Source organism: Nicotiana tomentosiformis, chromosome 9 (assembly GCF_000390325.3).
Source record: "Nicotiana tomentosiformis chromosome 9, ASM39032v3, whole genome shotgun sequence".
In the NCBI taxonomy this organism is placed as follows: domain Eukaryota; kingdom Viridiplantae; phylum Streptophyta; class Magnoliopsida; order Solanales; family Solanaceae; genus Nicotiana; species Nicotiana tomentosiformis.
This window is the reverse complement of record NC_090820.1, coordinates 101875627-101934072: the sequence shown is the minus strand read 5'-3', so window position 1 is coordinate 101934072 and position 58446 is coordinate 101875627. Positions and strand designations below refer to the sequence as shown.

Below are 58446 nucleotides of genomic sequence, written 5' to 3'. Positions count from 1 at the left end.
TTAGTGAAAATGAGGGGTTAGGGCTTGGAATTGTAGGAGAGTAATTTAAGGATTTGAAGGACCAAACGATATCGGATTTTGATGTATTTGGTATTGTTAGACTCGTGAGTGAATGAGATTTCTAGTTTCATAATTTTTTTTGGATTTCGAGACGTGGGCCCGGGGGCCAGGTTTGAGCAAATTTCGGGTTTTGGTCTAATTTTGTAGCTTTTCTTATGGAATTCATTCCACTAGCATATAATGATGGAATTGTACTGATTGTGGGTAGATTTGGAGCATTTGGAGGCTGAGTCCAGAGGCGAGCGAATTACAGGGTATAGATTTGACCGGTTTGAGGTAAGTAACGATTGTAAATCTAGTCTTGAGGGTACGAAACCCTGGATTTTGTATCATTCTACTATTTTAATGATGCACATGCTAGGTGACGGGCGTGTGGGTGTGCATTGTTGGGAATTTGTGACTTGGTTCGTCCCGTAGCAACTGTAAAGTTGCATATTTTGTTGAAACTATATGATACTTATATGTTTTAGAAAGAGTTTCTGTAAATTGGACTGAATGCCATGTTTGGGCCTTGCGCCAGTGCTGTTTGGACCCTTAGGGGATTTTTCTTACCATCCTCTCATTGTTTTTGATTGAAAATCCATACTCAGTCATGTTTATACTTGTTTACCGTGTAACTCAGTTTTATGACTCTATTTTGATGCATATAAATGTTTTGGACCGAATGCCCTATTTTACTGAAATGCCCGAGTGGCTTGAGAGGTTTATGACTGAGTGAGGACGAGGGCATGATTTGTGAGGATGAGTGTGGATCGGGACTGCCCGCCTGCAACATACTTTATTATTATAGCACGTGAGTTGTCCATACAACACGTGAGTTGTTCGTGCAGATTATATCGCTTGGGCTGAAGGAGCCCCTCCGGAGTCTGTACACACCCCAGTGAGCACAGGTACCTACTGAGTGCGAGTGCCGAGTGCCGAGTGACTGGGAGGCATGAGTGATTGTGAGGTATGCCCGAGTGGCAAGAGTGATTGTGAGGTTTGCCCGAGGGGATATATATGAGTGATGTTTTGCCCGAGGGGCTGTTTATGATTTCATCATTTTTGCTCACCTTTGCATTTCTCTCTGTTTGAAAACTGTTGAAAAACATATTTAAATGATATTTACTGGAACTAGGTTTAAACGAGATGTTTGATTCAAATCCTGATTTTTAAAAGCATGTGGTATTTTACTGAGATTTCCTGATATGAACGTTATATGCTTTATTGGTCGTCACTACTGCTCAGTCATTATTTATTGTTATTACTTACTGAGTTGGTGTACTCACATTACTCCCTGCACCTTGTGTGCAGATTCAGGTGTAGCTGGACACGGTAGCAGTTATTGATTGTTTTGATTGCAGATTTTCTTGGAGATAGCAAGGTAGCTGTTTGGCGATCGCAGCCCCTGCTCTTCTCTCTCTTATCTTTCTCTAGTTGTATTTAGCTATTTTTCAGGCTGAGTTAGCTTGATATTGTTAGATGGATTATAGTAGATTCTCATGACTAGTGACACCCCGATGTCAGGCTTTTTCTTCCGCACTTTTATTTTGATTGGAACTCCTTTACGAAGGTTTTTATGATAAATAAGATTTGAATTGTCTTTGAAATAAAAATATCAGTTTGTTTTGGAAATGAGTCGGCTTGCCTAGTTCCACGATAGGCGCCATCACGATAGGGGTTAGTTTGGGTCTTGACAGATTGGTATCAGAGCCTAGGTTACATAGCTCTCACGAGTCATGAGTGGGTTTAGTAGAGTCTTGCGGATCGGTACGGAGACGTCTGTACTTATCTTCAGGAGGCTGTAGAGCCTTTAGGAAACTCCACATTCTTGAATTCTTATCGTGCGAATCTGTTGATTCTAGTAACTAAACATTTGTTATTTCATTCTCTTACAAATGGTGAGGACTCGTACTATCGTTCAGGAGGGCCAGCCACCATTACCACCAGCTAGGGCCGTGAGAGGCCGAGGCCGTGGTAGAGGTCATGGTAGGGGCAGAGGTGCAGCCCATACAGCAGCTGGGGTAGTACCTGCAGATCCACCGGTTGTCCCCGATCAGGACTAGGTTCCAGTTGTTGATGCACCAGCTCAGGCACCACCTGTGCCTATTGTGATTCCAGGCCTTCAGGAGGCCCTAGCTCAGATTCTGACAGTGTGTACTGGCCTTGCTCAGGAGGTCTCTATTTCGACGGTCGCAGCCACTTCTCAGGCCAGGGGAGGCACTCAGACTCCCGTCACTCGCACGCTCGAGCAGGTTATTCTGGGACTTCAGACACTGGAGGCACCACCAGCTTAGCCGGTTGTAGTTGCTCAGGATTATGTGGTTCCTGCTATGCCTGAGGATGATCAGTGTAGGTTGGGGAGGTTTGGGAAACTCCAGCCACCACCTTTTAGTGGCACAAAGAGAGAGGATGCTCATGACTTTTTGGACAGGTGTCAGAGGATACTCCGTACTGCTAGTATTTTGGAGACTTGTGGGGTTTCATTCACTACCTTTCAGTTTTCTGGGGCTGCACTCAGATATTGGGAGACTTAAGAGAGGTGTAGGCCTGTTGGCGTAACACCCCTTACTTGGTAGCAGTTCTCCGTGGTCTTTTTGGAGAAGTTCGTGCCTCGATCCCGCAGAGAGGAGCTGCGCAAACAGTTTGAGCGGCTTCGCCAGGGTGATATGTTTGTGACATAGTATGAGATGCGATTCTCTGAGTTGTCTCATCATGCTATCTGGTTGGTTCCCACGGACAGAGAGAGGATCATGAGGTTTATTGGTGGCCTTACTTATCAGCTACAGTTGCTCATGACCAGGGAGCGGGTTTCGGGTGCTACATTTGTTGAGGTTGTCGACATTGTATGGAAGATTGAGATGGTTCGCAGTTAGGATAGGGTTGAGAGAGAGGCCAAGAGGCCTCGTGGTCAGGGTGGATTTAGTGGCGCTCCTTTTGGGGGTCAGTTCCAGCACGGTAGAGGTTGTCATTTCAGACAGGATCAGTCAGCTCGACCATTTCACCGTGGTCCATTATCTAGCCATGGTTCTCACAGTTCTCATCAGGGACGCTCATCACTTAGTGCCCTTCCAGCTCAGAGCTCATCCCGTTCTACACCTGTTCAGGGCTCTTCCATGCCAGGTTCTTCTACCAATTATCCTGGTGCTAGGGGTTCCCTTTAGTTTTTGCCGCCAGCACCAGGTACCTCACCACCCGCCTACAACAGTAGGCAGTGTCCTCATTGTCATGGAGGTCTATCTCAGCATAGGAGTCAGCCTCCGACTACAGCACCAGGTACCTCACCACCCGCCTAGTCAGCTCGGGGTGGAGGTCAGTCAGCTAGGGGTCGCCCTAGAGGGGGAGGCAGATCAGGGGGTGGCCTGGCCCGTTTCTATGCCCTCCCTACCAGACCAGATACTATTGCTTCAAATGCTGTGAGTACAGGTATTATCTCAATTTGTCACAGAGATGCCTCAGTATTATTTGACCCTGGTTCCACGTATTCATATATTTCCTCGTATTTTGCCCATTTTTTGGATATGCCCTATGAGTCTCTAGTTTCTTCTGTTCATGTATCTACTCCTGTGGGCGATACTATTATTGTGGACCACGTATATCGGTCATGTGCGGTGACTATTGGGGGTCTAGAGACCCAAGTTGACCTTTTGCTGCTCAGTATGGTCGACTTTGATATGATATTGGGTATGAATTAGTTATCTCTATATCATGTTGTTCTAGATTGTCACGCTAAGACGGTGACGTTGACTATGCTGGGAATTTCGAGGGTTGAGTGGAGCGGTTCTGTAGATTATGTACCAAGTAAGGTGATTTCATATTTGAAGGCTCAGCGCATGGTTAAGAAGGGTTGCCTATCTTATTTGGCTTTTGTGAGGGATGTTAGTGCAGAGACTCCTGTCATTGATTCTGTTCTGGTGGTACGTGATTTTTCGGATGTGTTTCCTGTAGACCTGCCGGGCATGCCGCCTGACAGGGATATTGACTTTGGTATTGATTTCGTGCCAGACACTCAGCCCATTTCTATTTCACCGTATCGTATGGCATCGGTGGAGTTGAAGGAATTGAAGGAACAAATTCAGGAACTCTTTGATAAGGGGTTTATTCGGCCTAGTGTGTCACTTGGGGCGCACCGGTTCTATTTGTGAAAAAGAAGGATGGTTCCATGAGAATGTTTATTGATTACAGGCAGTTGAACAAGATCACAGTCAAGAACAAGTATCCTTTGCCTCATATTAATGATTTATTCGACCAGCTTCAGGGAGCGAGGGTGTTCTCCAAGATTGATTTGAGGTCCGATTATCACCAGCTGAAGATTCGGGATTCAGATATTCTTAAGACATCTTTCAGGACCCGATATGGCCATTATGAGTTCCTGGTGATATCTTTTGGGCTGACCAATGCCCCAACAACGTTCATGCATTTGATGAATAGTGTATTCAGCCCTATTTGGACTCATTTGTCGTTGTATTCATTGATGACATCCTTGTGTACTCTCATAGCCAGGAGGAGCACGCTCAGCATTTGAGGATTGTATTACAGAGATTGAGGGAGGAGAAGCTTTATGCAAAGTTCTCCTAGTGTGAGTTTTGGCTCAGTTCAGTAGCATTCTTGGGACACGTGGTGTTTAGCGACGGTATTCAGGTGGATCCGAAGAAGATAAAGGCGGTGCAGAATTGGCCTAAACCGTCCTCAGCCACGAAGATTAGGAGCTTTCTTGGTTTGGCGGGTTATTACCGTCACTTTGTGGAGGGATTTTCATCTATTGCATCGCCCTTGACCAAATTGAACCAAAAGGGTGCTCCATTCAGGTGGTCGGATGAGTGTGAGGAGAGCTTTCAGAAGGTCAAGACTGCTTTGACCACAACTCCAGTGTTAGTTCTGCCATCAACTTCAGGTTCTTACACCGTGTATTATGATGCCTCAAGGATAGGCATTGGTTATGTTTTGATGCAGGAGGGTAGGGTGATTGCCTATGCCTCGCGCTAGTTCAAGACCCATGAGAAGAACTATCCTGTCCATGAGCTTGAGTTAGCAGCCATTCTTCACGCCTTGAAGATTTGGCATCATTATTTGTATGGGGTTCATTGTAAGATCTATACTGATCACCGGAGTTTGCAGTATATGTTAAAGCAGAAGGATCTTAATTTGCGTCAGCAGAGATTGTTGGAGCTTCTTAAGGACTATGATATCACTATTTTGTACCATCCGGGGAAGGCCAATGTAGTGGCCAATGCTTTGAGTTGTCGGCCAGAGAGTTTGGGAAGTTTAACATATCTTCTAGCAGCAGAGAGACCTTTGGCATTGGATGTTCAGGCCTTAGCAGGCGAGCTTGTCAGATTGGATATTTTGGAGCCTAGTCGGGTATTGGCTTGTGTGGTCTCCAGGTCTTCTCTTTATGACCATATCAGGGAGCGTCAGTATGATGACCCCCACTTGCTCGTTCTTCAGGATAGGGTTCGTAGAGGTGATGCTAGGGATGTGACTATTGGTGATGACGACATGTTGAGAATGCAGGGCCGGATATGTGTGCCTAATGTAGATAGGCTTCGAGAGTTGATTCTTGAGGAGGCCCACAGCTCGCGGTATTCCATCCATCCGGGTGCCGTGAAGATGTACCAGGATTTGAGGTAGCACTATTGGTGGAGACGGATGAAGAAAGATATAGTTGGGTTTGTGGCTCGGTGTCTCAACTGTAAGCAGGTTAAGTATGAGCATCAGAGATTAGAGATCCAAGAGTGGAAGTGGGAGCGGATCACCATGGACTTTGTAATTGGGCTCCCACGGACTTTGAGGAAGTTCGACGCTATTTGGCTTATTATGGATCGGCTGACCAAGTCCGCACACTTCATTCCAGTTGGTACTACTTACTCTTCAGAGCGGTTGGCTGTGATTTACATCCGAGAGATCGTTCGCCTGCATGGTGTCCCAGTTTCCATCATTTGAGATAGGGGTACTCAGCTCACATCGCAGTTTTGGAGGGTCGTGCAGCGAGAGTTAGGTACTCAGGTTGCGTTGAGCACAACTTTTCACCCTCAGATGGATGGGCAGTCCGAGCGCACTATTCAGATATTGGAGGACATGTTGCGTGCTTGTGTCATTGACTTTGGGGGTTCATGGGACCAGTTCCTGCCACTCACAGAGTTTTCATATAACAACAATTATCAGTCGAGCATTCAGATGGCTCCATACGAGGATTTATATGGGAGGAGGTGTAGATCTCCGGTTGGATGGTTTGAGTCGGGTGAGGCTAGGCTCTTAGGTACAGATTTGGTCCAGGACACATTAGATAAGGTGAAATTGATTTAGGAGCGGCTTCGCACGGCGCAGTCTAGGCAGAAGAGCTACGCGGATAGGAAGGTCCGTGATATGTCTTTTATGGTTCGGGAGAAGGTTTTGCTAAAGGTATCACCCATGAAGGGTGTTATGAGGTTTGGGAAGAGGGGCAAGTTGAGCCCCCGGTTCATTGGGCCTTTTGAGGTACTTCATAGGATAGGGGAGGTGGCTTATAAGCTTGCCTTGCCACCCAGCTTGTCGAGTGTGCATCCAGTGTTTCATGTTTCCATGCTCCGAAAGTATATTGGAGATCCGTCCCATGTTTTGGATTTCAGCACGGTTCAGTTGGAGGGTGATATGACTTATGATGTGGAGCCGGTGGCTATTTTGGATCGGCATGTTCGAAGGTTGAGGTCAAAGGATATAGCTTCAGTGAAGGTGCAATAGAGAGGTCAGCCAGTGGAGGAGGCCACCTGGGAGACTGAGCGGGAGATGCAGTGCAGATATCCATGCCTATTCGAGACTCCAGGTATGTTTCTAGACCCGTTCGAGGACGAACGAATGTTTAAGAGGGGGAAGATGTAATGACCCGGCCGGTCGTTTTGAGAGTTATAGCCCCGTTTTTCCCATTTCTAATTCTTTTTGTGTTATTGAGCTCTATTATGTTATATCAGGTTTAGTTGGTTCGGGACCGGAGTGGTTTCAGAGTCAATTGAGACACTTAGTCTCTTAAGTAGAAACTTAAGTTGGAAAGGTCAACCGGATGTTGACCTATGTGTAAATGATGTTGGATTTGAATTATGATGGTTCCGTTAGCTCCGTTAGGTGATTTTTTACTTGGGAGTGCGTCCGGAATGTGATTTAGAGGTCCGTGGTAGAATTAGGCTTGAATTGGCAAAATTGGAAATTTGGCGATATCGGTCGGCAGTGGAAAATTTGATATCGGGGTCGGAATCGAATTCCGGAAGTTGGAGTAGCTTCGTAGTGTCATTTGTGACGTGTGTGCAAAATTTGAGGTCATTCGGACGTGGTTTGGTTGGTTTCGGCATCTGTTGCCGAATTTGGAAATTTAGAAGTTCTTAGGCTTGAATCCGAGGATAATTTGGTGTTTGGATGTTGTTTTGAGTGATTCGAAGGTTCGACTAAGTTTGTATGTTGATATATGACTTGTTGGTATTTTTGGTTGAGGTCCGAGAGCCTCGGGGTGATTCCGGGTGGTTAACGGATTTGTCAAAGGTTGAATTTGCAGTTGGAGATGCTGAATCTGCTATTTCCGCACCTGTGGAAGGAAGAGTCGCAGGTGCGAGGCCGCTGGTGCGCGTGGGGAGTGAGCAGGTGCGGGCAACGCTGGGCTAGGCAAGATGCGCTGGTGCAAGATTAGAGGTCGCATCTGCGAGCCCGCAGGTGCGAAACCTAGGGCGCAGATGCGTAAAAGGGCAATGCTGGGCAGGCTTCGTAGAAGCAGAGGAAACGCGCAGGTGCGACGATTTTTTCGTAGATGCGGAGTCTGGGTGCGTAAGTGAGTTGCGCAGGTGCAGATCCTTGGACCGCAGGTGCGGTCGCGCGGGTACGAGAAAATGGCCGCAGGTGCGAGGAGCCTGGACAGAGTGTACATATTGCACACTTCACGAATTTTGGTGCATTCTTCACCATTTCTATTCGGTTTTTGGAGCTTTTGGGAGAGATTTGAAGAGATAATCAAGGGGGTTTCATTGAGGTAAGTTACTTGAGCCCTAATACTTGTATATATGGTGGTTTTCCATTGTTTAATCATTGTAATTAGTGAAAATAGGGGGTTAGGGATTGGAATTTTTGGAGAGTAATTTAAGGATTTGAAGGTCCAAACAATGTCGGATTTTGATGAATTTGGTATGGATAGACTCTTGAGTGAATGAGCTTTCTAGTTTCATATATTTTGTTGGATTTCGAGACGTGCTCCCGGGGGCTGGGTTTGAGCAAATTTCGGATTTTGGTCTAATTTTGTAGCTTTTCTTGTGGAATTCATTCCATTAGCATATATTGATGGAATTGTACTGATTGTGGATAGATTTGGAGCATTTAGAGGCTGAGTCCAGAGGCAATAGCATTACGGGGTATAGATTTGACCGGTTTGAGGTAAGTAACGATTGTAAATCTAGTCCCGAGGGTACGAAACCCCGAATTTTGTATCATTCTACTATTTTAATGACGCACATGCTAGGTGACAGGCGTGTGGGCATGCACTGTTGGGGATTTGTGACTTGGTCCGTCCTGTAGCAACTGTAAAGTTGCATATTTTGTTGAAACTATATGATACTTATATGTTTTAGAAAGAGTTCCTGTAAATTGGGCTGAATGCCATGTTTGGGCCTTGCGCCAATGCTGTTTGGACCCTTAGGGGCGTTTTCTTACCATCCTCTCATTGTTTTCGATTGAAAATCCATACTAAGTCATGTTTATACTTGTTTACTGTGTAACTCAGTTTTATGACTCTATTTTAATGCATATAAATGTTTTGGGCCGAATGCCATGTTTTACTGAAATGCCCGAGTGGTTTGAGAGGTTTATGACTGAGTGAGGCCGAGGGCCTGATTTGTGAGGATGAGTGTGGATCGGGGTTGCCCGCATGCAACATACTTTATTATTATAGCACGTGAGTTGTCCGTGCATATTATAGCGCTTGGGCTGAAGGAGCCCTCCGGAGTTTGTACACACCCTCAGTGAGCGCAAGTACCTACTGAGTGCGAGTGCCGAGTGCCGAGTGCCGAGTTCCGAGTGCCGAGTGTGAGTGACTGGGAGGCATGAGTTATTGTGAGGTATGCCCGAGTGGCAAGAGTGATTGTGAAGTATGCCCGTATGGCAAGAGTAATTGTGAGGTTTGCCTGAGGGGCTATATATGAGTGATGTTTTGCCCGAGGGGATGTTTATGATTTTATCATTTTTGCTCACCTTTGCATTTCTCTCTGTTTGAAAACTGTTGAAAAACATCTTTAAGTGATTTTTACTGGAACTGGGTTTAAACGAGATGTTTGATTCAAATTCTGATTTTTAAAAGCATGTGGTATTTTACTGAGATTTCCTAATATGAACGTTATATGCTTTATTGCTCGTCACTACTGCTCAGTCATTATTTATTATTGTTACTTACTGAGTTGGCGTACTCACGTTACTCCCTGCACCTTGTGTGCAGATTCAGGTGTAGTTGGACAGGGTAGCGGTTATTGATTGTTCTGGTTGCAGATTTTCTTGGAGATAGCAAGGTAGCTGTTTGGCAATCGTAGCCCCTGCTCTTCTCCCTCTTATCTTCCTCTAGTTGTATTTAGCTATTTTTCAGGCTGAGTTAGCCTTGATATTGTTAGACGGATTGTAGTAGATACTCATGACTAGTGAGACCCCGATAGCCTTGATAACTATTGTTATTGGAACTCCTTTACGAAGGTTTTTATGTTAAATAAGATTGGAATTGTCTTTGAAATGAAAATATCGGTTTGTTTTGGAAATGAGTCGGCTTGCCTAGTTCCACGATAGGCGCCATCTCGACAGGGGTTAGTTTGGGTCGTGACAGCTAAAGATAAGTTTTCATGGAAAGTATTTCTTTTGGAAATTGACGAATAAAATAGTACTTATGGTATCTTTTAAAGATTGATGTTAAATTGCAAAGGTTGTAGCATGTAAAAGGTTATTTATTTAAATTTTATTCAAATGATTTGGATTTACAATAAATGCTATGATTTGATAAAAATAGATCCTTTGAGGCTATTATGCTATGAATCTATTTTTGAAGTGTCAAATGTTTTGGGAGTTACTTGTGTTCACCGAGATTGACTTCGGATATATCGTGTTCGTTTTTCATGAAACTACACATGTCGGTGTAGGCGTAGATGGCCACTTTGTGGTATAGATTACGATAGAGTGCTCTCCCTCGAGAGAGTACTATTTTGTGCTATTATTAGCATGGCTGAGTCGATTCGTACGACACTACGATGAGACGACCTGAGCAAGTAGGGTATATGATACTTGCCGCCAGGTACATAACCTAGTTGATATTCTTATGACGGTGATGGTACAGTACTCACAGTGAAAGGTAAGGATGCTTTTTTTTATGTTTAGGCCTAAGGAGCCGAAAGTGATTTCGATGAATTAAAGCAAATGGAATAATTTTGTATGATTTTATACAAAATCTTGGATTGATGTAAATGTTTTAAAAGTTTATATTGTGGGTTATATTTCACTTGGTTGATATTTAAAATAACAAGGGTCGTGAATTGATAAAATTTCTTATCATTTTATATCAAATATTGGTGCATTATTTTTATAAAATTTGTCCCAAGAAAGTTAGAGAGAGTCTATGACACTTATTGAGTACCGTTGTGGTGTACTCAGCCCTTAGGGGCCTCCCTCTAGGGCCCTGCTTATTTTTCATGTTTCAGGATGATGTAGATACGTGGCATGCGGTCGGGCTAGGATGACTCTCTTTCCGAGGATGATATTTCCGGATGATGTATGATACGTGGCATGCGGTCGGGCTAGGATGACTCTCTTTACGAGGTATTATGAGGCACCACTTTTATCTCGTGGTAGCTATCATATTCTTCCTTATTTTATTTTTTTGGAATTACTCCAACCGTTGGTTATATTCTTTGGTATAGAGGCTCCATAGATAGTTGTGAAAAGTTGTAGTAACGGGGTTATACACGACATACATGAAAATATATTTATTTTACTTAGTCTCATTGTTATTATCATGAAAGGCGTCATGTGTGATTTTGAATTGGAAAATATTTTATCATTTAACTGAAAAATGTATATGATTTTCAAGGACCTTCCTCAATTAAATTGATTTTCATGCATATGATTTGGGTGCATTACATGGTTTGGTTCACTCGGGTCGGGTAGTGTGCCGGGTCCCGGTCACGTGATTTTGGATCGTGACAGATGAAGTTGTATTAGGGAGTATCTTGGATGTGACTACTGAAGGGCTCTCGTCTGTTGAAGGGACCTATTTCTCCAAGTTTAGAAAATCATTCTAAAGCCTGAGGCTATTCAGAGAGGGGAACGAGTGCATAAGAAGGCCTTGCTTCCAGTATACTAGCTCATGGTTGAGATGGTGAAAAATGTCCTGCTCCCTCGTGCAGAAAGACGTTCTATTACTTCAATAGCGGACATGTTCCTCCTGGAGGCATTGGATGGATACATTACTATCAACCTGCATGGAATCATGATTGAACATATGAAAAAGGTGGCAGACTTCAAGGATGGGAACCATGGTTTGCCTTATGGGTTCCAGCTCACTAGAGTGTTTGAATATTTCAAAGTTCCTTTAGAAAGAGCAGTGGTGGGTACTCTAAAGCAAACATTCTCAATGACTACCTTGGAGGAGTGTGAGTGTATCGACAAGAAGGGGGAGTTGGCAACAATTCTACGATTTCTCAGTTGATTGATGAACATATTGGTGCTAACGAGGAAATAAGGAGACTGAAGGTTAGGAATGCTATTCTTGAGGGACAACTCAGTCAAGCCAAAGAGGAACCTAGTTCTAGCAGTGCACAGCGTGAAGAGGTTGCTTGCTTGATGGTTGCAAATGCAGACCTGAGAAAACGGATTGAGAACCTGAAAGGGCAACTGATAAATAAGCAGCGGTCTGCAAATGATCGGGTGGATGTTCTTCTCAAATCCCTTGACCCTTCCTCCTTCCCTCTCTCTTCCAGTTCCTCTTAAACAGTCCCCCTGTCAGTGTCCAATTTATTTGTGCTTGTCTTAGTCCTAGTGTCTGGTTTTGGCTTGTTGTTTATACGACAGTGGTACTTTAAGTTTGTTTATTGTGTGGAGGTTTTGTAACAATGGTACTACTGCCTATGTTTTGCTTCTCAAATTAATCAATGAGATCTTAGTCTTTTTGTTATGCATGTTATACTCTTGTGCTCTATTTTTAGCTATGTTGTGTGCCCACAAGTGACATGAGTTAACTTTGCTGAACTTTTTTTTGCGTTTACTTGCATATATTCTTTATATGATGCCAAAAGGGGGAAGAAAAATTGAAGGGGAGAAAGAGAAATAGGTCCTCAGGGCACTACAAAAAACCAGAGTAATTACGGCAGACATATTACGGCAGTTTCCAAGAACAGCCACAAAATGGAACATAAAATGGCATTTTTAATTCGCCATTATTTAGTATTATTATAACAACGGTTTAACCTATATTACAGCGGTTTGAACTACCGCTAATTCTTCAAAGTATTTATTTTTGTCCCTCAATATATTTTAGTATTTCCCACTCATTATATTTAGGTCTCCCTCCAGATTTTGTTTAACTCCCTCATTGGGGTCTCTCGGATGCTCCAAAATCCCAAATCCCTTTTTCTCCAATCGATCATAACTTCTTCTTCTTCTTCTCTCTCTCTCTCTCTCTCTCTCTCTCTCATAATTCTCTATTTCTATTTCTACAGCTAATTGAAAAAAAGAAAAGAAATTCAAATCAGAACAAGTAAGTTTCCAACTCTCTCTATAGTCAGAATTTGTTTAGCACGAGCAGCTTCAGTAATCTCTTGGTAATGATGCAGATTTGGTACTAAAAGCTTTTTTTAAGCGTTCTGTCTGTTTCTCCAATGTTTATCTTCTCTTTCATATTAGGGTTCATGCATGTTTGAAAGTTTAGCGATTTTTCCCAATTCTTATTCTAATTTTTTTTCTCAATCCGATAATCGATGATTCATTCTGTCAATTGAAAGCGATTAAAGATATAATGAAAACGAAGAGTAAAAATATTGCTGTCTACATTACTATCATTGAAAGCGATTAGAAGATGATTCATTCTGTCAATCGATTGTGTTAATATTTGTTACTTTTCTGTTCAATTAGGTTTATATTTGTTTTAATTTTTCTGCTCTCTTAGGTATTTAGATTGCATGCACTTAATTTTGACATGTTTAGTTATTGTTCTGCTAATATTTGATGTTTGGCATATTTCGATATGTGTTGATGTTACTTTACCCATATTTTAATCGCTTCTTGATGTTATTTGATCTTTAAAATGCCCAACATAGTTTAATTATTGGTTTTATGACTAATTGAGTTGTGTGTGGTGAATTAGGGTGTTTGGAGTGCAAAAATATAAAGAAAAAGTGCTCTAGGTAGAGGAAGAGAGATTGGATGCGTCGCATCCAATCTAGAAAAATATCAGATTTCGTGCACCCTTAGCAGTGAAGTCGGCCCATAGCATCCGCCATAGTATCCGCACCTGGGCAAAGCTGAGATAGAGGAACAAAGGTTGGATGCGTCGCATCCACCCTCGCATGCAAAGCTGAGAAGTAGAGGACGAGGTGGATGCGTCGCATCCACCCTCGCATGTGAAGCTGAGAAATGGAGGACGAGGTGGATGCGTCGCATCCACCTTAGCATTAATCCCTGAAGCCGATTTGAACTAGGAATAGGAGAACTTTGGCCCACGACTTTTGTACGCAATATATAAGCCAAAAACGCCTCCTTTAGGTCATCTAACATATTGGAGAGGAGGGAAAAGCCACAACAAAGTTCTTAAACCACGGAATTCGTCTTGAGTTCCTATTCTCTCTTTCTTTTATTGATTCTTATGCACTCTTGTGAGTATTTGATGATTGCCTGAATATGAGTGGCTAAGAACCCTATTGTTCTAGGGTTGTGGTTCTTTCATGACTATTGTTGTTCGGGTATTGATTTTGCCTTCTTGATTTATCATATTGGTTTATTTATTCAATCTTGCGCTTAATTATTTAATTGCTTGATCACCAATTGAATACTATCTACGAATCTAGAATTGAACTCGAAAGTGGGAATTCTAGATTGCATATAGGATTGAGTAGAGCAAGTTCTTGAACTCGAGCATCGGGGAACGTATTCGTGGTTAGGATATGCTTGGTTGATTTACAGGAATTATAAATGCATTTTTGTTGATTCTAACTCCATAGACATATAGGCGTTAGGTTAGCTTGAATAGGCGAGTAAGAACTCGACAGATTCTTATGAGCAATATTAACCCTGTCAACCAATAAGCTAGATAAATTAGTCGGTCAATTCAATTGAAGAATACAATAGGATTGTTAGATAGCCCATAACCCTAGATCGTTTTCATTACATTGATATCATAAAAATCTGCTCTTTCTCTGTTCAAAGTTCATTATTTATATTTTCTTATTTAATTAGTTTAGAATAAAATATTTTTAGGTTTAATTCTTGTTTAGATAATTAGGATAGTCTAATTTAGTTAATAGTTAATCATAAGTCCTCGTGGGTTCGACATCCGACTTTTAGTCACTTTATTACTTGACGACCGCGTATACTTGCGTGAGTGTGTTTGGTCGCAACAAGTTTTTGGCGCCGTTGCCGGGGACTTAGAAATTAGCTACGTGACTAAGTTAAGCTTTTATTAGATATTTGTTTTCAAGTTTTAATTTTCAGTTTGCCTGGTTTGTGTCAACGCAGGGTCTTCTCTCGAATGCAGAGGAGTAGAAGTGCAAACAACCTCATTCCTCTTGATCCAGAAATCGAACGAACACTACATAGAGTGAGAAGGGAACACGAAGCTAGAACGAGAATAGAAAGAGAGTTGGACATCGCAGTCCAACCACAGCCAATAGATATGGCAGGCAATGAAGAGCGTCCGGTAATTGAAGCCGCAAGGCCCAATCTTGCGAATATGACTCAGGCTATTGTGAAGCCTGATATCACTGGGCATTTTGAACTCAAACAGTACATGGTACAGCTGATTCAGTCCACAGGACAATATGTGGGTCTATCTCATGAGGACCCGCAGAGGCATATTCAGAACTTCTTGGAAATCACGGACACTTACAATTATCCGAACGTCTCCAAGGACTATGTCAGGCTGACACTATTCCCTTTTTCACTGTTGGGGGAAGCTAAAGAATGGTTGCAAAAGGAGCCCGCGAACTCTATCCACACTTGGGATGATCTAGCAAGGAAATTCCTGATCAAGTTTTTCCCAACTAAGAAGACAAAGTCGCTGAGGAGCCAAATTCTTGGGTTCCAACAACGGGATGGCGAGACACTTCGTCAAGCTTGGGAAAGATACAAGAAGCTACTCAGAGACTGCCCGCATCATTGTCAGACTGATGAGGTATTGGGTCACACTTTTGTTGATGGGCTAGACGAGGCATCAAAGATGAATCTGGATTCAGCTTGTGGGGGTAGTTGCATGGCGAGGTCGTACAGTGAAATTCAACTCTTGCTAAACAACTTCACAGCTAATGATCATAATTGTCAAGGAGATGGGGATGCAAGAACAGCAATTAAACAGAAGTCAACCGGGTTGGTTGGACTTTGATGACCTCTCAGCCATGAGAGCAGATATTGCAAAGCTGGCAAATCAGATGAACCGAATGACAACACAACAAATACAACATGTACAACAGATGTCTATTTGTTGCGAAATATGTGGTGACAGTCATATGAGTGACATGTGCCCCACGAATCCTTAATCTATATACTATGTGGGGCAACAAAATAGAGGTCCAATGAATCAACATGCACAATATGGGAACACTTACAATCCAAATTGGAGGAATCATCCTAACTTCTCATGGGGCTGAAATCAATAGAATCAGAATCAGTATAGGCCTCAAAGAAATTTTAATCAGCCTCAGAAGCCACCCCAACAAATAGAAGAGAGTACGAATGACTTGCTAAAAAAGTTGTTGCTAGACAATCAACAGCTCAGGACCGATTTCAGAAATCTTGAGAGGCAAATGGGGCAGTTAGCAGCAAATCAAAATACTAGACCTACAGGATCTCTTCTCAGTGATACAGAGAAGAACCCTCAAGTTAATGCAGTTACACTTAGAAATGGGAGGGAACTAGAGGAAATGCCAAAGAAGAGAAAGGACAAACCTATACCTGAGGAGGAGCTGACCCCTAAGGTAATACACGAGTCAAAGAATAATGATGCAAGTTCAGAGTGAATAGAGGCTGCAAGGCCACCACCACCTTTTCCCCAGAGATTGCAGAAAAAGAATGACAATCGCATGTTAAACAAATTTCTCTCTATGTTGAGTCAGGTTCAATTAAATATTCCATTAGTGGATGTACTTCGTGAAATTCCAAAGTATGCTAAGTACATAAAAGATATAGTGGCTCACAAGAGGAAATTGACTGAGTTCGAGACAAATGCACTTAGTGAGGAGTGCACTTCAAGGGTCCAAAACAAGCTTCCTGAAAAGCTTAAGGATCCTGGCAGCTTCACCATTCCAGTGCGAATCAGTAATATTGATGTGGGTCGTGCTCTTTGTGATTTGGGTGTGAGCATAAATCTGATGCCATTGTCCTTGTTTAAGCAATTGGGTCTGGGAGCTCCGAGACCAACCACTGTGATGTTGCAATTAGCTGATAGGTCTATAGCCTACCCTGAAGGAGTGATTGAAGATGTGCTGCTGCAAATTGGGAAATTTATCTTCCCAGCTGACTTCATTATTCTGGATTTTGAGGCTGATGAACAAGTTCCAATCATATTGGGACGACCTCTCTTGGCTACTGGTGATGCAATAATTAAAGTGAGAGAAGGGAAAATGATTATGAGGGTGGGCAACGAGGAAGCAGTCTTCAATGTCTACAAAGCAATCCAACTTCCCCGCCACTATGAGGAGCTCTCTATGATATCTGTTGTGGAGGTGGATGCGCAACTTCTCGACACGAGTGTATATCTAGACGACTCTCTAGAAAAAGCAATTATGTTGTTTGATAGCTTGATGATTGATGATGAGGTTAAGGAGATGATGCATATCCTAGCTGCATCATGTCCTTACATGCAAGGAATACACCCGTTTGAGCCCCTGAATAGGCCTAGTGGCCCCCGTCCAAGGCCGTCAATTGACGAAGCTCCAAAATTGGAGCTTAAAACCCTACCCCCTCACCTTCAATATGCTTATTTGGGTAGTTCTGACACTTTACCTGTTATTGTTTCTTCTCACTTGTCTAAATTGCAGGAAGAAAAGCTATTGAGGGTGCTACGTGAGCACAAGCGAGCAATTGGGTGGACAATGTCTGACATTAAAGGCATTAGTCCAGCTTTCTGCATGCACAAAATTCTCATGGAGGACGGACACAAGCCAAGTGTAGAGCATCAACGCCGACTAAATCCAATCATGAAAGAAGTGGTAAGAAAAGAAGTGATTAAGTGGCTTGATGCAGGTATTGTATTTCCAATCACTGATAGTAAATAGGTAAGCCCCGTTCAATGTGTGCCGAAGAAAGGGGGGATGACTGTAGTAGTTAATGAAAATAATGACTTAATTCCTACAAGAATTGTCACTGGATAGAGAATTTGCATAGATTATAGAAAATTGAACAATGCCACCCCGAATGACCACTTTCCCCTTCCCTTTATTGACCAAATGCTTGATAGGTTAGCTGGCCAGGAATACTACTGTTTCCTGGACGGTTATTTGGGGTATAATCAGATTGCTATAGCCCCAGAGGACCAAGATAAAACTACATTTATGTGTCCTTATGGCACGTATGCGTTCAAGAGAATGCCCTTTGGTCTTTGTAATGCACCTGCGATTTTTCAAAGGTGTATGATGGCTATTTTTACTCACATGGTTGAAAGATTTGTAGAAGTGTTCATGGATGATTTTTCTGTGTTTGGATTTTATTTTGATAGTTGTTTGATGAACCTTGATAAAGTGCTTGCTAGGTGTAAAGAGACGAACTTGGTGCTAAATTGGGAAAAGTGCCATTTCATGGTACGTGAAGGTATTGTTTTGGGGCACAAGGTGTCAAAAGATGGTCTACAGGTGGATAAAGCAAAGGTGGAGGTGATTGAAAAATTTCCCCCACCGACATCCGTCAAAGGCATTCGCAGTTTCTTGGGCCATGCAGGTTTTTATCGTCGATTTATTAAAGATTTCTCGAAAATTTCTTCTCCGATATGCAGGCTCCTAGAGAAAGATGTCACCTTCAAGTTTGATGATGCATGTCTGAAAGCATTTGAGGAGCTGAAGGGAAGATTGGTGAATGCACCAATTATCATTGGCCCAGATTGGGCACAACCATTTGAGTTGATGTGCGATGCAAGTTACATAGCAATCAGAGCGGTTTTGGGGCAAAGGAGGGATAAAATCTTTCACTCCATTTATTATGCGAGCAAAACTATGAATCCAGCTCAGATGAATTATACAGTTACTGAAAAGCAGTTTCTTGCAGTGGTGTGGGCGTTTGACAAGTTCAGATCCTATCTAGTGGGAACCAAAGTCATCGTCTACACAGATCATTCAGCTATTAGATACTTGTTTGAAAAGAAAGATGCCAAGCCGAGGCTGATTCGTTGGGTCCTCCTCTTGCAAGAATTTGACTTAGAGATCCGAGATCGAAAAGGGACAGAAAATCAAGTGGCTGATCACTTGTCCAGATTAGAAAGTCGGAACCATGTAGCTGAAGGAGGGCCAATCAAAGAAACATTTCCTGATGAGCAATTATTAGCAGTCACCTTAGGTGAAGCCCCATGGTATGCAGATTATGTGAATTTTATTGCAAGTGGGGTCACGCCACTAGAATTGACACCTAACAATAGAAGAAGATTCTTACATGATGTAAGCCTCTACATGTGGGATGAGGAATTCTTATATAGGCAGTGCGGAGATCAGTTGGTGCGAAGGTGTGTTCCTGAGGAAGAGATGAATGCTATAATGCATGACTGCCATGCTTCGCCATATGGAGGTCATCACGGCGGGGATAGAACCGCCCAAAAAGTGCTACAATCAGGTTTCTATTGGCCAAAATTATTTAAGGATGCACATGCCTTTGTTAAAAATTGTGATAGATGCCAAAGAACCGAAACTATCACGAGGAAGCACGAGATGCCCTTGCAAAATATTCTGGCAGTAGAGCTTTTTGATGTTTGGGGGATTGATTTCATGGGACCGTTCCCATATTCTAATGGGCACAGGTACATCTTTGTGGCGGTTGACTATGTTTCTAAGTGGGTGGAGGCCATTGCTCTTCCTACTAATGATGCAAAGGTAGTGGTTAGCTTTGTAAAGAAGCACATCTTCACACGTTTTGGGACTCCAAGAGTGTTGATAAGCGACGGGGGAACTCACTTTTGTAACAAATTGCTGAATAATATTCTTGTAAAATATGGAGTTAAGCACAAAGTTTCCACTGCCTATCATCCCCAAACGAGTGGTCAAGTAGAAGTTTCCAACAGAAAGGTAAAGCAGATTTTGGAAAAAATAGTAAGTGGGAATAGAAAGGACTGGGCCGGGAAGCTGGATGACGCATTATGGGCGTATCGCACTGCATACAAGACCCCCATAGGTACTTCTCCATACAGGTTGGTTTATGGAAAGGCGTGCCATTTGCCCATCGAGCTTGAGCACAAAGCATATTGGGCGATTAAAAAGCTAAATATGGAGATGGACTTGGCCGGTGAGAAGAGATTGCTACAACTCAACGAGGTTGATGAGTTTCGATGCATGCGTATGAAAATGCCAAATTGTATAAAGAAAAGACCAAAACATGGCATGATAAGCACATCCAGCATCGTGAGTTTGAGCCAGGTCAAGAAGTTCTCTTGTTTAATTCAAGGCTAAAGGTTTTTCCATGAAAGCTTAAATCTCGATGGTCGGGTCCGTTTGAATTGGTTAGTGTGAAACCTCATGGTGTGGTGGAATTGCGTGATACGGGTTCCAATGCAACATTCTTGTTAAATGGCCAGAGAGTAAAACACTATTGGGGTGGTGACATTGTACGTCACAAGACCTCGATGGATTTAGTGGAGGCATGAAGTACATGTTGCGTCATGCCGCGATGTTAAATCAGGCGCTTCTTGGGAGGTCACCCAAGTTAGTTAGTTCATTGTTTTGTAGGAATTAGATCATTTATGTATATAAAAAAAAATTAAAAAAAAAACAAAAAAAAACAAAAGGGTCTAGATATGGGAAAACGAGGCGGATGCGTCGCATCCCCCTCAGCCTGAAAACATTGATGGACCAATTGCTCAAGGCAGTGAAGTCTGCCTATCGCGTCCGCGTCGCGTCCAACCAATTTTTAGATAAAGCAGTGGGGATGCGTCACGTCCAAGCTCGCACGCACAGGTAAGTGTTATATTTTAACACATCTTAGGCCAAAAACACAATTCTAATATAAAAACTCCCCTCTCGTCTCACTTGCGACCAAACGCACCTTCTCTCTTCTCTCGCGTACAGGTATGTATTTCTCTTCTCTTTGTTCTTTTTCTTTACTCTCCTCACTCCCCTCTCTTTTCTCTCTCGCTGGTAGCAACAGAACCCCCGCCCCAAATTCCCCTAGGTTAAGTTTACCAATTTAAAGGTCACACATGTCGTTCATGTTGGTTGTCTTTCCTGTTGGGTGTCGTTCCTGTTGGTTCCTGTTGATTGTAATGGTTGCGAGATGATAAACTATAATTCCCTTCATCTCATTAATTTTGGGAGGGTAGTCGAATTACCCCACTGATAGAAGAAACTAGGCACAATTGTTGCATATCACCTGTTCGACGAATTGCCCGAGAGGTAAATTCATGAGTGCGTTAGCACGTGTGGCTCTAAATTCATGAATTCCTTGGTTATAGAATGGTACTCCATACCCCCATGCTTCCAATTTGCATCCTTCCTGGTAGGGCATATAACAGACTTAATGTGTGCATAATCTGGTATTTTGCATATGGAGTCAAACCTATCTGTTAGTGTGTGTGGCACCCCGAAGAAATTATTCAGAGCTTCAGCTGACACATTAATATCTACTCCTCGTACTCTCACAATGTCCCCCCTGGAGTGACGCTAATTGGCGTAAAGCTCTCTAATGATAGTGAGGTTGGTTTTGCCGTGACCCTTGAAGATGGGTCCCCATTGTTGCACCTCTCGAATTGATTTTAGAAACTCTGGGTACTTTTTCTTAAGTGTTCCGATGTTGATCGGCTTTTCTGGAATGTACTTCTTTGAACCCAGTATCTTATTATAGGCTCGGAATTCCTTCTCATTAACAAAGTTCTTCTCCCAAGCAACTCGGTCTATGGGTTCACCCTCATCTTCATCACTCATGTCGACATGTAGAAGGTCATTATCCGAATCGGATTCGGACTTAGATTATGCAGTAATCTTCTCCTTTCCTTTATTAGTCGGATCACTCTTTTTGGAGGCTTTTCTCTGGTATGTCACAGGCTCTCTTATCTCTATCCCTTTGCTTGGTGGATTTAATGATGTTGTTGTAATACCCTTCTTCATTGTCCTCCTGACTAATGGTTCCTCTTCTTCTTGCTCTGAATCATCAATTAACTGCATAGGCTGCAGTTCCTTTTCTTTGTCAGTCCGCTTCCTTTTTTTCTGTGGATTTGGAGCACTTGTTGCCTTTCCGGTGGGCTTTTTGGGTGGTTGTTTGTTATTATCTTTGTCTTGTTGCTTGGATGGTTTACTCGTTGCTGCCATTTATGAACCTGAGTACCTGCAATGCAAAGAAATCAACAATTAGCGTATAAAACAGTGAAGTTTAGCTATAAAGCAGTTGCAACAGCTTGCACTTCCAATCATGCGCAGATTCATGCCATTCAATACTTCATGAAACTATAGCTCATGGCTTTCAGCAGGGATGTGATACTCTATTCAAATTTTACAAATAAGCATTGCGCTATATAGATATCATTATGCCCAACATGAGGTTTATCCGAGCGACGCTCCCTAACCATGTTCAATTGCACATAACACCTCACTCGACCCCACACTTATTCTCACGACATATCATTACGCATAGCGCTCACACAATTTAAATCGAGTAACACTTTATAATTCACGATGTCTAGCATGTGCCGGATGTTCAATTTATTTAGACAATATATCATAGGCTCAAAACATTGCTGTACACAATCAACACAAACAACTTCACACTTATTCACTAGCATAGACTAATGTTGCTCGGTTACTCAGACTTCACCGACGCCTAAATTTACCTCTCGGGCAATTCGTCGAACAGGTGATATGCAACAATTGTGCCTAGTTTCTTCTATCAGTGGGGTAATTCGACTACCCTCCCAAAATTAACGAGATGAAGGGAATTATAGTTTATCATCTCGCAACCATTACAACCAACAGGAGCCAACAGGAACGACAACCAACAGGAACGACATGTGTGACCTTTAATTGGTAAACTTAGCCTAGGGGAATTTGGGGCGGAGGTTCTGTTGCTACCAGCGAGAGAGAAAAGAGAGGGGAGTGAGGAGAGTAAAGAAAAAGAACAAAGAGAAGAGAAATACATACCTGTACGCGAGAGAAGAGAGAAGGTGCGTTTGGTCGCAAGTAATAGAGTAGTGAATAGAGTATCGTTCCCACGAGGACTTATGATTAACTTTTGACTAATTTAAACTCAAATAGCTTATCGATTCAAGCGATTTCTTATAAAATAGATAATTGTCTAATTTACTACCTAAAGACTATCAAGTAATGAAATACTAGAAATCAACACAACACTTAAATAGTTTTAAATAACAATTAATGGGAGATAATATTCCAGGGTCACGGGTTATTTAACAATCATGTTGCATTCTTAGCTTAAAATAACTAATTGATTTATCTGGATTGTTGGTTCACAGGGTTGATATTACTCATAAGAATCTGTCGAGCCCTTACTCACCTATTCAAGCTAACTTAATACATATATGTCTATGGAATTAAATTTAACAAGAACGCATTTACAATTCCTGTATTGCAACCGAGCAAGGCAATTAGGTATATGTCTATCCCAATTGTGAATCCTTTCCCCGATGCCCGGGTTTAAGAACTTGCTCTATTTAATTCTATATGCAATCTAGAGTTTCCACTTTCGAGTTCAACTCTAGATTCGTAGATAGTATTTCACTGTTAGCTACTCATCAAAATAATTAAAAATAGAATTAAATAAATAACCCAATATGATAAAATCAACTTCGTCAAATTAAACTTCAAACATCAACATTCATGTATACCCATGACCCTAGAACAATAGGGTTCTTAGCCACTCATATTCAGGCAATCATCAAAAACTCACAAGAGTGCATAAGAATCAATAAAAGAAAAAGAGAATAGGAACTCAAGACGAATTCCGTGGTTTAAGAACTTTGTTGTGGCTTTTCCCCCCTCTCCAATATGTTAGATGACCTAAAGGAGGCATTTTTGGCTTATATATTGCGTACAAAAATCGTGGGCCAAAGTTCTCCTATTCCTAGTCCAAATCGGCTTCAGGGATTGATGCTAAGGTGGATGCGACGCATCCAACTCGTTCTCCATTTCTCAGCTTCACATGCGAGGGTGGATGCGACGCATCCACCTCGTCCTCTACTTCTCAGCTTTGCATGCGAGGGTGGATGCGAAGCATCCAACCCTTGTTCCTCCATCTCAGCTTTTCCTAGGTGCGGATGCTATGGCGGATGCTATGGGCTGACTTCACTGCTAAGGGTGCACGAAATCTGATTTTTTTCTAGATTGGATGCGACGCATCCAATCTCTTTTCCTCTACCTAGAGCACCTTTTCTTCATATTTTTGCACTCCAAACACCCTAATTCACCACATACAACTCAATTAGTCATAAAACCAATAATTAAACCATGTTGGGCATTTTAAAGATCAAATAACATCAAGAAGCGGTTAAAACATAGGTAAAGTAACATCAACACATATCGAAATATGCCAAACATCAATATTAACCTAAATAGTATATATGGCCTTGATAGGTACCCGAGGGATCTAAAACAGCTGGTGAAGTTATTGGGATCGAGGTCGACAAAACAATATTTGATAGGTATAATTCTTGTCAGTTAACTTTATGCTTTTTTTTGTGCAGTATTCTTTTTTTAAAGGTAGATTTATTCTTTCTTAGTATTTAGTTACCTCCTAATAATGTGAATTTGTCATTAGATGTTGGATTCTTGTATGTTTTAACTTATAACTTACGAAAACTAAGTTGAAGATATAGATAGTTCTCGCAACAAGGTAAAGATTAGTACTCAGTCTTTTTTATAAGTTCTCTTAAGGTAGACAACATAATTACATGATAAAAATGTGTACTCAGGATTATGGGTCATATACAGAGTTATCAAACAGAGTGCATTGTTGATCTAACTTTTGTTGCAGATGTTTGCCCATGGGCTATAGTGTTGATCTAACTTTTTTTACGGCAGATTAATCCTTTTTTTTTATATCTGTTTAACTATTTATATAGAGATAGTAAGCACTGATTTAACTAGAATTCAAGAAGTTCTTGTACGTATGTTCTTGTGCATGTTGTTACCTTACTATTAGTGAAACAGGCGTTTACTCCTATGATTTTGTTTTGTCGAGTCTGCAGTCTTTGCTAATTGATATTTGGCATATTTCGATATGTGTCGATGTTACTTTATCCATGTTTTAACTCTTCTTGATGTTATTTGATCTTTAAAATGCCCAACATGGTTTAATTATTGGTTTTATGACTAATTGAGTTGTGTGTGGTAAATTAGGGTGTTTAGAGTGCAAAAATATGAAGAAAAGGTGCTCTAGGTAAAGGAAGAGAGATTGGACGCATCGCATCCAATCTAGAAAAAGATCAGATTCCGTGCACCCTTAGCAGTGAAGTCGGCCCAGAGCATCCGCCATAGCATCCACACCTGGGCAAAGCTGAGATGGAGGAATTAGGGTTGGATGTGTCGCATCCACCCTCGCAGGCAAAGCTGAAATGGAGGACGAGGTGGATGCGACGCATCCACCTTAGCATCAATCCCTGAAGCCGATTTGGACTAGGAATAGGAGAACTTTGGCCCACGATTTTTGTACGCAATATATAAGCCAAAAATGCCTCCTTTAGGTCATCTAACATATTGGAGAGGGGGGAAAAGCCACAACAAAGTTCTTAAACCACGGAATTCGTCTTGAGTTCCTATTCTCTCTTTCTTTTATTGATTCTTATGCACTCTTGTGAGTTTTTGATGATTGCCTGAATATGAGTGGCTAAGAACCCTATTGTTCTAGGGTCATGGGTATACATGAATGTTGATGTTTGAAGTGTAAATTAACGAAGTTGATTTTATCATATTGGGTTGTTTATTTAATTCTGTTTTTAATTATTTTGCTGAGTAGCTAACAGTGAAATACTATCTACGAATCTAGAGTTGAACTCGAAAGTGGGAACTCTAGATTGCATATAGAATTAAATAGAGAAAGTTCTTAAACCCGGGCATCGGGGAAAGGATCCGCAATTGGGATAGACATATACCTAATTGCCTTGCTCGGTTGCAATACAGGAATTGTAAATGCTTTCTTGTTAAGTTTAATTCCATAGACATATAGGTATTAAGTTAGCTTGAATAGGCGAGTAAGGACTCGACAGATTCTTATGAGTAATATCAACCCTGTGAACCAACAATCCCGATAAATCAATTAGTTATTTTAAGCTAAGAATGCAACATGATTGTTAAATAACCCGTGACCCTGGAATATTATCTCCCATTGATTGTTATTTAAAACTATTTAAGTGTGGTATTGATTTCTGGTATTCTATTACTTGATAGTCTTTAGGTAGTAAATTAGACAATTATCTATTTTATAAGAAATCGCTTGAATCGATAAGCTATTTGAGTTTGAATTAGTCAAAAGTTAATCATAAGTCCTCGTAGGAACGATACTCTATTCACTACTCTATTACTTGACGACCACGTATACTTGCGTGAGTGTGTTTTGTCCCAACAAGTTTTTGGCGCAGTTGCCGGGGATCTAGAAATTAGCTACTTGACTGAGTTAAGCTGTTATTACCTATTTGTTCAAGTTTTAATTTTCAGTTTGCCTTGTTTGTGTTAACACAGGCTCTTCTCTTGAATGCGGAGGAGTAGAAGTGCAAACAACCTACTTCCTTTTGATCCAGAAATTGAACGAACACTTCATAGAGTGAGAAAGGAAGTCGAAGCTAGAACAAGAATAAAAAGGGAGTTGGACATCGTAGTTCAACCACAGCCAATAGAGATGGCAGGTAATGAAGAGCGTCCGGTGATAGAAGCCGCAAGGCCTAATCTTGCTAATATGACTCAAGCTATAGTGAAGCCTGACATCACGGGGCATTTTGAACTCAAACAGTACATTGTACAACTGATTCAATCCACAGGACAATATATGGGTCTATCTCATGAAGACCCGCAGAGGCACATTCAGAACTTCTTGGAAATTACGGACACTTACAACTATCCGAACGTTTCCAAGGACTATGTTAGGCTGACATTATTTCTCTTTTCACTGTTGGGGGAAGCTAAGGAATGGTTGCAAAAGGAGCCCGCAAACTCAATCCACACTTGGGATGATTTAGCAAGGAAATTTCTAATCAAGTTTTTCCCTACTAAGAAGACAAAATCGCTGAGAAGCCAAATTCTTGGGTTCCAACAACGGGATGGTGAGACACTTCGTCAAGCTTGGGAAAGATACAAGAAGCTACTCAGAGACTGCCCGCATCATTGTCAGACTGATGAGGTATTGGGTCACACTTTTGTTGATGGGTTAGATGAAGCATCAAAGATGAATCTTGACTCAGCTTGTGGGGGTAGTTGCATGGCGAGGCCGTATAGTGAAATACAACTCTTTCTAAATAACTTCACTGCCAATGACCATAATTGGCAAGGAGAGGGGGATGCAAGAAGAGCAATTAAACAGAAGTCAGCCGGGTTGATTGATCTTGATGACCTCTCAGCCATGAGAGTAGATATTGCAAAGCTGGCAAATCAGATGAACCGAATGACAACAAAACAAATGCAACATGTACAACAGATGTCTATTTGTTGTGAAATATGTGGTGACAGTCATATGAGTGACATGTGCCCCATGAATTCTGAATCTATATATTATGTGGGGCAACAAAACAGAGGCCCTATAAATCAACATGCACAATATGGGAACACTTACAATCCAAATTGGAGGAATCATCCTAACTTCTCATGGGGAGGAAATCAACAGAATCAGAATAAGTATAGGCCTCAAGGAAATTTTAATCAGCCTCAGAAGCCACCCCAACAAATAGAAGAGAGTATGAATGACTTGCTAAAAAAGTTGTTGCTAGACAATCAATAGCTCAGGACCGATTTCAGAAATCTTGAGAGGCAAATGGGGCAGTTAGCAGCAAATCAAAATTCTAGACCTACAGGATCTCTTCTCAGTGATACAGAGAAGAACCCTCAAGTTAATGCAGTTACACTTAGAAATGGGAGGGAACTAGAGGAAGTGCCAAAGAAGAGAAAGGAAAAACCTATACCTGCTGACACCTAAGGCAATACACGAGTCAAAGGAAAATGATGCAAGTTCAGAGCGAATGGAGGCTACAAGGCCACCACCACCTTTCCCCCAGAGATTGCAGAAAAAGAATGACGATCGCATGTTCAACAAATTTCTCTCTATGTTGAGTCAGGTTCAATTAAATATTCCATTAGTGGATGTACTTCGTGAAATTCCAAAGTATGCTAAGTACATAAAAGATATAGTGGCTCACAAGAGGAAATTGACTGAGTTCGAGACGGTTGCACTTACTGAGGAGTGCACATCAAGGGTCCAAAACAAGCTTCCCCAAAAGCTTAAGGATCCTGGCAGCTTCACCATTCCAGTGCGAATCGGTAATATTGATGTGGGTCGTGCTCTTTGTGATTTGGGTGCAAGCATAAATCTGATGCCTTTGTCCTTGTTTAAGCAATTGGGTCTGGGAGCTCCGAGACCAACCACTGTGATGTTGCAATTAGCTGATAGGTCCATAGCCTACCCCGAAGGAGTGATTGAAGATGTGCTGCTGCAAATTGGGAAATTTATCTTCCCAGCTGACTTCATTATTCTAGATTTCGAGGCTGATGAACAAGTTCCAATCGTATTGGGACGACCTCTCTTGGCTACTGGTGATGCAATAATTAAAGTGAGAGAAGGGAAAATGATTATGAGGGTGGACAACGAGGAAGCAGTCTTCAATGTCTACAAAGCAATCCAACTTCCTCGCCACTATGAGGAGCTCTCTATGATATATGTTGTGGAGGTGGATGCGCAACTTCTTGACATGAGTGTATATCTAGAGGACTCTCTATAAAAAGCAATCATGTTGTTAGATAGCTTGATGATTGATGATGAGGTTGAAAAAATGATGCATATCCTAGATGCATCATGTGCTTAGATGCAAGGAATACACCTGTTTGAGCCCCTGAATAGGCCAAGTGGCCCCCCTCCAAAGCCGTCAATTAAAGAAGCTCCAAAATTGGAGCTTAAACCCCTACCCCCTCACCTTCAATATGCTTATTTGGGTAGTTCTGACACTTTACCTGTTATTGTTTCTTCTCACTTGTCTAAATTACAGGAAGAAAAGCTATTGAGGGTGCTACGTGAGCACAAGCGAGCAATTGGGTGGACAATGTCTGACATTAAAGGCATTAGTCCAACTTTCTGCATACAAAAAATCCTCATGGAGGATGGACACAAGCCAAGTGTAGAGCATCAACGCCGACTAAATCCAATCATGAAAGAAGTGGTAAGAAAAGAAGTGATTAAGTGGCTTGATGCAGGTATTGTATTTCAAATCTCTGATAGTAAATGGGTAAGCCCCGTTCAATGTGTGCCGAAAAAAGGGGGGATGACTGTAGTAGTTAATGAAAATAATGACTTAATTCGTACAAGAACTATCACTGGATGGAGAATTTGCATAGATTATAGAAAATTGAACAATGCCACCCGGAAAGACCACTTTCCCCTTCCCTTTATTGACCAAATGCTTGATAGGTTAGCTGGCCAGGAATACTACTGTTTCCTGAACGGTTATTCGGGGTATAATCAGATTGCTATAGCCCCAGAGGACCAAGAGAAAACTACATTTACATGTCCTTATGGCACGTATGCGTTCAAGAGAATGCCCTTCGGTCTTTGTAATGCACCTGCGACTTTTCAAAGGTGTATGATGGCTATTTTTACTGACATGGTTGAAAGATTTGTAGAAGTATTCATGGATTATTTTTCTATGTTTGGATGTTCTTTTGATAGTTGTTTGATGAACCTTGATAAAGTGCTTGCTAGGTGTGAAGAGACGAACTTGGTGCTAAACTAGGAAAAGTGTCATTTCATGGTACGTGAAGGTATAGTTTTGGGGCACAAGGTGTCAAAAGATGGTCTACAGGTGGATAAAGCAAAGGTGGAGACGATTGAGAAATTGCCCCCACCGACATCCGTCAAAGGCATTCGCAGTTTCCTGGGTCATGCAGGTTTTTATCGTCGTTTCATTAAAGATTTTTCAAAAATTTCTTCTCCTTTGTGCATGCTTCTAGAGAAAGATGTCACCTTCAAGTTTGATAATGCATGTCTGAAAGCATTTGAGGAGCTGAAGGGAAGATTGGTGAATGCACCAATTATCATTGGCCCAGATTGGGCACAACTATTTGAGTTGATGTGCGATGCAAGTGACATAACAATCGGAGCAGTTTTGGGGCAAAGGAGGGATAAAATCTTTCACTCCATTTATTATGCGAGCAAAACTATGAATCCAGCTCAGATGAATTATACAGTTACTGAAAAGGAGTTGCTTGCAGTGGTGTGGGCATTTGACAAGTTCAGATCCTATCTAGTGGGAACCAAAGTCATCGTCTACATAGATCATTCAGCTATCAGATACTTGTTTGAAAAGAAAGACGCCAAGCCGAGGCTGATTCGTTGGGTCCTCCTCTTGCAAGAATTTGACTTAGAGATCCGAGATTGAAAAGGGACAGAAATTCAAGTGGCTGATCATTTGTCCAGATTAGAAAGTCGGAACCATGTAGCTGAAGGAGGGTCAATCAAAGAAACGTTTCCTGATGAGCAATTATTAGCAGTCACCTCAGGTGAAGCCCCATGGTATGCAGATTATGTGAATTTTATTACAAGTAGGGTGTCGCCACTAGAATTGACACCTGACAATAGAAGAAGGTTCTTACATGATGTAAGGCTCTACATGTGGGATGAGCCATTCTTATATAGGCAGTGCGCAGATCAGTTGGTGAGAAGGTGTGTTCCTCAGGAAGAGATGAATGCTATACTGCATGACTGCCATGCTTCGCCATATGGATGTCATCACGGCGGGGATAGAACCGCCCAAAAAGTGCTACAATTAGGTTTCTATTGGCCAAAATTGTTTAAGGATATATATGCCTTTGTTAAAAATTGTGATAGATGAGAAAGAACCGGAACTATCACGAGGAAGCACGAGATGCCCTTGCAAAATATTCTGGCAGTAGAGCTTTTTGATGTTTGGGGGATTGATTTCATGGGACCATTACCATATTCTAATGGGCACAGGTACATCTTGGTGGCGGTCGACTATGTTTCTAAGTGGGTGGAGGCCATTGCTCTTCCTACTAATGACGTAAAGGTAGTGGTAAGCTTTGTAAAGAAGCACATCTTCACATGTTTTGGGACTCCAAGAGTGTTGATAAGCGACGGGGGAACTCACTTTTGTAACAAATTGCTGAATAATATTCTTGCAAAATATGGAGTTAAGCACAAGGTGTCCACTGCCTATCATCACCAAACGAGTGGTCAAGTAGAAGTTTCCAACAGAGAGGTAAAGCAGATTTTGGAAAAAACAGTAAGTAGGAATAGAAAGGACTGGGCCGGGAAGCTGGATAACGCATTATAGGTGTATCACACTGCATACAAGACCCCTATAGGTACTTCTCCGTACAGGTTGGTTTATGGGAAGGCATGCCATTTGCCCGTCGAGCTTGAACACAAAGCATATTTGGGCGATTAAAAAGCTAAATATGGAGATGGACTTGGCCGGTGAGAAGAGATTCCTACAACTCAACGAGCTCGATGAGTTTCGATTGCATGCTTATGAAAATGCCAAATTGTATAAAGAAAAGACCAAAAGGTGGCATGATAAGCACATCCAACATCGTGAGTTTGAGCCAGGTCAAGAAGTTCTCTTGTTTAATTCAAGGCTAAAGCTTTTTCCAGGAAAGCTTAAATCTCGATTGTCGGGTCCGTTTGAAGTGGTTAGTGTGAAACCTCATGGTGCGGTAGAATTGCGTGATACAGGTTCCAATGCGACATTCTTGGTAAATGGCCAGAGAGTAAAACACTATTGGGGTGGTGACATTGCACGTCACAAGACCTCGATGGATTTAGTGGAGGCATGATGAACGTGTTGCGTCGTGCCGCGATGTTAAATCAGGTGCTTCTTGGGAGGCCACCCAAGTTAGTTAGTTCATTGTTTTGTAGGAATTAGATCTTGTATGTATAAAAAAAAAAAAAAAAAAACTCGGTCTAGATATGGGAAAACGAGGCGGATGCGTCGCATCCCCCTCAGCATGAAAAATATTGACGGACCAATTGCTCAAGGTAGTGAAGTCTGTCTATCGCGTCCGCGTCGTGTCCAACCAATTTTTGGAGAAAGCAGAGGGGATGCGTCGCGTCCAAGCTCGCACGCACAGGTAAGTGCTATATTTTAACACATCTTAGGCCAAAAAAAAAAAAAAATTTAAACATAAAAACAAACACGACACCCTAACATAAAAAGCCCGTCGTCCTCGTTCTTTCTTTAATCCAAATTGCGACGCATCCAAACGCGACAGGTACGCATCATCTTCTTCGTTCTTTCTTTTTCTTCTCTCCTAATTATCCTCTCTTCCCTCTCTCAATGGTAGCAACAAGTTAGGTTTTGCCAATTTCAAATATCACATATGTGATTAAGAGAGGAACTGAAAAAGCTTGAGGTTTAGGGCTGTCGTTCTTGTTAGTTGTAATGGTTGCGAGATGATAAACTATGATTCCCTTCATCTCGTTAATTTTGGGAGGGTAGTCGCATTACCCAACCGATAGAATGAACTAGGCACAACTGTTGCATATCACATGTTCGACGAATTGACCGTGAGGTAAATTTAGGCGCCGGTGAAGTCTGAGTAACCGAGCAATATTGGTATATGCTTGTGAATAAGTGTGAGGTCGTTTGTGTTGATTGTGTACAACAATGTTTTGAGCCTATGATATATTGTCTAAATGAATTGAACATCCGGCACATGCTAGACGTCTTGAATCATAAAGTGTTACTCGATTTACATTGTGTGAGCGCTATGCATAATGATATGTCATGAGAATAAGTGTGGGGTCGAGTGAGGTGCTATGTGAAATTGAACGTGGTTAGTGAGCGTCGCTCGGATAAACCTCATATTGGGAATAATGATATCTATATAGCGCAATGCTTATTTGTAAAGTTGAAGAGAGTTATCACATCCATGCTGAAAGCCATGAGCTATAGTTTCATGAAGTATTGAATGGCATGACTCTGCGAATAATTGGAAGTGCAAGCTGTTGCAATTGCTTTAGAGCTGAACTTCACTGTTTTATACGCTAATTGTTGATTTCTTTGCATTGCAGGTACTTAGGTTCGTAAAATGGAAGCAACGAGTAAACTGTCCAAGCAACAAGACAAAGATAATAACAAGCAACCGCCCAAAAAGCCTACCGGAAAGGCAGCAGGTGCCCCAAATCCACAGAAAAAAGGAAGCGGACGGAGAAGGAAAAGGAACTGCAGCCTAGGCAGTTAAGTGATGATTCAGAGAAAGAAGAAGAGGAACCATTAGTCAGGAGGACAGTGAAGAAGGGTATTACAAAAACATCATTAAATCCACTAAGCAAAGGGATAGAGATAAGAGAGCATGTGACATACCAGAGAAAAGCCTCCAAAAAGAGTGATCCGACTGATAAAGGAAAGGAGAAGATTACTGCAGAATCTGAGTCCGAATCCGATTTGGATAATGACCTTCTACATGTCGACATGAGTGATGAAGATGAGGGTGAACCCATAGACTGAGTTGCTTGGGAGAAGAACTTTGTTAATGAGAAGGCATTCCGAGCCTATAATAAGATACTGGGTTCAAAGAAGTACATTCCAGAAAAGCTGATCAACATCGGAACACTTAAGAAAAAGTACCCAGAGTTTCTAAAATCAATTCGCGAGGTGCAACAATGGTGACCCATCTTGAAGGGTCACGACAAAGCCAACCTCACTATTGTTAGAGAGCTTTACGCCAATTGGCATCACGCCAGGGGCAACATTGTGAGAGTAAGAGGGGTAGATATTAATGTGTCAGCTGAAGCTCTAAATAAATTCTTAGGGGTGCCACACACACTAACAAATAGGTTTGACTCCATATGCAAAACACCAGATTATGCACACATTAAGTCTGCCCTATGCCCTACCAGGAAGGATGCAGATTGGAAGCATGGGAGTATGGAGGACCATTCTATAGCCAAGGAATTCATGAGTGCGTTAGCACGTGTGGCTCTAAATTTCATATGCAACCGCTTGATGCGATGCCAACACAAAACTGATGTCCCTTGTCACCGCGCACTAGTATTGTATGCTTTATTGGAGGGGATACTGCTCAACTTAGGAGCCATCATGCATGATCAAATGCAGTGCACCAGGATGAATTACAAGTGGAGGCTGTTCTTTGCAAATACCCTATCGGCTTTCTTGACAGAGATGTGAGTACTATGGGGCAAGGAGAATGACGACATTGAGGCTAAAGCTCCAGGACCATACGATGTCACTCATGTTCTAGAGCCGAACAAGGGAAGGTCTTCTAAGCTCACCATTCAACAGTTATTTGAGCAGATGCAAGCAGATATGCAAGAGAACAGGTCTGAGTTGATAGCAACTCGTATCGAGTTGAGTGCCACCAGGGATGAGTTGAGTCAGACTCGTGCGGATCTAAGCCGAGTCCAGACTGAGCAGGCCACGATGATGAGGGAGATATCATTACTCCTCAGAGCTCTGGTTCAACGTGCAGATATAGACATCTCACAGCTGATTGCATCGTCCACTGCCGGACCATCCACTCCTGTTCCTCTTATAGTCCCTGAAGCTCCACACACCAGGCCTACTGAGGTTGCTGTACCACCCGCTACAGTATCAACTCCAGTTGGTGATGATAGGACAATGACAACTCTCTCTATGCGTGAGGATGATGTTGCAAGGCCGGAGGGGGTCCTGATGAATGCCATGGATGCAGATGCTCTTTCACAGACTGCGGATGAGCCTTCCACCTTGACTTGAGGGAGTTTCTTCTCACCCTACTTTACCTTATTTGTGTGCATTTGGGACAACGCACAGTTCTAAGTGTGGGGTGGGGGTTATTCATATTTTTTGTATGGATAAATGTACTAAACTGTTACAATTTGACTGTTGGGGGCTGTAACATTCACTGGATTAATGGCATGTAATAGCAGTAAATTCATCTATATGGAGTAACTCTCAGTTGATTCTTGAAAGTATTAAGTTAATTTTTAAAAAAAATAAATAAATAAATTTTTTTTAGAGTAGCAGCCGTAATTAGTAAAATTTTTTGTGTAGGTAGTAATAATCCCCTGTAATTTTTCTTTGTGCATCGGTTCTTTTCCATGGGATGTATTTTGAACCGGGTAGTAAAATTATTTTCTTTTAGAATAGATTAGAGTTAGAAAATAAATAGAGGAAGAAATATGATATTCCTAGGGGGCTCTTGACTTGTTTGATAGTAGAATATTCAGGCTTTGGCATATGTAGTGCCTTTCCTATGTTTTGAAATTGATCATGAAGCCTTCATATATTGGACAGCATGTTTGTGACACCTATGTCTCGTTTACATGACTTATGTTCACTTTGCGCTTAATGCTTAATATCTCGTGGCTCCGTGAATACTTGCATTATTTGAGAGTCGGAATGGGACCGTCCTTAGTGAGTCATGTGCCATGTATGATGAGGTTTTTGTGTAGTTCATGTATTGTACTTGTGTCTAGAACTTGCCCGGTATGTGAGTTGAAGCGAAATTTAAGGTGATGCTCGGTTTGAAAAATGATTTTAGGCTTTCTTTGATCTTTTTGAGCTTATTGCTTATCACAAATAAAATTTATCCCTAGTTAACCATTTTGAGCCTAATGACTTTTATTTGGTACCCACATTACAAGCCTATACACTTTTTATTCTTAATTGACATTGTTTTGATCCTTTTACCTCTTAAAGCACTTTAATTGTTAGATGAGCGCTAAAAGAAGTAAAAAGGGACTAAGTTGGGGTGACTTTTGAGTGGATCCAATGAAAGGAAGAAAGATGCACTTGTTTTGTAAAATATTACACCACTAGCAGAATTTGAAATCAAAAGAAAAAAAAAGGGAGGGAAAAATAGAAATTAATAAATTGTTGTCTTGTTCTTGCTAGTGGGTATGAACTAATGTAGTGCTTAAAGAAAAAGGGACTGTTTTGGGGGTGATATTGTTTGTGAAATTGAAGTGGTGTTGAAGAAAATACGCTTAAAGTAATTTTGTGATGTATTAAAGTGCTTAGGAGGGTGAGTCACTATTCCATAAATATATCCTACCCGTCCCTTAGCCCATAGTACAACCATGAAAAATTCCTAATTGACTTTAGATCGAGCTAGCTTACATTAGTAGAGATTTACATTAAGGGCAAGCCTATGGTACCAATTTCATGCATGTGACTTCTTTGTGAGAGTGAGCGATTTTCTTTGATATATGTGAGTCATTAAAATATATTTGATCATGAGATTCGAATGTGTGGATTGAACTCGCTCTCTTGTTCTTGTTGTGAGGGCACATGGTTTCACGAGGGATAGGTAACGTTATTAGACTTCTCTATGATGTTGGATGTTCAAGCCATGAGTGCATAGTGACATTGAGTTGGTTTTTGAGGTTAGGGTTGTTGTGAGCATGTTGTCTTTGTTCGAATATGTTTAAAGAAGGGCATAAGTAAAGAAAATTGTATGTGATGCATAGTCTAGAGCCTAATTGTTGCAAATAACCATGGTCATAGGTGCAGTGTGCTTTGAATGATAAGAGCTTAATTTTGTTTTGTCTACTATAGGATGGTTTGTTCGAGGACGAACAAAGGTTTAACTATGGGGTAGTGATGTTTGGCATATTTCGATATGTGTTGATATTACTTTACCCATGTTTTAACCGCTTCTTGATGTTATTTGATCTTTAAAATGCCCAACATCATTTAATTATTGGTTTTATGACTAATTGAGATGTGTGTGGTGAATTAGGGTGTTTGGAGTGCAAAAATATGAAGAAAGGGTGCTCTAGGTAAAGGAAGAGAGATTGGACGCGTCGCATCCAATCTAGAAAAAGATCAGATTTCGTGCACCCTTAGCAGTGAAATCGGCCCATAGAATCCGCCATAGCATCCGCACCTGGGCAAAGCTGAGATGGAGGAATTAGGGTTGGATGCGTCGCATCCACCCTCGCAGGCAAAGCTGAAATAGAGGACGAGGTGGATGCGACGCATCCACCTTAACATCAATCCCCTAAGCCGATTTGGACTAGGAATAGGAGAGCTTTGGCCCACGACTTTTGTACGCAATATATAAGCCAAAAACGCCTCCTTTAGGTTATCTAACATATTGGAGAGGGGGAAAAAGCCACAACAAAGTTCTAAAAACCACAGAATTTTTCTTGAGTTCCTATTCTCTCTTTCTTTTATTGATTCTTATGCACTCTTGTGAATTTTTGATGATTGCCTGAATATGAGTGGCTAAGAACCCTATTGTTCTAGGGTCATGTGTATACATGAATGTTGATGTTTGAAGTGTAAATTGACGAAGTTGATTTTATCATATTGGGTTGTTTATTTAATTCTGTTTTTAATTATTTTGCTGAGTAGCTAACAGTGAAATACTATCTACGAATCTAGAGTTGAACTCGAAAGTGAAAATTCTAGATTGCATATAGAATTAAATAGAGCAAGTTCTTAAACCCGGGCATCGGGGAAAGGATCCGCAATTGGGATAGACATATACCTAATTGCCTTGCTCGGTTGCAATATAGGAATTGTAAATGCTTTCTTGTTAAGTTTAATTCCATAGACATATAGGTATTAAGTTAGCTTGAATAGGCGAGTAAGGACTCGACAGATTCTTATGAGTAATATCAACCCTGTGAACCAACAATCCCGATAAATCAATTAGTTATTTTAAGCTAAGAATGCAACATGATTGTTAAATAACCCGTGACCCTAGAATATTATCTCCCATTGATTGTTATTTAAAACTATTTAAGTGTGGTATTGATTTCTGGTATTCTATTACTTGATAGTCTTTAGGTAGTAAATTAGACAATTATCTAATTTATAAGAAATCGCTTGAATCGATAAGCTATTTGAGTTTGAATTAGTCAAAAGTTAATCATAAGTCCTCGTGGGAACGATACTCTATTCACTACTCTATTACTTGACGACCACGTATACTTGCGTGAGTGTGTTTGGTCCCAACACTAATGTCCGCACCTGCTGGTCTGTTCTATATATGTACTTGTATGTATTTTGCCCGTGGAATGAGTACTTATATTCTCCTTTTATCTTATGCCGGTGGTTGATAATTTTTAGGTGGAAATATTATATGTTTAATTTAGTTACAAGTCTATCCAGTGAACTAAGCAAACTAGTTATTTGGTTTTTTTTTTTATTGTAAATACCCATTCTGCGTTGCTAATATTGAAAAAGTTGTACCTTTATGGTTGTATTTCTTACTACTATATCTTTGCCTTTCCCACTTTTTATCACTGCATGTCTCAATATTTTAAAGTTCTTGTGTAAACCAAAGTAGCCATAACATAGTAAAATGTCATTGTTGTCACCTTTGAATATTATTAATAAAACTATATTTTAAGAATCATTTCATTTTTTTATTTGGCAATACAGAGTGACCTGTAATACAGAGTGACTTATACATATAAAGTAGCTTACATATGTAACGACCCGACCGGTCGTTTTGAGATTTGTGGCCCCGTTCCCCCATTTACTGTCCATTCCATCCTTAATTGTTGTTATGTGACTTGCTGGGGTAGTTGGTTCGGGTGTGGAGAGGTTTCAGAATGAATTGAGACACTTAGTATTAAGGTTGAAAATTAAAGTTGAAAAGGTTGATCGGATGTTGACTTATAAACGACTCCGGAATAGAGTTTTGATGGTTCTGTTAGCTCCGTTGGGTGATTTTGGACTTACGAGTGTGTCCAGATTGTGAATTGGAGGTCCGTAGTTGAATTAAACTTGAAATGGCAAAAGTTGGAAATTTAGAAGTTTGACCGAGAGAGAAATTTGTGTATACCGTGCTCATAATGGGGTTCCGGGAGTTGGAGTAGGTCTGTGGTGTCATTTGTTACTTGTGCGCAAAATTTGAGGTCAATAGGACGTGATTTGATAGGTTTCTGCGTCGTTTGTAGAAGTTAGAATTTCTTAGTTTCAATCGGCTTGAATTGGGGTGCGATTCATGTTTTTGATGTTGTTTGATGTGATTTGAGGGCTCGACTAAGTTTGTATCATGTTTTGGAACTTATTGGTATGTTTGGTTGAGGTTCTGGTGGCCTCGGGTTGATTTCGGATGGTTAACGGATCGAAAATGAGACCTAGAGCATTGCTGAAGCTGGGAGCCTTCTAGTGTGATCGCACCTGCGAGGGTCTTGGCCGCAGGTGTGGCTAATATTGCACAGGTACAGAGCTGGGCTGGCCTGGGGTAGGACGCAAGTGCGAGGGGTCATCCGCATCTGCGAGGCGGGAGGTGCAAGCAAGGCTCCGCAAATACGGAGAAGGGGGGGGGGGAGGGGTAGGCTGTCTTCGTAGAGGCGGATCATGGGCCGTAGAAGTGCTTCTGTAGTTGAGGAATCTGGAGCACAAGTGCAGACCCTATAGACTTAAGTCTCTTCTGTAGAAGCAAAAATTCTATCGCACAAGCGATTCCGCAGATGCGGATAATTTTCCCGCAGGTGCGAAAGCACTAGGCAATGTTTAAATTTGAGGGTTTCCGAGATTTTCTTCATTTGGGACATTTCATGCTTGGGATTGGGCGATTTTTGAGAGAATTTTCGATGGGTTTCTTGAGGTAAATCACTTGTGGTTAAATTTATTCTATAATTTTGTTTCCCCACCTAGATTGTGTGGTTTTGAGGTGTAACTTTTGGAGTTGAGACTAGGGATTTGGAGAGTTTAAATTGGGGATTTGGGTCGATTTGGTGTTGGATTTTGGCAAATTTAGTATGGTTGGACTCGTAGTTGAATGAGATTCCGGATTTTGTGAATTTTATTGGATTCCGAGACGTGGTCCATGGGGGGAGGGGGGATTTTGAGTTGACTTTTAACTTTTGATTAATAACTTAATATTTTCTTATGAATTGATTCCTTTAGCCCGTATTGATTGTATCGAACTGTTTGTGGCTAGATTCGCGAGGCAAGGGCATGTTGGAGTAGCGATTTGCACGGTTTGAGGTAAGTAACAGTTCTAAACTTAGTTGTGAGGGTATGAAACCCGAATTTTGTGTCATGTGATTGGTGTTGAGGTGACGCACATGTTAGGTGACGGGCGTCTGGGCATGCACTATAGTAATATTCCATAGAACCATATAGTTGTATAATCTGTTGGTATCTGTATATTCTCCATATGTTATAGAAATTGATCTGCAAATCATGTTATAAATCATGCGTAGGTTATGTGTTGATACTGTAGGGACCTACAGAGGTCGTGTTACATGTTGAATTATCTGCTAAATTGCCACTTTATACTCAGTCACAGTTTTTACTTGCATATTATATCTGTCTCTGTTGTTCTTTATTGATACATTATATCATCGCAGTTTGGGCTGATTATCATGATTATTGAGAGCCCGGGAGACTGGAGAGTTTGATGACCGAGTGAGGCCGAGGGCCTGATTGTGTGGATAATTATTGGGATCGAGATGCATGTCGCAACATATTTTATTGATTAATTCCACGATTGGCTTATTATAGCGCTTGGACTGAAGGAGCCCTTCCGGAGTCTGCACACCCACAGTGAGCGCAAGTAACTACTGAGTGCGAATGCGAGTGCCGAGCGACTGGGAGAATTGAGAGACTCTGAGGAATGAGTGACTGTGAGGTTGGAGTGAATGGGAGGACTCAGTGACTGTAATTTTGAGAATATGCACTTGATTTCATTACTGTGTACTTCAGCTGGCATATATCATTGTCATGTAGTTTCTGAGAGATACTATATCGTGTTTCAATTGAACTTGACATGAAATAACTGTTTTGGCCCTAAATGTCGAACTTGAAAGCATGCCTATTTTCCTGTATTATATTTTGTAATTGAACTGTCTCCGTGAAGCTCGTCACTACTTTCAGTCTAATAGTTAATCTTGTTACTTACTGAGTTGGTTGTACTCACGCTACATCCTACACTTTGTGTGCAGATCCGGGTGTTATCGGACATGGTGGGTGTTGATTATCTGAGTAGTTTGATCATTCGGCGATTTCGAGGTAGTTTCCCGGCCTTCGCAGACCTTGACTCTCCCTCCCTATCTTCAGCTTTATGTATTTAGTTTCATCTTTTCAAAGACAGTATTTTCAGACTTATGTTGTGTAGACACTCATGTACTCACTGACACCCTGGTTTTGGGAACTTTCATATTGAGTTTTGACTTCCTATCCAGTTTATGAGAGTTTAATTTATTTAAACATGTGTTATTTCATTTTTCATTTAAAAGTGTCAGAAATGTTTTGAGGTGTCGGCATGCCTAGTACCACGTTAGGCGCCATCACGACAGGCTAAGTTTTGGGTCGTGACAACATGTATTTTCACTTACTAGAACTAAATTGAAGATATAGAAAACTTTTAGATGGTAGTTCTAACATGCTATATTTTTTTGTTTTTTCCCTAAATAAGTTGTATCATGTTTTTGTTTTTCTTTGTTTATTTCTCGCTTTGGTTTTTTTTTACACATTCTTTAGAAGATATGAATTAAATTTTTCATTTCGATATGTGATGTTATCTTATGTCTTCCTTTCTATAGCCATGAGAATTGATGCAAACCGCGTAATGCAGCTGAATATGCAGATGGACTAAGAAAATTTTTGAATTTTTCTTTTGAGTATAGTTCTGTTGATGGGTGCGTAATTAAGTGCCCGTGTCCAAAAATATAGTTTTAACAAGTGGCAAAGAAGAAATATAGTTGAAGAGAACTTGATTTGTAAGCCTTTTCCAAAAAACTACAAATTTTGGTATTGACAGTGAAGAATCAAATGCAACTATACAACAGACTTCTCAAAGCACATATGTAATAGAGGATATTTTAGAGCCCTAAGATCCAACGGAAATCGTGATAAATGATGCATTTGGGTTTGCCAGGAAAAATATCAGTGAGCCTAGTGTGTCTTCTGATTATATGAATAGAGAAGAAACATTTAATGAAGAACACATTGAGGGGCATAATGAAGATTATGAAAAGTTCTATGATTTGGTCGAAGATGACAAACAACCATTATATGAAGGGTGTACGAAGTATTCCAAATTGTCCTTTCTAATCAAATTGTATCATATAAAGTGTCTTTGTCGAATGACTGACAAAGCAATGAGTATGATATTATAATTGTTAAAATATGCCTTTGAAGATGCCAAGATTCCTGGTTCCTTTTATGAGGCCAAGAAAACTATCTACAAACTTGGTCTAATTATACCAAGATACATGCTTGCCCAAATGATTATATGTTATATTTTGGCGAAAATGAAGGCTTGTAAGAATACAAAAGATGCAAGACATCTAGGTGGAAGGATAATAAGAAAAAGCAGCCCGCAAAGATTTTACGTCACTTTCCACTAAAGCCAAGGCTGCAAAAATTGTTCATGTGCTCTAAAATTGCCGAGTCTATGAGATGACATTCTTTAGAAGGTAGCCAAGATGGATTGATGAGGCATCTCAGGGATTCTCAGGCTCGGAAAACTTTTGACCTACTTCATCCAGAATTTGCTGCAGATCCTCGGAATGTACGATTAGGCCTAGCTAGTGATGGCTTCAATATTTTTGAAGTAATGACAACAAACTATAGTATCTGTCCTGTGATTCTTATTCCATACAACTGTCCTCCTTGGGAGTGTATGAAATAAACTTCATTCATTCTCTCAATGATCATTCCAAGAAAACAAATGTCAGGAAATGATACAGACATGTATTTACAACCTCTTATCCAAGAGTTGAGAGAATTATGGTACGATGGAGTGCAAACATTAGATTCTTGAAAGAATGAAATATTTAAAAAGCGAGCAGCTTTGATGTGGACGATTAGTGATTTTCTCGGGCTTGGTACCTTATCTAGATGGAATACATACACTCAATTTTCTTGCTTCACATGTAACTTTTGAATAGACTCTTGCATATTGAAGCATAGTAGAAAGTGGTGTTTTATAGGTCATCGTCGTTTTCTGAAAAGCGGCCAATCGGTTTAGATTGCAGCGTGTTCGTTTTAATGGAAAAGTCGAGCAACGGGCGCCACCAATTCCATTATTAGGGTCAGACATCTTGAGACAAGTGAAGGGAATTAATGTCAATTTTGGGGAAGTACCTGATTTGAATGATAAAGGTAAAAGAACTCGAAGACAAACTATTAATGAAGATAGATCAAGACAGTGGAGAAAAAGGAGCATATTTTTTTATCTTCCTTATTGGGAAACGAACTTGTTGCATCATAATCTAGACCTTATGTACATTGAGAAGAATATGTGTGAGAATGTGATATATACTTTACTCAATGATTCTGAAAAATCAAAAGACAATCTTAAAGCTCGGAAGGATGAGAACGGAAACTACCGTCCATCCTTGTTTACTATTTTAAATACAAAGAAAGGTGGATGCAAGAAAGATATATTTTTGTGGACCTTAAAGAATGTCAAAATGCCTGATGTATATGCAAGAAACATTTCGAGATGTATCGATTTAAAACAACGGAAGATCTTTAATATGAAGAGTCATGATTTTTACATTCTCATGCAATACTTATTACCAATTGCCATACGAAATATTCTACCTGAGAAAGTGACTGCAGTGTTAATAGAGTTGAGTTCTTTCTTCCGACAATTATGTGCCAAAAGCTTAAGTCTCTTAGACCTTGATAGGCTCCAGTCTCAATATTTTCTCACTATGAATCACTTGAAAATGTTATTTCCTCCGGCATTCTTTACGGTCATGGTTCATTTAACTTATCATCTAGTTGGTGAAGCAAAACTTAGGGGACCACAACAGTGTCGATGGATGTATCATGTGGAGAGGTAAAAGATTTCTTATTTCTTAATTGCAGGTTACTTTTTAAGACAAAGATGATAAATTGTATCCATTAACTAACTATTGATCTTTTTTTAGGTATTTAGGACACTTTATGTCCTATGTGCGAAACATGTCACAACCATAAGGTTCCATAGCTGAAGAGGCTCTTACTTTCTGTTCCCAGTATTTTGAAGGATTGAGACAAGAACTAATAGACCTTATCGTGTTGATGATTATCCGGAGGATAGAGGCTCGGCGAATTCATCTAGCATTTTTCCACCAATTGTTAAAGGAGTAGCAGCTAAAACATTTGAGTTGTCACCTATGGTGAAACGTCAAGCACATCGAGGCAGTGGTCGCAGGTGCGAGGGAATATCCACACCTGTGAGACCGTAGATGCGGACGGGGCATTGTAGAAGCATAAGGTCCACGGAAGTGGACTCTTGTCCGCAGGAACGAAGGAGGCGCAGAAGCGGAAGAAAGACCGCAGAAGAGGTTAAAATTTCGCAAATGCGAAAACATTGACAGTGTTAAAATGAGGGGTTCCGAGGTTCTTTCTCATTTTTGGACTTCAAACACACTGTTTAGGGCGATTTTTCAGAAGATTTTCACGGAAATTCTTGAGGTAAGTCAATTGTAATCATTGTTAGTCAATAATATTGAATTATCAATTAGTATTTCGACTAAATTACGTATTTTAAGGTGAAATTCGAGAATTTGGACCTAGAGATTTGAAAATAAGATTTGAGAATTTGAAGGTCGAGTTGATGTCGGAATTTGATAAAATTTATATGATTGGACTCTTGGTTGAATGGGCGTTCACATTTTGTAACTTTGTCGGATTCCAAGACGTGGGCCCCACTAATAATTTTTGAATTGAATTTCGGATTTTAATTGAAAAATTTAGTATTTTCATATAGAATTGGTTTTTATAATTCGTGTTGAGTATATTGAATTATTTGTGACTAGATTCGAGGCATTCAGACATCAATTTGTGAGGCAAAGGTTTATTGAAATCTTGAGTTGATTGCAAAGCGAGGTAAGTGTCATGGTTAACCTTGACTTGAGGGAGTAGGACTTGTTTGTCTATTTGCTACGTGATTTTATGTGCGAGTACAATGTATATGTAAGGTGGGGAGTACTTATGTGTTGTGATTGAGTCAAAGCATGCGGGTCAAATTTGTTCATAGTGAATAATTGCCTATTTAATTAAGATATTCATGATTAAGTTTATTATTGTTTATTTGATTATTATTCATGAAATTATTGCTAATTTAATTATTATTAAATATTTTGGAAGGATAGGTTGGTATTCTGGTATTAAATTGATCGATAAGTATTGATCCCTGTAATTAAAATAATATTCCGATATTATATTATCATTGTTATAGTAAGGGAAGAGTGTAAAGCACGAAGGGTGATGTTGTGCCATTTTCACATTATTATTTATTGATTTATAAAGCGAGAAAGAGAGTTAAAGAACGAAGGGTGATGTCGTACCATTTAAATTATTTATTCATCATACTGTAGCAAGAAAGAGAGTTAAAGCACGAAGGGTACTGTCGTGCCATTCATATTATTTATTTATCATTTCATGGGAAGGATGAGAGTAAAAGCACGAAGGGTGGTGACGTGCCATTTTTATATTTCAGCTACCTATTTTGTTGTTGGTGAATTATTTGGTTGCTACGTGACATTTCCCTGGCTAGAATATTTATACCATTTCCCTTCACGTGTTCCCTCCGAAATTTATAAAATTTATTAATTACTGTGTTCAATATTGCTTTGTATATGTATATACTTGCACAAGTTATTTACATACGTGTCTTGTCATAGCCTCGCCACTACTTCGTTGAGGTTAGGGTCGACACTTACGGAGTACATGGGGTCAGTTGTACTCATACTACACTCTGTATTTTTTGTATAAATTTTGGAGTTGGTCCCAACGGCGTACCATAGACTTGCTCGGATTCAGCTACCCAGAGGAGACTTGAGGTATAACTGCACAACGTCTGGAGTTCTGAAGTAACCTTCTACTTTATCTTAGCTATGTATTATCTCTCAATCAGCTTGAATTTTATTCAGACCTTTATTTGTATTATTCTAGTAGCTTGTGCACTTGTGACACCAGATCCGGGGATGTATTTGTATGATTCGGTGGTTATGGTCTTCCACACTTTATTTTAGTAATTGGAATCCGTTTAATTTGATTTGTTTAAAAATGGTTAAGATTATTCTAACGTTAGTTTGCCTAGCAATAAAATATTAGGCGCCATCACAGTCCCGAAGGTGGGAATTTCGGGTTGTGATAAGTTAGTATCAGAGAACTAGGTTACTTAGGTCTCACGAGTCACGAGTAAACTTAGTAGAGTCTGAAGGATCGGTACGGAGACGTCTGTACTTATCTTCCAGAGGCTATGAAGTTTAGGAACAATATCACTTATTTCTTATTTTGTCGTGCGATTTTATTCTATCATCGATGATTGAACCATTCTATTATTATTCTCTCACAGATGGAAAGAACACGTACTACATCTACCACCAAACAGGAGCCATAGGCCCCGATGGAAATTATGACCAGGGGTAAAGGCCGAGGTCACGCCAGAGGCCAAGGTAGAGGCAGAGGTAGAGCTCAGTCTAGAGCTCGAGCAGCATCATCTATTGTAGAACCTCGGGTGGATTTGGAAGCAAAGGTTCCAGCTCAGACTGTACGTGTTGGACCAGTTCAGGTCTCGAAAGGATTCATAGCTACTCCAGTGCTTCAGGATACTCTACTTCGTTAGGTGAGCCTTATGGAGGGTGTGACCAGAATGGCACATTTCCAGTGGCACCAACCGTCTCACAGGTTGGGGGAGGAGCACAAACTCCTACTACTCCTGCTCTAGAGCAGATAACTCCCCAGTATCAGACTCCAGCAGTTCCTCTAGTTGGGGTAGTTCAGTCGGTTGTTGTGGCACAAGCTGATGATAGGCCCGCCATGTCTTCTGAGGCTTTATAGAGGTTGGACAAGTTTACTAAGCTCTTTCCAGTTCACTTCAGTGAGGTGCTATGGAACACGGGTATAGTCGAGACCAATGGGGTGGATTTTGCTGTGTGTCGGATGACGGGTTCCGCCTAGAAGTAGTAAAGAGATTATATGTTGACCAGACCAGCTGGGTTGCCTGCACTTACCTGGGATCAGCTCTCTCAACTATTTCTAGAGAAGTATCTCCTTGTCACACTGAGAGAGGATTACCGCAGGCAGTTTGAGCGTCTCCAGTAGAGAAGTAAGGCTGTTACTCAGTATGAGACCCGTTTTGTAGATCTAGCCCGCCATGCTACTATCTTGCTCCCTACTGAGAGGGAGAGGGTGAGGAGATTCATTAAGGAACTCACTTACCTTATCAGGCTTCAGATGGTCAAGGAGACTGGAAGTGATATTTCCTTTCAGGCGGCTACAAATGTTGCTAGACGGATAGAGATGGTTCTTGCTCAGAAAAGGGAACATGTGTCTGATAAGAGACCTAGTCAGTTCGGTGGGTTCAGTGGTGCCTCGTCTGGAGGAAGGGGTAATTTTGGTAGAGGCCATCCTCCCAGTCCATTTCAGTCAGTACTCTAGGTATCTCATGGTGCTTCAGGGATCTGTGGTCCTGTTGCGTCTCATCCTGACCAGTTAGCTTACAGTGCACCACCAGCTCCTATTAGTGCACCTCCAATCCAGAGTCATCAGAGTGGTTATCCAGGTCGACATGGCCAGTTCCAGGGTCAAAAGTCACAACTGCTAAGGGCTTGTCATACTTGTGGTGACCTTAGGCACATTGCTAGATTCAACATGCAACAACAGGATTCTCATGCTTTGATTCTATCATCAGCTGTTCCGCCACCCGCCCAGCCAGCTAGGGGCAGGGTTCAGACAACTAGAGGTAGAGGTCAGGTCGTTAGAGGTGGAGGCCAGCCAGTTAGAGGCCGTCCCAGAGATGTAGCTCCGAGTGGTGGGGCCCACCCCCGATTTTATGCTTTTCCAGCTAGGCCTGGCGTCGAGTCATCTGATGCTGTGATCATAGGTATTGTTCCAGTTTGGAGATGCTTCGATTTTATTTGATCCGAGATCTATTTATTCCTCTGTGTCCTCCTATTTTGCTTCATATCTGGTTGTGCATCGTGATTCTCTAAGTGTTTCTGTGTGTGTGTCCACACTGATGGGAGATTCTGTGCTGGTAGATCATGTTTATCAATCGTGTGTGGTTACTATTGGGAGTATTGAGACTAGCATGGATATTCTACTTCTTGATATGGTAGATTTTGATGTCATCTTGAGTATGGAGTAGCTGTCATCTTATCATGCTATATTGGATTGTCACGCCAAAACGGTGACCTTAGCCATGCCGGGGTTGCCTCAATTAGAGTGGAAAGGGATTCCTGGCCATTCAACTAGCAGGGTTATCTCTTATGTGAAGGCTCGACGTATGGTCGAGAAGGGTTGTCTAGTTTATTTGGCTCATATTCGCGATTCTAGTGCGGATGTTCCTTCTATGGATTCAGTCCCAGTTGTTGCATGTTGAATCTAGCAATGTGCCTAAGGTCACCCTGGGGTGCACCAGTGTTATTTGTAAAAAAGAAAGATGGTTCAATACGTATGTGTATAGATTATCGGCAGTTGAACAAGGCTACTATCAAGAACAAGTATCCGTAGCTAAGAATTGATGACTTATTCGATCAGCTTCAGGGTACCAAGGTGTTTTCAAAGATAGATTTGAGGTCTTATTACCATCAGTTGAAGATTAGGACATTCGATGTCCCTAAAACAGCTTTTCGGACTCAGTATGGGCATTATGAATTTCTAGTGATGTCATTTGGGCTGACAAATGCCTCAGCAACATTTATGGATTTGATGAACTGGGTGTTCAAGCCCTATTTTGATTCTTTTGTAGTTGTATTCATTGATGATATCTTGATTTACTCCAGCAACCGAGAGGAGCATGAGCAACAACTTCAGATTGTGCTTCAAAATTTAAAGAATAATCAGTTATATGCCAAATTTTCAAAATGCGAACTTTAGTTAGACTTACTTGCCTTTTTGGGGCATGTTGTATCGTCATAAGGAATAAAAGTGGATCCTAGACCTACTTCAGCTATAAAGATCCAGAGTTTCTTGGGTTTGGCGGGTTATTATCGCCGGTTCGTGGAGGAGTTTTCATCCATAGTAACCCCACTGACCAAATTGTCCCAGAAGGGTGCCCCATTCAGATGGTCAGACGAGTGTGAGTTGAGCTTTTATAAACTAAAGATTGCTTTAACTACAGCGCCAGTGTTGATATTGCCCACAAGTTCAGGATCTTATTCGGTATATTGTGATGCATCTCGCATTGGGCTTGGTGAAGTATTAATGCAAGATGGTAGAGTGATTGCTTATGCATCGCGGCAGTTGAAAGTTCATGAGAAGAATTACCTTGTTCATGACTTATAATTGGCAGCCATTGTTCATGCGCTGAAGATTTGGAGGCATTACCATTACGGTGTCTTGTGTGAGTTATTCACTGATCATTGTAGCCTATAGTATCTGTTCAAACAAAAAGATCTCAATTTGAGGCAGAGAAGATGGTTGGAGCTATTGAAAAAATATGATATCACCATTTTGTATCACATCGAAAAGGCCAATGTGGTGGTCGATGCTGTGAGTAGAAAGGCTGTGAGTATGGGCAGCATTGCGTATATTTCGGTTGGTGAGAGGCCGTTAGCTTCAGATGTTCAGACTTTGGCCAATCAGTTCGTGAGGTAGATATTTCAAAATTCTGTCGAGTTATAACTTGCACAGTCGCTCAGTCTTCCTTATATGAGTGCATCAGATAGCGACAGTATGATGATCCTTATTTGCTTGTCCATAAGGACACGGTGCGACACAGTGGTGCCAAGCAGGTTGTTGTGGGGAAAGATGGAATTCTGTGGATGCAGGGTCATATTTGTGTGCTTAATGTGGATGGGCTTCATGAATTAATTCTTGAGGAGGCCCATAGTTTCCAGTATTCTATTCATTCGGGTACCGCCAAAATGTATCAAGATTTGCGGCAACATTATTGGTGGAGGAGCATGAAAAAAGATATAGTTACATATTTAGTTCAGTGTCTAGATTTTTAGCAAGTCAGGTACGAGCATCAGAGACCTGGTGGTTTGCTTCAGAAGATAGCAATTCCTGAGTGGAAGTGGGAGCGTATCACTATGGAGTTTGTTGTTGACGGACTCAGAGAAAGTTCGCAGTATGGGTCATTGTGGACAGGTTGACCATGTCAGCACATTTTATTCCAGTAGCAATTACCTATTCTTCAGAGCGGCTAGCAGAGATTTACGTCCACGAGATTGTCCGCATGCATAGTGTGCCCGTGTCTATCATTTCTGATTGAGGTACGCAGTTCATCTCACACTTCTGGAGGGTTGTACAGCATGAGTTAGGCACGCGGGTTGAGTTGGGTACAACATTTCATCCTCAGACGGACGGACAATCCGTGCTTACTATTCAAATATTGGAAGATATGCTTTGCGCTTGTGTTATGGATTTCGGAGGTTCTTGGAATCGTGCCACTTACGGAGTTTACCTATAATAACAGCTACTAGTCGATCATTCATATGGATCCATATGAAGCATTATACGAGAGGCAATGTCATTCACCAGTTGGCTGGTTTGAACCGTGAGAGGTTCGATTGCTGGGTACCGATTTGGTACAGGATGCCTTGGATAAGGCCAAAAATATTCAGGATCGACTTCACAAAGTTCGTGATGTTGCATTCATGGTTGGAGAAAGATTATTGCTCCGGGTTTCACCAATGAAGGGTGTAATGAGATTCGGAAAGAAGGGCAAGTTGAGCCCTAGGCATATCGCACCCTTTGAAATTCTTGAAAGGGTGGGTAAAGTAGCCTACATGCTTGCACTACCACCTAGTTTATCAGTAGTTCATCTGGTGTTCCGTGTGTCTATGCTCCCGAAATATCATGGTGATCCGACACATGTATTAGATTTTAGCTCACTCTAATTGGACAAGGATTTGACTTATGAGGAGGAGTCGGTAGCTATTCTAGCCTGGCAGGTCCTACATTTGAGGTCTAAGAGTTATCCATTAGTTCGAGTATAATGGAGAGGTCAACCGGTTAAAGCATCTACCTGGGAGTCCGAGTCGGACATGCGGAGTAGATATTCACACCTTTTCACCAACCCAGGTACTTTTTCTAATTCCGTTCGAGAACGAACGTTTGTTTTAGAGGTGGAGAATGTGATGACCCAATTGGTCATCTTTAAATTTATACTTCAATTCTGTGCTCAGATACCCCGAATAACATCATTTAGCATTTCTCAATTTACGTGCACAGTCCGTATATTTTTTCATAAAATGTTTATGTGAAAAATTGATAAAAATATAAAATAGTACTTTAAAACTCACTTAAGTTGACTTTGGTTAATATTTTGAGAAAATGGACCCGGATTAGTATTTTGACAGTTTCGGTAGGTCCGTATTATAATTTGGGACTTGGGCGTATACTCGAAATTTAATTTGGAGGTCCCTAGATTGAGTTATTGCCATTTATTGAAAAATTAGAAGTTTGAAAGCTTAAAGATTCCAAAGTTTAACCACAAATTGACTTTTATTGATATCGGCCTCAGATTTCAATTTCGAAAGTTGGAATAGCTCCGTTATGTCGTTTGGGACTTACATGCAAAATTTTAGGTCATTCTGGACTGTTTTGACGTGTTTCGGCGCGAGTTTTAGAATTGAAATTTTCATAAATTCATTAAGTTCGAATCAAGGTGCGAATTATAGTTTTGACGTTGTTCAACATGATTTGAGACCCCCGAGTAGGTCCGTATGATATTTTAGGACTTGTTGGTATTTTTGGTAGCGATCTCGGGGGCCTCCGATGAGTTTCAGATGGTTAACAGATCAAAAATTTGGACTTAGAATAAAGCTGGAAGTTGATGCCTACTGATGGAATCGCACCTGCAGAACTTTTCTCGCATGTGCGATCTCGCAGAAGCGAGCTTGGCAAGCGCAGATACGGGTAGTGGGCTGTTGAGGCAGTGGTCGCAGGTGCGAGGGAATTTCCGTACCTGCGAGACCGCAGATGCGGACGGGGCGTCGCAGAAGAGAGTTCGCATGAGCGAAGGAGGCGCTGAAGCGGAAGAAAGACCGCAGAAGCGATAAAAATTTCGCAAATGCGAAAACGCTGGCAGTGTTAAAACGAGTGGTTCCGAGGTTCTTTCTCATTTTTGAACTTCAAACACACGGTTTAGGGCGAAGTTTTAGAGGGATTTCACGGGTATTCTTGAGGTAAGTCACTTGTGATCATTGTTAGTCAATAATATTGAATTATCATTTAGTATTTTGACTAGATTACATATTTTTGAGATGAAATTCGAGGATTTGGGCTTAGGGATTTGAAAATAGATTTGGGGATTTGAAGGTCGAGTTGATGTCGGAATTTGGTAAAATTTATATGGTTGGACTCGTGGTTGAATCGGCGTTCACGTTTTGTAACTTTTTCCTGATTCCGAGATGTGAGCCCCATTGTTGATTTTTGAATTACATTTCGGATTTTAATTGTAAAATTTAGTATTTTCATATGGAATTGGTTTCTATAATTCATGTTGAGTATAATGAATTGTTTGTTACTAGATTCGAGGCATTCAGACACCAATTCGCGAGGCAAAGGTTTATTGAAATCTTGAGTTGGTTGCAAAGCGAGGTAAGTGTCATGGTTAACCTTGACTTGAGGGTGTAGGACTTGTTTGTCTATTTTCTACGTGATTTTATGTGCGGGTACAACGTATATGTAAGGTGACGAGTACTTATGTATTGTGGTTGAGTCAAAGCATACGGGTAGAATTTGTTCATTTTGAACAATTGCCTATTTAATTAAGATATTTTTACTTAAGTTTATTATTGTTTATTTGATTATTATTCATGAAATTATTATTAATTTAATTATTGTTGAATATTTTGGAAGGAGCGGTCGATATTCTGGTATTAAATTGATTGATAAGTATAGATCCCCCCACTTGAAATACTCTTCCAAATTTATATTATCATTGTCATGGTGATGCCGTGCTATTTTCACATTATTATTTATTGATTTATAAAGTGAGGAAGAGAGTTAAAGCACGAAGGGTGATGCCGTGCCATTTAAATTATTTATTCATCATACTGTGGCAAGAAAGAGAGTTAAAGCACGAAGGGTGATGCCGTGTCATTCATATTATTTATTTATCATTTCATGGGAAGGATGAGAGTAAAAGCACAAAGGGTGGTGTCGTGCCATTTTTATATTTCAGCTAACTATTTTATTGTTGGTGAGTTATTTGGTTGCTACGTGACACTTCCCTCGCTGAAATTTTTATACTATTTTCCTTCACATGTTTCCTCCCAAATTTGTAAAATTTGTTAATTACTGTGTTCTATATTGCTTTGTATATGTATATACTTGCACAAGTTGTTTACGTAGGTATCTTGTCATAGCCTCGTCACTACTTCGTCGAGGTTAGGCTCGACGCTTACAGAGTACATGGGGTCGGTTGTACTCATACTATACTCTGCACTTCTTGTGCAGATTTTGGAGTTGGTCCCAACGGCGTACCATAGACTTGCTCGGATTCAGCTACCCAAAGGAGACTTGAGTTATAACTACACAACATCCGAAGTTCTGAAGTCCCCTTCTACTTTATCTTAGTTGTGTATTATCTCTCAAACAACTTGAATTTTATTCAGACCTTTATTTGTATTATTCTAGTAGCTCGTGCACTTGTGACACTAGATTCGGTGATGTATTTGGATAATCCGGTGGTTATGGTCTTTCGCATTTTATTTGAGTAATTGACATCCGTTTAATTTGATTTGTTTAAAAATGGTTAAGATTATTCTAACGTTAGATTGCCTAGCAAGTGAAATGATTTATTTAAAAATGGCTAAGATTATTCTAACGTTAGTTTGCCTAGCAAGTAAAATGTTAGTCGCCATCATGGTCCCGAAAGTGAGAATTTCGGGTCGTGACAGTAATTATGATATTATGTTTACTTCCCTTAGTTTGATTTAATATTTCTTTTACTCACAGTGATAAGTTTTTATAGCGACACACATCTTATGACATATAGAATCACAAGTTTCAAGAGTCTTATAACTTACATAAATATTATAATATATTTAACAATATAAGTTTCAACAATCATTTTTTTTCTTAGATTTTGTGGTCCATGAAATAGATTCACATAAATTAGAGCCAATGAAGTAACATGACACTAACTTGATTGACACGAATTATCTTCTCTTTTTCTTTCCGTTTTTTCTTCTTGGTGCAACTTTTGTCTTTTTGAGTTTGAACCTCACTCTAATTCACCAGTACAATTTTCATATTGCGAAAGAAACAGCGAAGATTAAAATATGTGTTGCTAAGATGTGTATACTTACAACCATCAAATTTCAACCCTTAATTCATACTTTTGGGTTCCTTCCTCAACCTTGCACCCTCTATCCTGAAAGCCCACTACAATATCTGGAATAATATTGGCAAATATTTTTGTAGACAAGGTTTTATGTTATGTAGGCACGATTTTTCAGGAGAATAGTGTGATAGATAAAAATGCTACACATAAGATTAAAATATGATTGTTGCTAAGATGAATGTATAGTCGTGCATGATTAGAAAAGAGTAGGACATTAATGTTGGGAAAATTAACTCTCGCACAAATAATATTCACGGTATACGACTGTAATAAATGTGGATTACTAAAATACAGTAATCAACGGCAATAATAAGAGAAATAAGAACACCAGATTTTTACGTGAAAAACCTTTCAGAATAAGGGAAAAACCACAGCCCGAGGGGACCAACTGATTTCACTATAGCAAGGAATTTATAATTTTTGGTACCGAGTAAAATACTCCAAGACCACTAAATACTCAAAAGAAATAACACTCTTTTGATATTTCCACCTCACTACAATACCGCTCAAACTCTATATTTTTCCTCACAGAGTATTTTGCTTCTTACTCTTTGTTTGGTGTGTCTTACATTGAGAGCAAGACACCTATTTATAGTGTTTAGGATTACTACATTGATGTCATCAATGATGTCATGAGCTTGGCAAGAGTCAAATATTCATCGTGAAACCAAGAAAATATTTGCCATAAAATCTTTCTTACTATTCATTTAGTTGGCTTGACATTTCAAAGCCAAGGGAAGATGTCTTCCTTTCACATGGGATGGACCCATCAATTAAATAGAGAGGGAGGGAGGGGGAGGGTTTAGGCTGAAATTTGGGTGGGCCAGAATAAGATGAATCGATATATGGTTACTTGGGTCGAGATAGGTAAAGTCAAGATAAGCTAAATAATGGATCATCTTATAGCCGCACAACTCTAATCAAGTTCTAATTTCTTTAATTGTTTTCCTGTTACCTCCTTAATTAGCAAATAAAATAACTTTTTATTATTATTATTGTTATTATATCTATATCTAACATATCAAAAAAAAAATTAAAACAAATATTTGACAAGTTTTCTTATGGGTCATTCGAGCTACATATTTAGCTCAAATCAACCCAACTGTAATTAGATGTGTTGTGCTCAAAGTGGCCAGCCATGGAAATATGGCCAGCCCACCCATAGATAATTGCTATAATAGCGATAAAAATTAATGCGCTAACTAAAACTGGCGAGATTTAACAAGAGAGTTAGCAATTTAATAATATTCAATTTATTATGTTACTTCCCATTTTTAATGAAAGGGTTCTTTGTAAAATAGAAGTATATTTCGGCCGTCTACTGTAAGATGTGGAGGAAGGGAGATGGAAGATACTTCCTCAAGCCTAATATTTTAAACTATATTAAAGTGTAAATAAATACGAGAATATTAATTAATAATGATTAAGTGATATATAGAAGTTTGTATGAAGATAAATTTCATGCATTTATTAGCTAGTGTAACTACCAGATTAATTAGTTCAGTGCTTTTGGCCTTTGGGAGACAGACTGTCTCATTGCCGTGCTTACGGAAATCAATTTAGTTTATTTAATTAGTGTTTACGTAATTTAATTAGTGTTTAACCTCCATAATCAAAAAAATATACGATCAACTAAAATTTTACAAATGGGAACATGTGTCACTCAATAACGGAGGGCGGATCGACGAGGGCGAATCAAGCAGGACTGACAAGCTTCTAGGCCGGCAAGCTTCTAAAGAAGGGTACACATATTACATTAGGCGAATCCCACATCGGAATAAGAAAGAAAAATAAAAAGTTTTATAAAGCGTAACACAAGTTTACATCGTATGCGTGCTTCTGAGTTCGATGATATTATAGTCCAAGGAACAAATCCGTGAGATTTGTTGAGCCAAAGCGGATAATACGTATCATGAATTTCAGTCGTGACACAACAATAAGGTACTATAATCACAATATGAATCCACTAAGATATGATCACGTTGAGTAAGATATGGTCACAATAAACAAGAGAAAAGTCTTGTTGAATCGACGCTTCATACGTTACAAACTAATACGTAGGTATATATCTTCATTTTCACATTGATTTTTGTTTTGTCATGTCAATTTAAGAGGCGATAGCAACAACGTCCGATTCATTGCACTTGCTATATTGAAGCTGTTGTCACTGCTAAAAGTGAAGCAGTATCATATCCTGTCTGCTATTCTTTATATATCCTATAATACGCAATTTGATCAAAAATCGCACCTTACTCAATTTTTTTTTTTAAAAAAAAGCAAAACAAAAACATTTCGTGCATAATACTTAACTATTGGTTTGCTTCCTTTGGAATAAACAGTAGGATTTCAGAAGGTTCTGAGCCATCTTAAACTGATAACATTCAGAATTCGAGCTAGATTTGATGAAATGTGTGATACAAACCCTAAGTTTTAAACAGAACATAGAAGAGCGTGTGGAGAAAGAAAATGATATTATTGAGTGATATATGTACAAGGTAAAAAAACAGACCCCTTCATATATTTACCACAAAAGAATGACCTATCTAACATATTGAATAATTAAACTAAGTCTAATGGGTCAAGGAAGCCGCGATTGGGCCTGCTGAACTCTGTAGTGGGCTGATGCATATCTGGAACTCCAACAGTCCCCCTCAAGCCAGAAAGGGAGCCCATTCCAAGCTTGGAAATGAAGCTCTGTTGTTGAACACCTAGTAAAGACTTGGTAAAAATATCAGCAATCTGAGAAGAAGTTGAAGTAGAATGTTAACTTATAAGTCCAGACTTTAAAGCATCCCTAACAAAATGTCAATCGACCTCTATGTGTTTAGTCCGTTATAAAAGACAGGACTCTTGGCAATGTGGATAGTCGATTGACTATCACAATAAACCTCAACAGGAACCCAATTTGCAAGACCAAACTCACTCAACAGTTGAATAACCCAAACAACAACCTCAACAACCAGCAACCTAAGGGCTTTGTATTCTGCTTCAGCAGAAGAGAGAGCAATAGTTGGCTGCTCTTTAGATTTTCATGAAATGGGACAGCCACCAAGAAACAAAATAAGACCACTGACTGACCGTCTGGAATCAGCACAACCAGCCCAGTCAGAGTCACAATAGGCTTTGGGATCAAAACCAGGAGAATTAGAGAGAGAAATACCCAAAGTTGGAGTGCCAGCCAAATATCTGAGAACATGGTACGCAGCAGCCAAATGGGGCAATATAGGGGCTGACATGAACTGACTTAGGTGTTGAACCGTAAAAGAAATGTCTGGCCTAGTATGTTGCAAGAAATTCAGCTTGCCCATGAGCCGTTTATACAAAGAAGGATCGGATAACAAGTCCCCAACCTCAGTGGACAACTTAATATGAAGATCAAGGGGAGACACCATAGGGGTAACATCTGAACAATGGATCCTGGAGAAACTTGTGCAGGTTGATCAAGAAACCAGAGGACTATTTGACAACCTCAAGCCCAAGAAAATAATGTATCTCACCAAGATCCTTGATCTTGAATTGGGCATCCAAAAATCTCTTGAGAGCATCTATCTCAGAGAGACAGCCCCTAACCACAAGAATATCATCAACATAAACAACCACCATAGTCAAACAACCATCATAAAGCTTAGTAAACAAAGAGTAATCATTTAAACTAGGTCGGAATCCCTTAGATTGAAAAGCAGCGGACAAGTTAGCATACCATTACCTAGAAGCTTATCTAAGTCCATAGAGAGACTTATGAAGTTTACAAGCAAGAGTAGAATTATCAATGAACTGGACAGATAAATCAGGGGGTATCTTCATGTACATCTCTTCGTCCAAATCACCATGCAGAAAGCATTATTTATATCCAATTGATGAACAACCCGATTTCTTTTAATAGCCACAGTCAACTGTAGTCAATTTGACCACAGAAGAGAAAGTCTCAGTGAAATCCACTCCCTCTTGTTGATTATCACCCCTAATGACTAGTCTAGCTTTGTATTTTTCAATAGAACCATATATTTTTTTAATCTTATACACCCATTTATAAGGAATAGTTTTCTTCCCTAAAGGAAGAGGCATAATAGACCAAATATTATTCGCCTCCAAAGCCTGAAATTCCTTCATCATAGCCTCTGGCCAAGCATGATTTGAAGCAGCCTAATGATGGAATTGAGGCTCATGCTGACAAATCTCATAGGAAGAAGAAGGAATAACCTTAGAATCAGAAACATAGGTGACGAGTGCAAAACCGGTGTATAAAACTTAGGCTCGCTAGTCAAAGATAGTATAGTATTAAATCCTCTTTACAGGGATTGGTTTAAATAATGCTCAAAGAAATCTTCAAATTAACACTATTTAGGAAAATAAACCTTTGATTTTGAGTTATTAACTAACTAAGAGTAAAAACTAAGATTCTCAATTGTGAATGAATAATAAAAATTTAGTGACTAAGTAGCAATAATTGAATATCAAGGTAAAAAATAAGGGCCTTGACAAGATATGTGATCGACTATTACTATGGAAAACTCAGTGTTATGTTCATTCTTAACTTCTATTGACTCTTTCGATTTCAATAGATGATTAGGCTATATTAACAATTCAAATTCTTCTTCGAATGAATTAGAGTTCGCTAAACAACCCAATGATATGTGTTGTGAAAATATGCAAA

At 40.4% G+C, this 58446-nt stretch overlaps 1 protein-coding gene and 1 long non-coding RNA gene across 2 annotated transcripts; one reads left to right on the top strand and one right to left on the bottom strand.

The window, feature by feature from the left end:
- Window positions 1–12748: 12748 nt before the first annotated feature.
- Window positions 12749–43493, top strand: LOC138899449 (uncharacterized). The gene is made up of 3 exons (XR_011411083.1): window positions 12749–12775; window positions 23997–24064; window positions 43429–43493. It is a non-coding gene; the product is annotated as an uncharacterized lncRNA (long non-coding RNA).
- Window positions 43494–56351: 12858 nt separating this feature from the next.
- LOC138899287 (uncharacterized mitochondrial protein AtMg00810-like) lies at window positions 56352–57395 on the bottom strand. Its single transcript, XM_070185441.1, has 4 exons — window positions 57290–57395; window positions 56860–57195; window positions 56681–56811; window positions 56352–56531 (listed from the first exon to the last, which is right to left on the bottom strand). Exons 1-4 carry the CDS (start codon window positions 57393–57395, stop codon window positions 56352–56354), a joined length of 753 nt encoding a protein of 250 aa, XP_070041542.1.
- Between the last annotated feature and the right edge of the window lie 1051 nt (window positions 57396–58446).

Bases quoted from the DNA above. Each gene is read 5' to 3' on its own strand.
- LOC138899287 (XM_070185441.1), bottom strand. From the start codon at position 57,395: ATGGTGGTTGTTTATGTTGATGATATTCTTGTGGTTAGGGGCTGTCTC. The intron at 56,812-56,859 runs GTCTTATTTTGT...GAAAATCTAAAG, and splicing joins TTCCAGACGGTCAGTCAGTG to AGCAGCCAACTATTGCTCTC. The intron at 56,532-56,680 runs GTTTATTGTGAT...ACTTCTTCTCAG, and splicing joins CAAATTGGGTTCCTGTTGAG to ATTGCTGATATTTTTACCAA.